The following is a 65,535-nucleotide window of genomic DNA, read 5'->3' on the forward strand; positions in this document are numbered from 1 at the left end:
TTCCTAGACCACCATTATTTTGAAAAAGGGAATGTCCATCATAGCCCAAGAGTCAACACTGTTTCAGATAAATAATATAAGATAATGAATTGGCCACTCCGTAGAGACCATTGTAATGTTGTCTATATAATCTCTGAGTTAACTGATCTCCCAGTGTAACTGCTGCTTGGCACTTCCTTTGTTTGTCTTAAAATTTGGTCTCTGTTTTGTGAAGGACTCAAAACCTTAATAAGAAGAGCCCAATTGTGTCTGATTAATTTGTAGTCTGTAGGATAGAAAATAGTCATTAGAAATTGCTAAGTGTTTTCCCCTCTTTCTTTCTAGGGTGTCATGGTGGGTATGGGTCAAAAAGACTCCTACGTAGGGGATGAAGCCCAGAGCAAAAGAGGTATCCTGACCCTGAAGTACCCCATTGAACATGGCATCATCACCAACTGGGATGACATGGAGAAGATCTGGCATCATACCTTCTACAATGAGCTCCGTGTTGCCCCTGAGGAGCACCCCACCCTGCTCACTGAAGCCCCTCTTAACCCTAAGGCCAATCGTGAAAAGATGACCCAGATCATGTTTGAGACCTTCAACGTCCCTGCCATGTACGTGGCCATCCAGGCTGTGCTGTCCCTCTATGCCTCTGGCCGTACTACTGGTGAGTGCTGGTTTCTAGAAATAGAGAAGCAGAAGTCTGCGTTCCAAGGGAACCCCACCAACTTCTTTTTTTCTAAGAATAAGCTAGTCATAATCCAACTAGTCTAGGAGATATTCAGTCACTGACATGGATTTAGGAACATAGACAAACTGAACTGTCTTATATTGTCCATCTAGTTAAGTAATGTTTCTCAGCCTCATTTACTCCTGATACTTTGGATTATACAGTATTGTCTGACTAGACATATGGAGACTGGATTCCAGTCGTTCTGAAAAGATCCTGGTTGGGAAAGGCTAATTTACATTTACTAGCAATGGCGTTCCAGTTTTCAGATAGAGGTTTTCTGATCTTCTTTACTTCTTTATAGAATGGATTATTTAACTCTTGCACAGTATGTTCCCTTCATGCCTTCACTGGCTGTCTACATTCCTGGTCCATTCTAGGCAGTAACACTTTGTCAGTCTGGTAAAAGAATGACATTTCCAACTATGGACCTAACTAAAATCCAGCAAAATGTACATGTCTAGCCTACTTTAGAATGCTCCTTAATTAAAGGGAATTGTAAACTGGCTAACGTTGGCTGTGAGAGTATTGGAAATCCCTCACAACTCATGTAGTTGTGTTGTCCCTTCTTTCCTCCCTGTTGCTACCCGTATGTGTCCTATATCAACATAGATCTGCAAGTTGGTGAAACGAGTAGCCTCCAGTGTTAAAAATTGTATCTCTTCCTTTTCTCTGCAGGTATTGTGCTGGACTCTGGCGATGGTGTCACCCACAATGTGCCCATCTATGAGGGTTATGCCCTGCCCCACGCCATCATGCGTTTGGACTTGGCTGGTCGGGATCTCACTGACTATCTGATGAAGATCCTGACTGAGAGAGGCTACTCTTTTGTCACCACTGGTAATGATGGAACTTCCCAATCCTCTGCTGTTGCTCTAGTTCTTGGCTAATCCTAAATAGCTTGACCATATTTAGAATTGGAAAGACCACACCAGCAGCTCTGCCCACTAATTGCCCCTTAGTTCTTTGGGACACAACCTTGGAGAAGTTTTGTTTTTTTTGTCAGAACAAAGGAAAATACCATCCAGGTTTCTAGACCACCCCTAACAATGGAAGCTCTCTGGATAACTTTGGACCAGTTAGTTTCTTCTTTCCATCCATGGGGGTATCACAAGATAGTTGTTATTGGGGGGGGAATGGAGGAAGGCCTACAAGGTATGACACCCCAAGCTTCAGGTTACAAATAAATTTTAAAAAATGTGATATTGATAAGGTGGATGTCACTTAAGCTTGTCTCACTCATGGGAATGAGATTAAGGTAATATCATCAAGACAGGGGGGAAAATGATCAGTGCACATTTCTGGCTTAGTTATGTGGAGATGGGGAAAGGTTTTATGGGCATAGGGTGGCACTCACTAAAACACAGAGTGAGTATGACATGGACAGAAATGCAGAAGAAAATAGCTGATGCTTCCAAGCTTTTCTGCACTGCACAGTTGATCAGACCCAGAAGGTTGTGAGTTTCGTATTTTTCCATCACAACCATTAAACGGTGTGAGTGTTGGTTTCTTGCTACTGCCAGATGTGTATGTGCTTTTTAGAATTGAGTTTCAGAGTTATGCACCAGCTGCCTGCATTCTTCCTTCTTTATTATGCTCATCTGTTTCTCTCCCCTCCCTCCACCACTTTCTGCCATTTTGGGAGGACTTTTTGTTTGGCTAACTGCTAAATTCTTCTCCTCCCCCCACAGCTGAACGTGAGATTGTCCGTGACATCAAGGAAAAGTTGTGCTATGTGGCTCTGGACTTCGAGAACGAGATGGCAACTGCTGCCTCTTCTTCCTCTCTGGAGAAGAGCTATGAATTGCCTGATGGGCAGGTCATCACCATTGGCAATGAACGTTTCCGTTGCCCAGAGACCCTTTTCCAGCCTTCCTTCATTGGTATGTTTCCTACTTAGCATTTCCCATCATGTGATCTTTTACCTATGGAGAATTCACGTGCTTGGAATTGCTATATTCCTCTTCCCATTCCTTTATTTTGTCAATGCCACCAGGTATGGAATCTGCTGGTATTCATGAGACAACCTACAACAGCATCATGAAGTGTGATATTGACATCAGGAAGGACCTGTATGCCAACAATGTCATGTCTGGTGGCACCACCATGTACCCCGGTATTGCTGACCGCATGCAGAAGGAAATCACTGCTCTGGCTCCCAGCACAATGAAGATCAAGGTGGGTTTTAATTACGCACATCACAACTATGTAATGGAATACGGCAGAGGATAATAGCACCACGAATTAGTCGTTTTTATTCCCCCGATTGCAGTGAGTCCACTCTGAAACATGAGATAAATTTGGAATCAGCCCAAAGTTTACAAATGGGCGTAATCATGCAGAATTATTACCAATGATTTTGGATCTGAATTAGCTTAAGATATATTCCACATCACTGTTTTCAGTGGAATTTCATTTGAATGAGCATTTCTGGACTGTATCCTTACATTTCCCTTCTGACACTTTCTGAAATCTTCTAGGATTCAGAAAGAATAGGTAACTGACTCTTGTAATTGATGAAGTCACTTACAAGTTCTGCTGAATGCCTTACCTCGCTTTTCACCTATTTCTCCGTTTGAAAAGAAATTAATGCAAATTACTGTGATTGGCAGAAATTCATGATACTGGCTACAGAAGGACAATAACTGATAGGAATTCATGATACGAGATTCAGAAAGCGGGGGGGGGGGCGGCGGTGTTTGCAAAGGATTGCATTAATAGTTTTAAATCCAAGCTTAGATTTGTTTACACTTACGTCATGCCCCAGTGATGGGATATAATTTTCTATTTGGAATCCTTCTTGTGGGGGTTCTGCTCTTGTGAATTAAGCATCTCTTGCTTTGTTGTCGGTTTTCCCGTGTTGGCTAAATCATTCCATTTGCCTCTTTCAGATCATTGCCCCCCCAGAGCGTAAGTACTCTGTCTGGATCGGAGGGTCCATCTTGGCTTCCCTGTCCACCTTCCAGCAGATGTGGATCACAAAACAGGAATACGATGAAGCCGGCCCATCCATTGTCCACCGTAAATGCTTCTAAACATGTTTACACAAAAAGATCACTATTATTATTACTTGGTAACTACTCTCAGGATGACGACATTGTGAAGTGCAGGCTGTTGAACACCTGCCCAAGCCACATTAAGGTTCAATTTTATACCACTGCCTATGTGACGGTTGCTGCAGACGCCATGTGACACTGAGTGTTTGTAAAGTGTACATAAAATTAACTTATTTTACCTCATTTTGTTATTTCTCAAACTGCCCTGCGGAAGGAAACCAAAAAAAAAACTTTCAAGAAGCATTAAATCATCAGTCATTCTGTCATGCCCCAACAAAGCTGGCTTTGGTGTGATTTATTACTCTGGAATGTTTTTGGTTGTAATATTCCCCGCTCAAGTTATTAGATCATGACACATGAAAGGATTAGGAAATAAAAGGGGTGGCGGTGCATGGCAATGGTGCACCATCTATAGGCCTTGATGGCAATCCTTAGTACATACACATTTCCATAAATGCAGTGGGTGTAACATACATTTATCATTCCTATGACAGATGGGAAAGATGGTGAAGTTATTTGTCCCCCGGTCACCAAGTGAGTTCATAACTAAGCAGGGATTTCAGTTAAGAAAATCCTCAGGAGTGTGAGATCTGAAGACAAATGTCAAGAAGATTTGTATGGCTACAATCATTATTTTATAAAATCCCTGCACTTATCATCACCAAACATGCATAATACATAGATATTCTCAAGTGACCCAAAATTTTCCTTACCAGTGAAATTTCCTTGATAATGCTGTTCTCAGGAGGATTTGGATTCAGTTCAATGTCCCCTTATCCTGACTCTGCCAATTGTCCAGAGTTGTGCCGGGGTTGAGCCCAAGGTCTCTCCAAACACTGCTATGTAAGAGCCTTTAGCTAGTGCTTAACCAGCATTATTACAGATCAAAAACAGGTGCTCTGCCACTCAGCTCCAGCCTCTTCTTCAATTACTGACTGTCAACCTTAGCTGTGCCAAGGATCTAAAATACCACAGAGGTCAACTGAGATTAGCGCCAGTCTTGTGCTGCAAAGAGACTCTCGGCTATCAGCTGTTGCCGTCTTTCACTTTTCTTTTTAGCTTTTCCCCCACAGAAGGAATTGCATCAGCTTCTTCAAATTACTATAGTCCATCCAGCGGGTAACAACTGAAGGTCATATGCCAAGGACTCACTGATCTGCTTTAGACCCTCTCGCCCCAAAGTATTACTGTACTGACCCTGCAGGAAAGAGAAATTTGCTTTTTGACCTTCTTACAACCTAGCCCTCCAAGGCTTCATCTCCAATATGCTTTTTTTTTTTTGTAATGGACACTAACCCCTTGGTCACCCTTTTCCTGTGTCCCCTCTCCCTCAATCATTTCTATCCTCAGAACACATTCCCTCATTTCTCTACTTTGAAAGCTGGGTCTGATTGAGTCTGCACATTTGTTTTCCTTCCAGGACAAACAGACTATTCCTTGCATAGCTATGGTGTGTCAACATCAGACAACAGGTGCAAACAGCCTGTGCCACCACATTCAATCAAACAAGCCCAGGTCATGATGCATAATAATGAATCAAACCCACTCTCTGGAATGCCATCTTGCAAATGCTGCACACAACAGATGTCCAGTGGGAAATGTGATACTTTGGAAACACTTCGTGTCTGTGATCTGCTTTTCAGCACTAGAGGAGCAGTTAAAACTGCTATATTAGCTATAAGTTAATTCAGCTGAGGCTCCTCCAGAGTAAACTCCACCGACAGCAATGGCATGGAAATAAGTTGCATTTACTGACACTTGTGCAGGAAATACTCAGAGACAACACAAAGGGATTTATGCAGGAGATACTTCCCACAAGTGGTAGCTTTTGTTCATTCTCAGGAAGCAACATACAGCAAAACGACAGTTTTAATTTTAATCAGCAACATATAATGGTCTTAATTAATTAAGGAACATAAATATTAACCAAGGAACAGAACGGTTTTCTGGGATACTTACTGTTGCTTCAGGTGGTTGTTTTTCCTATTACAATGTTTTTGTACACTGTATGGCAGACATGTCAAACTTGCAACATCACGTGACGTCGCGCAACGTATCGGAGCTTTTTTGCCATTGCCGGCAATGGGGTGGACGCGGCTCCGGTATGATGAAACCGGCCCGCGGACTGGCAGTTTGACACCCCTGCTGTATGGTTTCGAGCAAAGAAAGCTTGAGAATGATTTCTGCATGAATAAAGACTAATGTGTCACAAGCTTTCAGAATCCATCTACCCACCTATCTGCCTAACCGGGAAAAGAAAACGTGAGCTACATTTCTGATTTTTTTTTCTCAGAACTGACAGGGCAAGCTACTGTACACAAACAGAGAGCAAACTCCAGTCCCTTCTAGCAGTAAAGAACTTACCTAGTCAGGTAATGAAATATCTGCAAGCAAACAACCAAGCTCAGAGAGCAACAAGACAGTTCACCCCTGGGCTACAACTCTTACTATTGGTATTGTGGTTTTGTTCTGATGTTTGGTTTTTTTAGTTGTTAGTTGTTAGCCACTCAAAGACATGATGCTTAGATGGGCGGCAATGCAACTGTCCTTCTGTACCTTGACTTAATATCTTGGTATCTGGATTGCCACAGTAGCAACACCTTTATTTTAATTGCTAGATCTGTTTATTCAATGATTTTGTCTAAAAATGTGACGACAACCATAGTGGTAGAACAGTTGAATATTCCCTGGCGTCTTTCCTTGTGAGTCACATTTCATGATCTCCAAGCCTAGCTTCTCTATTTTTAAAACCCTGCTGCTGTCCAGCTGCATCTGGTTCGCTCCATAACCATTCCATAGGTTGGAAGCAAAAAGCATTATTTAAGAAGGTGTTTTATATATATACTAGCTGTACCCGGCCACGCGTTGCTGTGGCTCAGTCTGGTTAAATGGAAAAGAAGGGTGTTGCTTTTACGTCCAACAGATGGTGCTGTTTTTCAAAAAAGCATGTTTTACCTGTCACAGGTGTGACATCTATATAATAGTAGGTATATGTATATAAAAACATGCGCGTATTCGAATGCAATATTGTGTCAAAATTTCAAAGCAATCGGTGAAGAACTTTCAGAGATTTAAGATTTTGAACAAACGAACATTTACATGTTTATTTATATAGATATAGATAGTCCTCGAAATGGGACCACAATGGGGACCAGAATTTCTGTTGCCAAGCAAGGTGGTTGTTAAATCATGCCTGATATTACAATCTTTCTTGCCACAGTTGTCAAGCCAATCCCTGCAATTGTTAAGTGAAGCACATGGTCATTAAGCAAATCTGACTTCCCCCTTCAGAGCGTGCACAGTCTTATTGCACTGAGATAACCCAGGAGTAAACACAGTAAACAGTGGTTTGTATTAAATGGTTTATCTTACACTATCTACAATATCATACACCAGGAACAATATACATACACGTGCTAATACAGCATGATCCAACAAACCACAATTACAGCAGGAACAGAAGAGAGAGAACACATCAGCAGAGCCTTCCCTTTATACAAATGCTCTTAAAGAGACACAGACCCTGCTGAGTCATTCCCACCATTACATTACATCTTACATTGCATAAGCTGGTTAGCTATTAAATCAATACCTTGACAATTTTGCTTGTTGAACTCAACTGGGAAGGTTGCAACGGCCATCACATGACTTCAGGATGTTGCAACCACTGCACATACTTAATGGTTGTCCCTTACAAGCATTACAACATTCCCATGGTTATGTGATTAAAATCCAGATGCATATTTATGATGGTTGCAGTGTCCCACGTGATCACCTTTTGTGACCTTCTGACAAGCAAAGTCAATGGGGAAGCCAGATTCACAACAATTGTGTTACTAATTTAACAAGTGCAGTGATTCACTTAGCAACTGTGGCAAGAGAGGTCATAAAATGGGGTAAAAATTCACTTGACAAATGTCTCAGCAACAGAAATTGTGGCCGTAAGTCGAGGACCGCCTGTAATTATTGACTGAAGGAAGATGCTCTGAATTCTGTTGCCATCCCACATTGATAAGAAGCTCACAATCAATGCAGCAGAGCACATACAGTGTCATCAGAAAGTCCTGAGTTCCATCCAAGCAGGCTTAGTTAATTAACAAGAACTTGCTGTCTGTAATATCTGAGATGGGAGACTCCAGTTAGTTAACGCATGAATGCATTTGAAACCAAATCAGCACCCACTCTCAGCCTACTGATTAGAGAAATATTCCCATGGAAACACAAGAGTCTTAACTTAAAACTAAAGGATGTGCCGAAATATGAGCATGGATAAAGGGGATTTACTGGATACCGAGGCTCAAAGCTTTTGAACTTGGTGCTGGATTCCTTGTAATGGGAGGTCTAAAATTTATATGACATTATATATTGCAAAACATTCTCCCCAGGGATACTGCCGAACAATAACTGTGATCCAGACCATCTGGTATTTATCAGGCTTCTGAATACACAAAAACACAGACATGGACATATGAGGATCATTAGATGTTCTCTGTTATATGTCTTTCTCAAGCACTATGGCAGATTATGCTGGATTACCACAAGGTTACATTTTTTTATATACAGTTCTATTTCAAATCAACATGATTATCAAATCCATTTCATTTCAAAGTAGTTCCAGTATGATAGCCATCAGCCTTCAGAAGAAGCCATGATGGTATCATAACATACCTAATATTACTCATTCTCTTCTCCCCTTCTCCATGGATGCCCATTGTGACAGTAGACAACTCTACTTTTTAGTACTGATACATTAATATAAATAGAGAACTGTCACATCTCAATTTGTAAGCCATTAGTCATTGCACCACTTTTTTAAATTATAGCCCTCTAATGTTATGTTGTACAAATGGCTTATGTATAACTATCTCTCCAATGTTCCTAGGCAACCCCCAGGGACCTGTTTTACTATACATCTTGCTCAGGAGGCAAAATTATTGCCTTATACTGTACTTCATGCCAAGGTAGTGATATCTCTACATTTTTTCTTAAAGAGACAGCATCATCAGACATAGGCAGACCTGAGATATATGTATTTTGTAACTCATATGGGCAGATATCTGCTAAGAATAAAAAAAAACCATGAAGCTGTACATGTTTAGCTCCTAAATGTATGGGCAGCACTAGTTCAAAGTTTTTAAGTCCTTTCACACAAAAATCCAATCCTAGTTTTTCTTCTGTGTGATCTTTTGCAACAACAAAATTGAGAACTAAAAAAGATATTCTTGCTGAAGTAGACAATTAGGAATAAAAATATCATAGATAATTTATAACAAATCAGTCATCCTTTATCAGTGAATTCCTCTTTATTTCTGCTGCTCCTTGGAGCAGATGTTCAATTTCCTGGTAAAGATCAATTCTCTGTTGGAAAAAGATAGTATCCTAAAACTGCATTTGTGAAATCCAAAACCAGTCTTCCTAAGTAAATAATACAAGTCTAGACTGAACAGTGATGAGAGATTATCTCCTTTTAATTTACACACACATTAAAAAAAAAACCCTGATCCATAGAATGGCCGAGGGTCGGACCTGACTGAATGGCTGCCGACAATGTTTTGTCTAATCCCATCACCTTAGAATCTCCATCTCAAATTTCCTTGCCACATATAGAAAGACAATCTCACATACACTCTAAATAAAGGGTAGTAGTTGCTTTGTCCAAAGGAGAAGAAAAATCCTTGTGCAACGACTGTATTGTTATGACTTAGAAATAATGAAAATTTAGTCATACAAAATGGGGGCAGGGGACACTTGCATTTGCATTCTCTTCTTCTCTCTTTGGACCTAGGAATGCATCTTCTTCATTAATCTGAATGTTATCACATAATGCAAATGAAATGTGCACCTTGGATATTTTCATAGTATCTATCAAGGCAGATGTCCACCAAAGGCCGAGAAAAAAATCTCATCAGAAACGCAGAGTCCTATTGCTATATACAGGTATTCCATGCATTTTTTCAGGGAGCCAACATAAACAAGTGAAAGGGGGATTTGTTTCTTGGATGTACATGTTCAGATATTTGCTGCTGTACTTAGAAACTCTTCATTTTGTTATTTTTCATGTGTTACGTTACGTTACGTTATGCTATGTTATGTTACATGTTTGCTCATATTGTATTTAGTAAATGAAAGAGCAGCAAGGATTATGCTCTGTGGTGATTATGACATCATTTGGCATATGGAATGGAACAATTCCAAAATAGTGACAATTCATCCTAGGAACATCACCAAGAAAGCCAAAATATTATTCCTAAGAAAAAGTTGGGAACTACTGAACAAGAGCTGTAGAAATTAGGGCAACAAACAGGCAGACTCCAATTCTGGCTAGAAATTGCAGTTACATAACCTGTATTAATCACAAACCAAGAATGAACACAGGAGAGATGGGTTCCTCATAGCTTCTACAAGGCAGAGGAGGGAGGAGACAAAAAGGATATACTTTGCTTCAGGTTCTGTATGCTGCCTTGGAGAAAAGGCACAGTATAAATCTGACCAATGTATTAGATAAATACAGGGCTTTTTTTTGTCATAGAACGCCCAGAACAGAGTTCCGGCACCTTTTTTGGATGGAACCCTTAGGGTAGGCAAGGCAGGTTGTATGATGTGAGTTCTGGCACCTTTTTTTTTTTTTTTTACAAAAAAAGCATTGGATAAATATATCCTTGGGGGATGCTGAAGAAGAGGTTCTGACTCAGAAAGGATCACAGATAAAACCCACAGGTAGCTACTGTGACAATTTGGCTAAGTACCTGGAAAAGAAAGTAACTTTTATCCATTTGGTTTTGGGATTGTGACATTTAATAAACGAAAACAGTGGATGATTTCTTATATGAAGTTCAACCAGGCATAGCTAAAGTAACATTTATTTTATGTTTCAAAATAAACAATATTTTTAACCTCTGTGTGTACATGTATCGCCTCTCCTGTGGGAGCTGTATTGGCTGCTGATTTGCTTCTGGGTGCAATTCAAGGTGCTGGTTGTCGCCTTTAAAGCCCTTCATGGCTTGGGACCAGTTTATCTGAGAGACTGTCTCTTGCCAGTCACATCTACCCAACCCACTAGAACAGGGAGGCAAGGAACGTTGCAGATCTCGTCCCCTAAGAAGATACATCTGGCTGGACCCAGAAGAAAGGCCTTCTCCATGGTGGCTCCTTCTCTCTGGAACATCATCCCTCTGGAAATTAGACTGGCCCCCACTCTGACACTCTTTTGGAAGGCCCTGAAGATGTGGTTCTGCCAGCAGGCCTGAGGAACCCAGAGCGGAATGGAGCCCATTAAATGGCTGGTATGAGTGCATGTTGTTGCTGGGGTGGGGAGGGTGAGGGGGGTTATTATTTTATTTTCATCTTTTATTATTTTTATTTCTTTTTATATTGTGTTTTCATATCCTGTAAGCCGCCTTGAGGCACCATGTGCAAGTAGGCAATATAAAATTTCTAAATAAATAAATATAAGGTCTACAAATTAAATCCTATAAAAATAACACCCAGTTAAAACAAGACAGGAAAAGAATTGTAGGGGAGAATCAGACTCCAGGGAGAGAGATACCCCATTTTGTACCCCCAATTCTCTTCTGCAGATGTCATTTCCAAGTTGTGTTCTTGCCTCCAGTTCTGAGGCAAAACAAATGAGAAATTGCTCAGGTGCAAAATACATTTGTGAGAGGATAACTGTAAGGTTGGTTAACCAACTGCAAACTTTCTCTTTTAGTGATCTCCTAGGGCCTAGGCCCTCCCTTTAGATTAGTAGAAATTACCGTCTTTCCTTTGTATGACTAATGCAAGGTTTCATCTGGACAATCATAATTTCAAGGAATTTGACTATTTCAACTGCTAGCCTGATAGGGTAGCAACCTGGGGTTATTAAAGAAACACACACACACACACACACACACACACACACATTGTAAGCAAAACAGGAGAAAAGGACACGTGCAATGTTGCATGTGCTAATTTCTATATATAGACATATATTTTTAAGTATTATTATTTAATGCCTCTCTCCATGATATAGAAGAGACTATGAACAGAGCACCTGATGCTGTTTTGGACACACACCAAAACCAATAGTATTTAGGAATAACTTTGAAACTGGTAAAACCAAACGGTCTCTGAAATATTTTCTGATTTCCTATAGTTATCTAGAGTGTCTTACCTTGCTTTCATTTTTTATAATCTAGGAACTGTTTTATTTTTCCTTCTCTTCTATCAGCAGTTATTACGGACAACACATTGAAGATAAAGTGTAAAACATTATCATCCAGTTTGTTCACATATAGAAGATTAGAGAGAAGCTCAAGAGTTTGAACATATTTCTGCAGCCCAGTATCTCATGGCCTTCAACAGAGCCAAAGAGAAAGTAGGGGTGTGTAGCTGTTCTTAGAATTCACTAGGCTTAGTTTAGCCAATGGCACATTTCTGCCTGCCAACAGTGAGCCAAACAATATTCTCAGTTACATCAAAAGAATCTGAAGCATAGACTCAGTTTTACACCTGGGTGACAGATTGTGGGTTGTATTACATGTGCAGATAGCTAGTGGACACTGCAATGTTTTTTATGTGCTGAAGAATATAGGTAGCATTCTTTCATTTGCCAAACATAACATTTGAAAACTACTGGAGGATGATTCATTAAAGGAACCATTTGTTCAGTACATGAGACAGCTAGATTGAAATTTTCTCCCCCCCCCTCCCGCCCCCACCCACTCCGGAATGATTAGCTCAGATCTGCCAGAGCTTCTTTAGGGATGGCTCTGAATTAAAGTGATGATTCACAGAATAACAGAGTTGAAAGGGATCTTGGAGGTCTTCTAGTCCAATCCCCTGCACAAGCAGGAGACCTATACTACTCCAGACAAGTGGCTGTCCAGTCTCTTCTTAAAAGCCTCCAGTATTGGAGCACCACAACTTCTAAAAATAAGCCGTTCGACTGGTTAATCTCACTGTTAGGACATTTCTCCTTAGTTCCAGATTGTTTCCTAGAAAATTCCTTGTGCACTTCCCCCACCTCCTAATCTTCTTTTCATTGGCAGGAACTATTTTAGAATGATCTCTCCAGCCTTTCAGTAAAAACTCAGCATTTGGGAATGAAAGTAGGACTGCCAGATCTTTCTTGCCTCATTCCTAGATCTTTATATAAGAGGTTAGTTCCCATCAGCACATCGCCATCTTAGGAAACATTTTACCTACTTATTTGCTGCAAATCACGCTGCCAAAGCAGGAGAAAGGTGGCAAGCTGGAATTAAAATGGATTGCTGGCACTCCACTCAAGGGAAAGAGCAGATGCTTCTCCAGTGACAGAATTAGAAACAGTGTTGGTTGATCTAAATTGCACTCCGTGAAGACTGAGACAAACACTTTTTAAGAGTTGAATATGATGGAATCATTGCTGCTGTTTTGTACACATGCTCTTCTCACACTTGTCTCTACACAGCTATGTCAAGAGATATAATGCGGAGTGCTACAAGAATCTGCAGCTTTGATTGTGAAGGCACAAAAACCTATGTCTGGGAATTCATGGCCGCATCCTCAACCTACGACCACAATGGAGCCCAAAATTTATGTTGCTAAGTGAGAAACTTGTTAAATGAGTTTTGCCCCAATGTATGACTTTTCTTGCCACATTTATTAAGTGAATCACTGCAGGTGTTAAATTAGTAACACGGCTGTTACATGAATCTGGCTTCCCCCTTTGACTTTGCTGGTCAGAAGGTTAATAATAATAATAATAACAACAACAACAACAACAACAATAACAATAATAATAAAGTTGGAAGGGACCTTGGAGGTCATCATGTCCAACCCCCTGTTCAGGCAGGTAACCCTATACCATTTCGGACAAATGGCTGTCCAGTTTCTTCTTAAAAACTTCCAGTGTTGGAGCCTTCATCGCTTCTGGAGGCAGGTTGTTCCACTGGTTAATTGTTCTAACTGCAAAAGGGGATCACATGACCCGGGGACGCTGCAACCGTCATAAATGTGAGTCAGGTGTCAAGCATCCAAATTAAAATAATGTGACCATGGGAATGCTGCAATGGTCATAAGTGTGAAAAATGGTCATAATTCACTTTTTTCAGTGGCGTTGTAACTTTGAATAATCACTAAGCAAACTGTTGTAAGTTGAGGACCACCTGTACTACTTCTAATTGTCTCAGGGAAAAATTTGGTATTATAAAAGAGGAGGTTCTTTGACTAGTGCTGTTCCTTCTTTCGGGAGCAGTGCATCAGAATTTCATTTTAATGTGTGGCATTGTGTATATGGAAAAAATGACAATAAAAGTTATCTTAATCTTAAGTATGTAGCTTTTTCTGAAGCGATAGTAAATACTGGGAGCATCTTCAATTGTAATCATGAAACTAAAGTAGAAAAGGTTTTACTGGTCTCTTTGTATTATTTTCTCAATGAAAATCAGAACTCCTTATCACCACCACGCTCCCACTTTACAGAAACTTTACACGTACTCTTAGGAGACATCTAACTTTTCTTCACTGGGAAAATGCATTCATTTGCATGTGGTTGGAAGCAAACTGGGTGCAGATATAGAACTCTAGAAGACTATCTACTGATTTACATACAGTAGGTTTTATTTCAAAATATGACCTAATCTGATCAAATACACTATTTGTACATATTGAGACTAGAAATCCATGATGAGAAACTAGGGATCCTAGACCTGCTCTTTATTATGCTTCCCACTTCAAATATTCATAGGAGATCTTTATTATGACTTTCACATCAGTTCTAAAAAAAACAACTCCTGTCTGCATCTAACCAATGGCTCACAAGTCTTCATGATGTTTTATCTACTTTTTCTAATACCATATTGGATATAGTCTGGAGTGTAATGAAGACTCACAAATCACCCTGAACTTAGTGGAACCTGAGCACTTTCATATCTCATTTGAACTTACTTCAAGATAGCTATTAGCAGCCCCTCTCCCCTATTTTAGGCCATGCACAAATTCCTTTCCGATGTTGACATAGAGGTAACCTATAGCTTGCGAAACCGCATGGACACAGAATTCTGTACTCCCCCTCCCTCACTAGTGTACACAGTGTCCAGCTGTTGTCATCTCTTTATCACACTGCATTGCAACTGGATCACAACAGTAAATTATCATGGGCACAAATATAATCTTTCCATGGTGACAGTAAGCCTTCCTAGAAATTTACGACTTGGACAGAAATGATCTCCGTGCTTTTCTCTTACCATGTGATTTTGTTTTAAGAGGTGTTAAGTTTGGCTTTCATACTGTCTCACTGGCTATCATAATAAGGAGTGGAAAGAAACTTTTCTTTCTTGGTGCTCTTATGATTCCCTTACTTTCCCCTTTTTGTACTTGGTTTACAACACTAGTTTGCACTGTAATTTTCCAGGCATTTATTTAGCATAGGTTGTCCAAACGTGATGCCTTCTGAAACTATCAACTAAAATCTCCCGCTAGCAGGACCAAAGTTAGCATGCGGCTGTGGTTACACATGACCAGGAAATGTGTGATTCCAAGGAAAATCTATCAACTATTTGTCTTATTAATTTGTGAAATTAATGAAACTATTGCAGATAATTGTCCAATGTTATGCATATCTTTTCAGAAGAATTTTAATTGGATGTACATAAAATAAGCATAAATGAAGTAGCAATCTAAAATAAAATTCTATATAGATTTTATCTGTCTGACTGTCTGTCTATCTGTTTTACTGAGTTTAAAAAGACATATCTTGATATATAGGATCAAATAGTTAAACATCTGCCAAATTTATTAAGCTATTTGGGTTTTGTAGAATGTATGTTGTGTTAAACATACTTAAATCGTCCTTATAATTATCAAGTACAAATTTTCTTTTTTCATAAAAATCTTTTTAATCCTTTTGACAGCTTAGAGGTAACTGAAGTTGCAGTATTTCCATAGGTATTAATATGATACAAGCGAAGACAAGAAAGATATTGTGGCACTCAAAACACTAAATATGACTATTAATCTAACAAATAAATAAGTTGATATTGGTGCCATAAGATCTTTCTGAGCACTCAAGCATTATCAGATAACAATTGGGTGACTACAAAATATTCAGAATTTATCTCTTTTCCACCATCTATTGGTCACCTGGCTCTCTGCAGCCCTTATCTAGTAATCTTGATCATTACTGAGGCAGAGAGAGACGATCTGCCCATCTTCAACCAGAAAACTTTCTGAGGGCCGAGTTCTACATGAATATAAAAATTCACATAAAGCAATTTGACTATCTTAAAAGTAATGATAACAGAAATAAACACTAGTGCTGTCATTTACCAGGCCGAAGCTGGTAAATTGCCTTAAAGCTTTATAATAAGTAAACAAAGAACAGTTGATTCAGGCTAAGTGCGCCATTTTATAAACCAGTAGAAGAAAAAATAGATATATGTCACTGCAGGTTCTGCATATGCTGTTGACTGCTGTTGATGAAACATTACTCAGTCTTTAAGGCAAAAATCCTTTGGGGAAGAAAATTAAATCTGAAGTCTCAAGAGGACCTCCAGTGGGCAAATTTAGGAATGATCTTGGCATGTAGACAATCTTGACCATATGATTCAATCTAGGAGATTTCAAAAGCTTATGGATCAGTCTGGAATTGCACAATTGTGCTGCTTCATCCAGAGACTTTTACAAAGAATCTAAATCTAAATAAAATTACACTTGAAGCCTAGATCCTTTTTCTTACTACAGAAAATTCATTAAATACCAGTTAGATGAATCTTTGGATATTGTTGTCTACTTGAAAAAAAACTTAGGTGAGATGAAAATATGTTGTTTTTGAATAAGTCCCGGGATCTATTTACCTATAAAAAGTAACAAATTATAACTGTATTGAAGAAAATTGTCATAATCTCCTACAGGTGAACACTTGACGGAAAAAGTTAACCCCATAACAAATGAAATGTCAGTATAAATTGTAATTTGTTTATTGTGTATGCATTAATAATTTTATGCTATAACAAAAATCTGTCAGGGTTTGCTTACTGAATTTGTTAATTCCACAGACTAAAATAAAAAGAATACAACTTATCTTAAACTAAAATGGGCTATATCCAATATTGTGTGGCCTGAATTTCCCCTCCCTCTTCCATAGTTTTCAAATTATTTCCATAAAGTTAAGGATCCTTTAGGGCAGTGTCTCTCAACCTCAGCAATTTGAAGATGGATGGAGTAACTCCTTGAATTCTCCAGCTAGCAAGCCATACATTTTAAGTCCATACATCTTAAAGTAGGGGTGTCAAACTGCCGGCCCACGGGCTGGATGCGTCATGGCGAAACCGTGCCCACCCCATTGCCGGCAATGGGGAAAAAGTCGCAATATGTGGCGACACGTCATGTGACGTTGCGAGTTTGACACCTTTGTCTTAAAGTTACTGATATTGAGAAACACTGCCGAAGGGGAAACTTTGGGCACATTATTTAGATACAACCCAGCAAGTTAAATTTGTGTTATTTTGTGATGACTGAACATGTTTAATTGCATTTCATTTGATACAGGGCTTGCAAAAATTAGAGGAAGGTGTGGTGGCTCAGTGGTTAAGATGTTGGGCATATCGGCTGGAAAGCCGGCAGCCCAGGTTCAAAATCTGAGCACATGACAGGGTGAGCTCCAATCCTTCTCCCAGCTCCTGCCAAACCAGCAGTTTGAAAGCATACAAATGCAAGTAGATAAATAGGTACCACTTCAGTGAGAAGGTATCAGTACTCCATGACGTCATGCTGGCCACATGACCGTGGAAATGTCTTCAGACAGCACTGGCTCAGTGGCCTTGAAACAGAGATGAGAACCACCCCCTATAGTCGGCAACGACTAGCATAGTAAAAATCTTCAGGGACTCCTTTACCTTTTTTTTTGCAAAAATTAATAGTATAATTAAAATGTGATATTCTTTTTCTTATGTTTAACTGTGTCTCATTCTTGGAGACTTCCTGGATAAGACCCTCAAGTTTTTTTGGCAAGGTTTTTCCAAAAGTGGTTTGCCATTGCCTCCTTCCTAAGGCTGAAAGAAAGAGTGACTTACCTGAGGTCACACAGCTGTGTTTGTGTCCATGGAAGGACTAAAGCTCATAGTCTGCAGGGTTGTAGCCTGATGCCTTAACCACCACATCAAAGCAACTCTATAAATTCAATATTCATTGGTCTGAGTATCCAATCATGCTCATCAAAGACAACATAATAATGCTAAAGATACCTGGCAGTTTTGCATTATACTTTTGTGCTGAACTCAGTTGGAATGTCTATCCAGCATTCTCAGAAAAGGAAGATCCATAGGAAATAAGATGACAAAGAAAACATAACAGGACATAGCATTGCATGAATAAGTTAAGATATCCTAAATGGATGGAGGTATGTATGGAGGTATCTCAAATGTAAGGTCACTAAAGCAGAGATATTTTTTTTACGCTTCTGCTGCAAAGCAAAAGTTGCCAGCTAAAAAAAAACAAGGGATGCTCTCAGTAGGATGCCTGGTGATGGCAGTTTTGCAATTTCCTCAGAAGCATTATGGAAATGATTTGTTGTTCCTCACCTCCAGGACATTTTCTGACTTCCCAGTTTAGCCTAGTCTAGTGCAAAGTAGCAAACAGGGCTCGTATTGCTTAATTTTCTCAAGATTAGCCAAGGTTGGATAATTGCTATTTTATGAAGAATATCTTTCCAGCAAAGTTCTTTGAGTTAAAACCTCCTTTCTCAGGAAGGACTGATGAAGGATTTTCATTCAGGATTAAAGGATTTCACTTCTCCCAATTCCTGGTGTCCACTTCCTTCTATTAGAAATGGGAAATCCCCCCAGAAGCTTTTGTATTTCCAAATCTCTAAAAATGCTTTGCCAGTATCAAAAGCCTTTCTTAATGTGATTTAGTTATCTTTCCAGCTGGTTGTTCATTTTCTGGGCCAACTTAAAATCTCATGATATCCCCCAGTTCTGTAAAATAACAATAATAATGAGGAAGAGGCATTTAAATTGTTGGAAGATTTACCCTGACAAAACTCCCATATTCTCATTCCCATTAGAAAAACATGCAGACACACTTTTTTTTTCTCTGGAAAAACCTTTTTTTCTGAAATCCTGGGCATACCACCAAGAACAATGGGAAAACTCAGATAGCAAAGCCATCAAGAATTGCCTGCCCTGCCCCAATGGGATTAACTCCCAAAATAGAATCAGGACAAAGGGAACATCCCTGAGGAGAACTACCTGCCCTGCCCCTGACAGGATTAAGCCCCCCAAAATAGAAACCGGACAAAGGAGATACCACTTAGGACAGGGGTAGGCAACCTTGGCTCTTTTATGACTCGTGGACTTCAACTCCCAGAATTCCTGAGCCAGCGTTGCTGGCTCAGGAATTCTGGGAGTTGAAGTCCACGAGTCATAAAAGAGCCAAGGTTGCCTACCTTTGACTTAGGACAAAGAAAAGAACATCAAGCAACCATTAAAACACAAAAGAAAGAGCCAGCCCAGCCACAGCCACAGGGTAAAAAAAGCATATAAAAAGTCACACATGGGACCAGGGGTTCACCTTGAAAGGCAGGAACGCTGAAGTCACTTCTCTGTCACTTTATTGCCTTCCTGTAAAAAAGACCTGCTTTGCGGTAGCTGCTGTTGTCCTCAAATTTCTTCATCCTCGGCTTTCCCCAGCTGGAAACGAACTGGGAAATTCTTCTGACAAAAGAATGACGACTTTAGGGTCCATTATGAACAGAAAATGTATTTGCACAAACCAAACCTGGTATAAAGGTGAAATGGTGCCCAGGTAAACAGCAGCCCTACTATGGCTTGTTGTGACACCCTGATTTGTTACTGCTCAGCGGGTGCCTGTTTACAGTGGGGGAGGGAGGGAAATACTCTACTAGAGACAGATATATTAGCATCCCAGATTAAAAATTTCAGAATTAAGCACAAACCCGCTATAATGCTAGGATGCGATCAAAATACCTTAGACCAGTGGTTCTCAACCTGTGGGTCGGGACCCCATTTGGGGTCGATCGACCATTTCACGGGGTCGCCAAGCAAGGCTGTCCGCCATTTTTTTTGTCCGCCATTTTTCCCCCCTTTTCCGGCGGGTGCCTTACCTCCCTTGGGCTGGGTCAGCTGGTGGTCGGCCTGCTCTGTCTCTGCCGCTTTGCCAGCTACGCCTCGGCCGGCGCAGGGGGCGGAACCACGCATGCGCGGCGCTCCCGGGCAGGGACAGTCCTCGACTTACGACCGGTTGGGCAGTCCTCGACTTACGACCGGTTTAGTCCTCGACTTACGACCGGTTTAGTCCTCGACTTACGACCGGTTGGGGTCACGGCATTAAAAAGGTTGAGAACCACTGCCTTAGACAATCACATATAACAACAATATTTTTGGAGCTAACACTACGACGGTGACGCTTTAAGCCACTACTGTACGTAGTGTGAAAATGGCCCTAACAACTAAACTGCATTATAGCCTGGATCACGTGCGATAGATACCAGAAACACTTTTTTATAGTAGCAGCTGCGCTGGTAAGTGGTTCTGATCTGGGGATTACGAAGAGAGTTATGTTCTGTTTCCGGAACGAAGTCGAAGAGAACTGCTGTTGCTCCCTTCCTCTTTAATTAGGCCGTCTCTGCCCCCGCCCCCACCCCACTCCATCAGACTGCCAAGAAGCCGCATGTTACCCCCTTTGATGTTTTCGAAGAGCCCAAAAGCCTGATTGTGACGTGGCGGAGAACCTCCAACTCGTACGTCGATTGGCTGAAGGGAGCGGAGGCGGATACAGGACGTTGCTGTTTGTGTTTAAACGTTCCAGCGGGAGGGTGGGGTGAAGAACGTAAAATAAGAGTGTTTTTTTTCTCTCTCTCCCCCCCCCCGGCGGTGATCAATTCCCCGATTGGAGGGCGACCCCGCGGAGCAGCTTGGATTGATCGAAAGGCGATTCGCGATGGTGCCGTCGCGGTGCGTGAAAAGCGAGTACATGAAGTGCTTTAAAGAACCGAAATGGGAGGCGTGCGGCCCCTGCTACCAGGAGTTACTGCGCTACCGCCTGAGTCGACGCCTCTTAGAACAGGCGCATCGGCCTTGGTTTTGGGATGATTGGGAACAGGACGGCAGCCTGAACGGCAGCGGCAGTTCCCCATCGTCCCAGGGCACTTCCAGCCCTCCAGTTGTCCGCCAGCCAGAGGAGGAAGCGGCGCGTCCTGCAGGAGAAGCCGAAGTCCCCGGCGGAGATCTGGGTCTCGACAGGATCGGCGCGCCTGGAGAGGATGAGGCTTCCAGTCCGGCGCCGGCGGAGCCCCCCGGCGGACCCGGTATGTGCTCCGATGCCTGGGGAATGAAGAACGGGCCGAGATGGGGTGGTTGGTGGTAGAGTAACGGTCTCGTGGAGTGACTCAGTGGTGTTAATACGGTCGAGGCGGTGGGGCTGAGCCTTGGGCCCCGCAGCTCAGGGCTCTCTGCCAGGCCTTCGGTCATTAACGGAAGCAGAACAACAACAAAAAAAAACAAAGCCGTGATCCGCGGCAGAATCGATCGGTGTCCCTGGAGGAACTCGGGCACTTGCCTAGGGCAACCGACGCAGTGGATCCGAGCGCAGCGGCAGGTGGAAGCGAGCTGCAGACAGGCTGGGCGCGACCTGACATAGAAAACAAGTGCAATGCTCTAGTCTAGTGGCCCAGGGTAGGCAACCTTGGCTCTAGTCTATGTGATAGGCAAAGAGATACATTTCCGGACGCAATTTGTCCGGATATTTGACAGCTCTGATGCCACCTCCTGCGCCCCTGGAGAGTATCCGATTCGTCGCCGCTACCCCTCCTCCCTGAGAGCAGCTTGTGTGTGCATAGACCGGGCACCAGAGCAGCTCCGCTTCCTCAGATGTAACGGGGGGGGGGGGGCGAGAGAGCCTTCCTTAGGACTATGAAATGACCTTGAGCGGATCGCTAGGCCGTTTGCTTCGGGAAGACAGGCGGCGGCGGCGGCAATCGGTTTGGCTGTGAATGGGAAGGAGGGTAGGTGGGCTGGGAGCCAGACGGGCCGAGGACTCGCTTCTAGGGGTCTCCTTCGTGCAGCGGAGCTGGACGTCTTGTTTCTGAAGCGGGAGCTGAGTTTTTCAATCAACCGAATTGGCGAGGAGCGCGTAGGGTTGCCAGGTCTGCTTCCAAAAAATAGCGGACAAGCGGGGGTGGTGGTGGTGGTTAAGTAGTAAAAAAAAGTAGACTGTACAGCTTTAGATTACGTACCATTTCATCATCAAGCTTTTGAATAAAAAAAAATGTCCACTATTTTGTGAAAAAAAAAATAGTGAACATCATGCGAAAAAAGTGGACTGTCCACTCAAACCCTAAGAGCACGGAGGTTTGGCCTTGATTTACCCCTTTGACCCTATCAACGGCTGTTGATAGGAAACCGGTAGGCGTAGGGACCCAGCGGGCGCTCCTGCAGTCTTGACGTTGTCACTGAGCACGGATTATGGCCAAGTGTCCCCAATGAACCCATCTGTCAGGGAACAGGCGAAGGCGGATCTCCCTTTTCGCAGGGTTGCTTCAACATCCCACCTGCATGCAAAAAATCCGACTGGTGGGAGGAGCAGAAAGAGAAGGTTGAGCTTGCTTGCCTGCCAGTCAGGTTGTGTGGGAAAGCTTAATCCATATGGCTTGGGTGACCTTATTGCAAGGTGGCGGCCGGCTGGTTTAAAGATCTGATCACCCAAAGGATGAACTGCTAAACTTTATTTCCTTCCCCCTCCCTTTCATTTTTTTGAGCTTCAACTTTAATTAGGATCCATTTCTTTCTCTCTGGGTGGAAGGAGAATATGTGGGTATACAGTTCTGGCCTTGTATTTGTTGCTATGTATTTCAGCATCTCCCTGAACTTAAAGATCTTTCTTCAGCATAACTACTCTGTGCTTTGTAGATTAAACACTGTCAAATGGCCTTATATGAGTGGTAAAACAAGCTTCCTTTAAAGGACAATAAAAGGTAAGCCCCTTGCTTTCTCTAAGCCACAAAACTAACCATACTAACACAACAGATTGACTGCTCTGGATCCAAGCTGGGTGCAGATTAGGTTTTGAAAGCAATCGGTACTGGGATCAATAGGCTTACTTGTGCCTAACTCTTAGCTTGGTTCACTTCCAGTCTCCAGAATTTGACAATCTTAAAAGAAGATGGAACTGTCATTTATATGTTTTACAATGCCATTTCAGGACAAATCTTCTCAGGGCAGCTTACAACAAATGCAATTAATACACCCATAGTTGGAATTATACATCATAATGTGAAACTACATATTTCATAAATAATCACCTGCAATTAATTTGAAATATATTTTAACCTAAGATGCTTCATCAGAATATATAACAGCTATTTGAAACTGATACAGCATACTAATATCATGAAAATAATAGTAATAACTAGTAATAGTAATAAAATATCTTATTTTCAAACTTGGCCAAATGACTATCCAAGGATCTATTTCATATACAGAAACAGACAATTTCAAGGAAGTTAGCAGAAAAGCTGAGTATTCATTAATTTATGTACCTCATGCATCTGACAATGCCAGACTATGCCTTTGACTAGGGAATTAATTGCTTTTGAAACCATTTTCTTGGTTTGCAAAATTGGCAGCACAACTTCCTACTTTTAAGATGGGAAATATAGTGAACTGTAGCCCTTAAATTTGTTTAACATAATTTGGATACATAAACATTCCTCCACCAACCTCTCAAAACCGAGGGGAAAGAAACCCTAAGAAATCCCAATTTTGTGTCATGCATGCCTTGGCTCTTTTCCCTAAAATAATTCAGTGTGCCCTCCTGCTACTTTAATATTGTTCACCATGTTCTCAAACACATCTTTCATTGGTCTTATAAACAGAAATCCCACTCCATTGATTTGGTATATTTTTGGGGTCACTCAGACTTACAGTATATTAGCTATTGCAATAGGTCCACATAAAGTTTAGCTTCAGTCCACTTGGGAAATATATTGGAGAGACTAACACAAATTTTGCTGGCAGATAGAAATCAATTTTACAAATAGGCACTAAAATGCTAATGATCTGAAGTACAGTTCTCTTTTCATGAGATCTGCACGACATATAAGGTTATAAATGACAGTAGACAAAATAACTTAATCAGTGGGCAAATTTCAATATAGTTGTGCTAATTATTTAAGGACGATGTTATATGATACTAGCTTAGAATGTATCCTTCCTCATAGTCTTTCAGTAATAAGAATCACATTTATACAACATATACTCAACAAGTGCAGTGGGTTCTCAGATAAGATTGGTGATTTTCGAACTGAAAAACATCTTGCTGCTTATGTAAGTCATTGCCATGGTAGCATGCATTCTAAAAATTGCATAAGCTTTTAGATGCCAGCCAAAAATAAACAGGATTTTCAGACTTTTTTGTAGGAATTGTAACACAGCCCCAAGTGGCAGTAGTCAAGATGGAAGACACTTTTTTTTCTCACACAGGACAATCTGTGACCCCACCTGATCTTCTGCCTGCTTGGGGAAAGTACTGGAATATTGTATAGCCATTTCTGGATGTCCTTTCTTTGCTGCTACAGCCTTACTGTTTGATTTAGAATCAGATCTAGCTCTGGTTCACATCTCCATTCACCCATGAGGTTGGGGGCAGTAATATCTCTCAGACTAACCTATCTCACAGGGATGGTGGGAATTAAAGAAACTGGGAGGGATGACCAAGTTGTTGTCTCCTTGGGAAAGGGAAATTAAATGAATGGATAGGATACAAACAGCTAGTTCTCCCAAGGTGCAAATGTGGCAAAAGAGAGAGTTAAAATGGTCCACCTTGTATTCTAAGTCTGCAATGGTTATAAAGAGGGAGCCGTTTCCTTCGATTCCAAATCAATCAAAAGAGCTATGCTGCAAAAGTAGATGGGATTTCTTGAGTGCAGTTTGAACAGGCTAAAATTCACTTCTCATTTTTCCCCCCAGAGATTGATGGTCAAGGACAATCCAAAGGGAAGGCTGTTGTCAAGAAAGATGAAAGGAAAACTGCAGGAAAAGGAATCGGCAGTTCAACAAGTTGTCCGCAAAAGCAGCCTTTGAGTCAGAAGAGTGCCTCCGGCAGGCAAGGTGACCGAAGAGGAGCAAAAAGCCCACAAAGGACAGAAACAACATTGGGAATAAAACACCCATTTGCTTTATATGGCTGGGGTGAAAAGCAGACTGACACAGGCAGTCAGAAGACACACAACGTCCGGGCATCTGCTTCAGTAAATGAAGTAAGCGAAAGAAGTATGTCTTTTTAGGAAGTGTTTTGCCTAAATCTAAAACTTTAAGACACTGGCTGTGGGACTCTGGGAATTGAAGTCCACACATCTTAAAGGTGCCAAGTTTGAAAAACACTGGTCTAGGTATTTGGCCTTATGCTAGCCCTGTGTTAGGTAGAGTATTTGCGGTCCCAGATGAACTAGCATTTTGCTACTTCCCTGCCTTTGTGTTATGGGATGCTGAAGTCAGAAGTAAACTTGGCTTTTATTTTTTTTAATTTTTTTTGTTGTGTTACTTATTGGATAAGATATCTAGGATGCTGTGCTCTCAATTTTGGATTGTGCCCCTCATATTGAGGTCCCTGTGTCCGAAGCTACTTTCGTACACCTGCTTTATAAGAGCAGGGCCACCTTTGTCAAATATATTCATACTGGGATATGGAAAACACTTTGGGATGTGGTTTTTGCCTGCCCTTTTGACCTAGATGCAGCTGCTTGTTTGCTGCCTATGCACTTGTCTAGTGTAACAAGGCCTATGTTGCCTTTCTGCTTGTCCATTATTCCAGTGTGAAAATAATTTTATTTTAATAATCAATAATAATCCTAGGAGATTCTTTATTCCAAATTTATTTTTCACTGTCTCTGCTATCCCTTATTCATTGGCACAAATCTATGATCCACTGTAACTGAAACTATGGGAAATACATTGTATCAGTAGATTGCTAGATGGCAACTCTGTTAAGCTATCAACTGACGATAGCAAAACCAAATACCAAAATCAAATATGGTACCTAGACAAGAGTAATTAACCAAAGAACCTATCAGTCACACTTCCTCACACCCACAAACAGGCTATCCAGACACCGTCTACACAACACAAGGCAAGCCAACAGACACCAGGAAGGACAATTAAAATTGACCTTTTGACAGAGTCACACATTAGAACCAGCACATGTACACACCTCCCCCCCAAGGTCACACCAAGGACCAGTCCCCCTATAAAACAAACACTCTGTATCCTATTTTTTCTTGGCTTTTGGAATAAATGGATCACCACCTTTCCACCAGCAGCGTGCCTTGTGTCCTGTTTGCTTGCAATATCCAGGCTCAGAAAAGTGACCCGGAAATTCTTGTAACATCAGATTGCCTGGATTTTTGTTGTTGTTAAGACTGCTGCCATTTTTGAAGTGTCCACAACTTAAAATTAAGTCCTTCGCTTCCCTGGCCCATAGCAATGTATTGAATTGGGTATAGAGGATGGAGAAACTATTGCCTTGGTTATGGGGCAAGAATTTCCTGTGCCAAACTTGCTTTCCTTCAAAGGGGTAGGATAGATTTTTAAAGAGGATGATATGATGGCGATATACCTCCAACGTTTTTGGAGCTAAAAGGTTTTCTTCATCTAAATCTGTATTTATTTTTAGATGATGATGATGCCTTTTAAAAGACCTTCCCCAGGGTAGTTTGGAAATAACAGCCTTTCTGGGTCATGTCCAAGCCTATCTAATTTCACTCCCCCCCCCCCCCCCCCGTGGCAAGGCAATCCCCATGGGAAACCTACAAGCAGTATCTGGAAGAAGCCTGTTAATGTGCTTGATAAGGGAGGCATTATCTTGCCCCAAAAGGGTCACACTGTAGATGTGACTGTTTCCTTGGGCTGTTAACATTTCTGGCTTAATCATAACACTGTGGTTACAAAATAGGTCTAAATTCTTGTTTCTTGTTGATTCTGGTTTAATGCAAACTTGTTTGTTTTGTTTTTATTTTTTTGGCTGCAATTTCAGTTTCTGCTGTGGAAGGAACTCTCGATGCTAGAATTATGACTTAGCCCCTATCAAAATCAGCCTAAGATATATGTAAAACAGCAGTCAGGATGAGGATGAGACAGGATGAGCGCAAGTTTAGGAATGGCACAAAACATTGAAGTACTGATGACACCTCCATGATAGGAACTTGAGTACCATTGAGAAGCTGTAAGTTCTTGCAAAATAATGCTCATCTCTGTGAAATGTTAAGTTTGTTACTGTACTTCTGACAGCATTGTGGAGAAAAGGAAACAGAAAAAAAATACACCTAACAACTATATATCAATTAAACCTCTATGCTAGCTTAATCAACTAAAATTAATAACAGCATGTTAGGTAAAGATTAGGTATAACTTGAGCAAATTTCCCCAAATCCATGTGATGTAATGGCAATTTCTACTCAAGTAAAATTAGTGGTAAGGAATGATCAAAAGGTATCCATTTTTGCTCTGAAAATGTGAGAGACTGTGGAGTTTGACAGAGGAGTACTCTCATGTAGTATTTTTGAACAGATAAGGTATTTGTACAAGACAGTGGGAATTCAGCCAACCGTATTTCAACTTCATAGGTTCAATTATTAAATACTGTAGGTCAGGAGTCCTCAACCTTGGCAACTTGAAGACTTGTGGACTTCAACTCCCAGAATTCCTTAGCCAGCAAAGGTTTGCTGGCTAAGGAATTCTGGGAGTTGAAGTCCACAAGTTTGAAGTTGCCAAGGTTGAGGACCCCTGCTGTAGCTTATTGTTTCTGCTCTTTCCTATGAGTTAGCCTGCTGGCTAGGACATCTTCTAATAATGATATTTTTTTACGTTCATCCAAATTAGGAAACTTAATAGCTTGGAAAGAAAAGGGAATGTAAAATGAAATTGAAGTGAGTTGATTGTATTATCTTGTTCTTTAGCTATTAACCACAGCTTTCTGGTTTGGAAAATAATAGGCCAATAAGTGCTCTTAACAGAAGAGCTTCTTGGTTGTAGTTGGCTTAGACCAAGAAGCAGATACATGGATGAAGAAATTCATATTTTGACATTAAGCTGAAATATGATTATCCAAGCATGCACAATATTCCCTAAAATATCTTACTGACTGAATAAAAGCAGAGGTATCCATAACTAAGATCTTTTGCCCACCCTTAAAATATCAGTTGATCTTATTTAAGTAATGTCCATGCCATATGTTCATAACTATGTGAAAAGCTTAACAAACAAGCATTGTATGTGTTTTTGATCCAGGGACAATCTTAAATAAGAGTAAATACTATACAAGGGAAATAGTCTATCAAGGAAGTTGTAAGTTGAATACAAGGCAGGAAAGCCCCTTCCTCAATTCCTGATCTGTGAAAGCCAAGTACCCAGATAATAATATCTGAACTTCAGGGTGGATTCAGACAGCAAGCTGTTCTCCTGCAGAGTTCTGCAACTTTAAGGATTAAATGTATAGACAATTTGTGAACATGGATCCCAGTTGATCACTGCTCCTCCTATTTCTTTTTTACACCTAGATGACTTACATGCTTTCTGTTGTCATGAATGTTGCAACTCTTGGTTTAATTTATCAACAGGTGATTGAAATCCACACTGGTGAAAAGTCAGTTCATATTGATAAAAGGAATCCAGCAAATTTGTTACTAGTTTTAGATATATCGGGAATTTAGGAATCAGTTTTGGCCATATAAAAATATTGATCACTGTGAAAATTATATTCCTTGCTTTTATGTAGACCCAGAATTAGCCCTGGCATTCTAGTGAAGTACTTCAGCATCTTCCGTGTTAAGATACTAATTAGTATATGTTTATGGAGATTCTCAGTCATGCAGGTCATAGTTGTCCCAAAGGTGCTTTTTCAAAAGGCAACTGGACAGTCCAGTTGCCTTTTGAAAAAGCACCTTTGGGACTACAATGAGGGAAAAAAATTATTTGATCCCCTGCTGTTTTTGTACATTTGCCCACTGACAAAGAAATGATAAGTCTATAATTTTAATGGTAGGCTTATTTTAATAGTAAGAGACAGAATAACAAAGAAATCCAGAAAAACGCATTTCAAAATAGCTATAAATTGATTTGCATTTTAATGAAATAAGTATCTGACCCCTTCGCAAAACATGACTTAGTACTTGGTGGCAAAACCTTTGTTGTCAATCACAGAGGTCAGACGTTTCTTGTAGTTGGCCACCAGGTTTACACATATCTCAGGAGGGATTTTGTCCCATTCCTCTTTGCAGATCCTCTTCAAGTCATTAAGGTTTTGAAGCTGACATTTGGCAGCTCGAACCTTCAGCTTCTTCTACAGATTTTCTATGGGATTAAGGTCTGGAGATTGGCTAGGCCACTCCAGGACCTTAATGTGCGTTTTCTTGAGCCACTCCTTTGTTGCCTTGACCATGTGTTTTGGGTCATTGTCATGATGAAATATCTATCCATGACCCATTTTCAATGCCCTGGCTGAGGGAAGGAGGTTCTCATCCAAGATTTGACGGTGGCCAACTACAAGAAACGTCTGACCTCTGTGATTGCCAACAAGGGTTTTGCCACCAAGTACTAAGTCCATTGTCGCTTTGATGTGGTGAAGTTGTCCTGTCTCCTTAGCAGAAAAACACCCCCAAAGCATAATGTTTCCACCTCCATGTTTGACGGTGAGGATGGTGTTCTTGGGGTCATAGGCAACATTCCTCCTCCTCCAAACACAGTGAGTTGAGTTTATGACAAAGAGTTCGATTTTGGTCTTATCTGACCACAACACTTTCACCCAGTTCTCCTCTGAATCATTCAGCTGTTCATTGACAAACTTCAGATGGGGAGATTGACAGTTATTTTGTGTTTCTTCTATTTGCGAATAATCGCACCAACTGTTGTCACCTTCTCACCAAGCTGCTTGGCAATAGTCTTGTAACCCATTCCAGTCTTACATAGGTCTACAGTCTTGTCTCTGACATCCTTGGACAGCTCTTTGGTCTTGGCCATGGTGGACAGTTTGGGATCTGATTGATTGATAGCTTCTGTGGACAGGTGTCTTTTATACAGGTAACAAGCTGAGATTAGGAGCACTCCCTTTAATAGAATGCTCCTAATTACCTGTATAAAAGACACCTGGGAGCCAGAAATCTTGCTGATTGACAGGGGATCAAATACTTATTTCACTCATTAAAATGCAAATCAATTTATAAATTTTTTGAAATGTGGTTTTCTTGGATTTGTTTTTTATTGTTATTCTGTCTTTCTGTTAAAATAAACCTATCATTAAAATTATAGACTGATAATTTCTTTGTCAGTGGGAAAACGTACAAAATCAGCAGGGGATCAAATAATTTTCCCCCTCACTGTAACTAGTAAAATTTACTGTATAATACAAGTAGAATCTAGTGTATGAAAAGAGTAGTTGGAACATGCACAAAGTAATGAGATGAAGTTTTGAGTACAGCATTACTCAAGTAATACAGCATTACAGGAATACAGCATTATTTTCTGCAGAGTTTTTAAAAATAGAAATAGTTAATACTGGGTTTAGCAGCAAAGATATTGCACTATCTCCTCCTAGACTTTTTTTTTTTTAAAGTAAAGGAACATTGTTTTTCTTAAGGAAAAGGGCACTAAAACAAGTACCCTAGCCTACAGTATTTTTTAATGGAATAGTACTATTATTTCATAATATATGTATTTAATTTTATGTGCTTTTATCCAGATGTCTGTATGTCCAATGCTAATTTATAGGCACAGTTCACCTATTAATATCGTGGTTTTTAATTTTATCTTTATCTTAGGAACGTATCTATTCAGCATGTTTATTTCTGTGATTTCTGGACTTCTGGAATAAATAGTTTTTATTTTTCTCTTTAGGTCCTCTTTAGGTCCTCTCATAATGTAGCTAAAATTATTACTTATGATACGGTAGTCTTAATTATATTGCATATTATTTTGATTGGTTGAGTTGGTTGAAAGATAGATGGCTATATAAATGTTTAAAATGAATAAAAAATAAAGCAACCAGGCAGTACTAGTAAACATTAAAAGAAATCCTAGCACAGAATATCTATTGATTGGTAACTCCAGGGATAATCGTTCACAAAATCCAAAAGCAGAATACATTGTACTTTCCATATTTTGTGCAAATGATATGAGGTTGGACTAACAGTTGAATTTAATAAGCCACCTCTTATGACTGAAATGTTCATAAAAGGAATCTATATAATGCAGTATTTTTCAAACATGGCAACTTTAAGATGTGTGAAATTGCTGGCTTGGGAATTCTGGGAGCTGAACTCCACACATCTTAAAGTTGTCAAGTTTGAAAAACACAGATATATTGACATTCCAAATTAGTATATTTAGAAGGCTGTTTTAGGGTGACTTTCATCAAGTGATTTCAAAGCTGTATTTTCTACAACTCCCCCCCCCCAACTTTTAAATTGTCTCTGCAGATACACGAATCTGCATTAAGAGCAAAGAACAGAAGACAAGTGGAAAAAAGGAAACTACCACAAAGACGGATACACACAGCAGAAGTAGAAAGAACATGGAGAACCAAGCCCTCAGGTCCAGACAATCCATGGATGACAGAATACATGAGGTGTTACTCAGCACGAGCTCGGTGATGGGACTTCTACTTTTTTGTAAAAAAATTCAGAGTGCTTTGAAAATGACCAGGACACCAGTAGAAAACTCCAGACTATTATGCAAGGGTTTTCCATTTTTTACAAACGGGTTTTTTTTCCAGCAGTTTGTTACATTTATTTATATTTTGACTACTTAACCTTTGCAGCAGAAGGGGATCCATATTGACGAGAACTGTTTACCAATATAGGTCCCTTACTAGATTTATTTATTTATTTTTAAAGGAAAATGTCAAGAATTGACCTTCATCCCAAAAAAAACTAAAATCGAGTAATAATTTTTTTAAATAAAGCAACTCAATATTTTCTTGAAAATGGCTTTCTTCTCTATAGTTACTGAATATACCAATCCTGTGCCAATAGAAAAGTGGTTGCACTTGAGTTACATTGAAAGCATCCAACTGTCAGTGCGTTTTATTGTAAAAATAATCATGAAAACTTGACAGAAACTGATTTGTAAAGATTCTTTCTGAACAAATGAAGGTCTCATTAAACTATGATATGAGCTGATTGGCAATAATTTATAAAAGGACTGCACACTTTACAAACTAGCAAGCAGGTAAAGAATGTTTTGTGGAAGCTGACCATTGGATTCCTTAAACAACTCATTGGTTTCCTCCCTGGAGCTTCCAAAACGAGGTTGTCGTTTATCCAGCTTAATAAAATCACAAAGAGGACTAAAAGACATGAGTTTTTGCAGAGGTATCTGTGGAAAACCTATACCTGGAAATGTTAGAGGAGTGTTTTTAGAACACAGAAAAATGTCTCCTTTTCATAAATGTATAGTGACTTTTGAAGTTTGCATTCCTGCTGTAGATGTTGTGACAATACAAAACCGAACATTTTGGTGCAGTAGATTAGTAATCCTGTGACTGTCGTTTTGAACATTTGCTATCATGAACCCATTGTACCAAATGACAGATAAAGACAATCATTAATTGTGATGGGCTAATGAGTAGTTTGTAGAAAGTAAATGGTTTTAACCTTTTTTTTGTAGTAAAATATTTCATTTTGAGTGGACTTAAATACATTCAGTGAACAGTTTTGTTAGATAAGGCTTCTGCACAGTGACTTTTATAACATTAAAATTCTGGATTTGTTTCATTTGCCTGTTTAATCAAGCTGGGGTATATTCTGTGTCAAGGCTCAGGTGACATTGCACATTTTACTGTGCTCCAATGTATCACACATTTCTGGTTTTTTTAAAGTGATTTTTCTATACAGGAAGAAGCCATTGGCAATCATGAAAGTGCAACATACTTGAAAGATTGTACCACAGAATGAAACTACTTGTGATTTTTAAATTTGAAATAAAAGATTTTTCAGTCTCAGTAATTGTTTCTTCAGATCTTGAAAAAAAATTGGATTTAAAGATACATCAAGTACAGATCTTTGTAAAACCTGTCATTAATCACCAACAGTAAGACCGTAACTAACTCATTTTTCAACTCATTTTTGTGCAGAACAAACTTCATTCTGAAGAATAGGATATATTCATTACATTTAGATACTGTCTTTCCAGGAGCCAAGAAAAAAACCTGCATTCATTGCATTGGCTTTCCATTTTTCCTGCAAATTATCCTATGGATGAGGGGCTGAGACCCCCCCCCCCCCAACAGATCCAAAGTTATCTAGTGAGCTTCCAGTGTTGCGGAAAGTGAAACTGATTTCCACTCCAACAATTCAACTACTGTATTACAAGTGTTATTTTACCTCTTCTATAGTTGCATGTAGTGGCTTTATTTCCATCTATAGATATATGTAATTGAACTTTTTTTTTGAATGGTAGTTTGTTTCCTCAATCTTCAGTGTATCAAATTAATGAATTTGAACAATACGTGGCTTCAGCATAAAATGACTATCACTCGTATGCACCAGAGGGAAGCTAGAAAATGTCAAGAAAATCCTAGGGCTTGAAAAAGTACAAAACCCACACCCCAAAGGGCACCTTCAATACCAGCTTTTTGAGAATAGAATATGTACTGTAACTATACACTCCTGATTAGGGAGAAGTTGGAACAGAAGGGAAAAAAATATTTGGAGAAATAGAACAAGCGCCTGGCTGAACACGGTTTCAATCTGCTGATTAGATGGATTATTTTTGTTTAATAAGTTTCAGTATGAGAACACAGTCATAAAATGAAGTGTGTAAGTCTCTTTATCTAAATGCTGATTTATGCAATTGTGGTTCTTCCAAACAGTGGGTCTGTGCAGCTTTCAGTTGACAAATGCATGAACTTGCAAATGGCACTTTAGTGTATATATCAACTATTCCAACTGATGTGTACTTTAACATAATGTGCACTGTAGATATTTGCCTCTGTATGTACCTTTGTTCAAATATTTTCCCATATCTCAGTTGAACAATTATTCTTTTATTTAATGCATTTCTTACTCACTTTTGAAGAAAGAAGTCTTCCTAACTGGAACAAATGATCACTAATGAATGCTTCTTTTTCTTTCTCTCTCTTTACTATAGTAACAAGTGAATGTCTTTAATAAATTAAAGTTGCTTTTTCCCTCAAGCTTCTCATGTGAAATCTATATTTATCACTTATGCTCTGGTAAGCCATAATATATAAATATGAACATATAGACTAGAACACTAACATTAGTGTTGGTTAAAATACAGTATAAATTAAGTAGATTTTAGGTATCGAGAAGTTTCCTCTTGTGTCAACCTTAATACCAGCAGAAAAATAACGGGATGTATCACAATATCCCTGCTGCTTGAAATATAGCCATTTCCCTAAAAACTGCTACAAAATCCTTGCTAGGTGCATTCTCCCCACCCCTAGCAGTGGTGCCTGTTTCACATGGAAATCACTAATCTTAAACAGTAAATGCATTTAAAGTGAACTATAGACATCAACTGAAATCTTTATTCCAGAATGGCATTAAAGATGAGCTGTACATTTTTTTCTTAAGTGCACCTAGAGTAACCATGCCAGAGATAAAATGTTCTGTATTGGCTCGTGGAAGTAGAGCATACATTGTACTGGCATTACTTCTTTCCCATCAACTTTGGGAGGAATCTTATATGGGGCTTTATCAGTTTATGACTTGAGGGTTAACAGGGATAACAACATAGTTCTTCAAGAAGCATAGCTTAAAGTCAAACTACAGTTTGTAGCTGGGTGGAATTACTGAGCCCTAGGACCTGCTGATCAAAGGGAAGGCATTTTCATCGAAAGCCATAAATTTAATAGTCACTGTTCCTATATACAATCAATTTAAAAAGAATGGAGGGGTAAAAAGGTTAGAAATCAGAGGTACCATATATATTTTCTCAATTATTGGGAGCACTGAAATCACTTTAAAGCCTGAAAAAATTAAGCTTGGAGCAGTATGTGATTTAGAATGTTTCTAAATGGTATGTGTTTCTCATATTTTTGTGGTCTTTAAATGTAACTGTACTCACATGATTTTGAATATGGGAATAAAAATGATTTGAAAAATTCAGACAAATCACATGGCTGTATTTAAATTATATGTAAGAAGTCAACTATGTTTGAGAAAAAATGTGAAAGGTTTCAGAAATTTTAGAGATTAGACACCTCTCTTTTTTCACCCAGTTCTCCTTTTTTCACCCAGTTCTCCTTTAACTAGTAGGTTCATTTCACTTTAATGAGAAAAGTTATTCTACTATTAAGAGGTAAAATAGACCAGATAAACCTTCATCAAATGGTTCCATGTTTATTTCCAGACTAGGAACAATGATCCGCATCCAAATGACAATAGGCTGCATGCATGATTCAAGATGTTAGCAGATTCAAGATGTTAGCTTGTTCCAGAAAGTATATCAGTGCAGTATTTGTTATATTGCATCAACTGTCACAATGCAAATGACACCATTTGCATAACATGCAAATGATGAATATTGCATCATTTTCATGAAGACATTATACAAATTGCCAAGGAAATGAGGTCCATTGCATGCAAAGCCCATTAAATTGAGTTTTTGCCATATGCTGAATTTAATAGTTATCTAATATTCAGAAAGTTTATGCTTTATGTACGCAATTTATCAAAACTGCCAACAGAATTGCCAAGAGAAAATATTGGTTAGAATTCAGTATTTGTACCACATTCTTCTCATCTTATCTTTTTTGACTTCTAAAATAAACCAGGAATGTACTATTTTTATTTAGCATTGTTTTTCTTAAAATAACAGAAAAAAGTCCTTTAAAGCTCTATTTATTCATCAAGTCACCTGATTTTCGTGGTAGGGTTGACCATTCAGAAGTCATACAGTCATATGAAAGTTTTTAAACAAAACTGCCCTATTTAGTTTTCAGGAACATGCAGTGGTGCCAAAGACTTATTTTTTCTTGCATTGCCCAAGGGAAATGATGTGACTATACCAAGAAAAGAAAAACTCTTCAAGATTGGATTCTGAATTAACAAAAAAGCTGAAATTAGTATAGAAATTACATTAGTAAGGACAACCTTTGGTAAAACTGATCCATTCTGTGTACAGGTAGTCCTCAACTTAACAACCATGATTGGCACCATAATTTCTGTAGCTAAGCAAGGCACTTGTTCAGTGAGTTCTGCTCAATTTTACCACCTTTTTTGATATCGTTGTTAACTGAATCACTGTTGTTAAGTGAATAATGCGGTTGTTAAGCAAATCTGGCTTCTCCTATTAACTTTGCTTGCAGAAGCTGTCTGGGAAAATTATAAATGGTGATCACTCGATTCCTGGATGCTACAATCACTATAAATCTAGGTTGGTTGCCAATGCGTGAATTTTGATTACGTGACTATGGGATGCTGCAACAGTTGTAAACATGAGGACCAGTTGTTAAGTCACTTTTTCCAGTGCTGTTGTAACTTTAAATGGTCATTAAATAAATGCAAGTTTTAAGTCAAGGACTCTGCAATTATAGCAAATGACACACAGACATTATGTACGATATTGCACTTGTCTTCATAACTGTCAGGTTTGCCAAAGCTCTTGGACTTAAGTTGTGATTTGAAACCTGCATTTCCAGCATGGGGTTGTTCAATAAATATAATAAAGCCTTATGTATTATGTATTCCTCTTCACAGGAATTAAATGTAGAAAAATTGAATTGGGTGTACAATTATAGGAAGTGAATGCATATGTTGCACAAGGGAAATGTTACATTTCTGTAAAATTAAGCAGAACAATAAAATCTTCATAGTTTAGAAACCATGCATTTTTATGTATACTATAAAATGTGCTTTTATTTTTAGACACAAATGCCGATTACATTCTGCCTTGAGCATAAATGTAATAATGCTGAAACTCCTGGAGTTCTTACTTCCAGAACTAAGCTAACAGAGGTAGCAATTCAGCATCCTTGAATCACAATAAAAACTTGCAGTATTCCCGTTCCAGAAGCAGGTGCCATTTGGAAGAGGCCAAAATTCTGGGATCCAAAATGGCCCCGGCTTCCAGGATGGCACCTCATGGCCTCTACGTAGGAAGGCTGTGTGGTGACTTGGCAGTTCCCCTTCCTGAAGGCCATCTTCAGAAAAGATAAAGTGAAGAGTGATAGGGGGAAGGCCCAAGGGTGATTGGTGGTGTGGGGCTGCTGCAGCATCCCTGCGGTCAATCATAAGGGTGGGCAGATTGCTAAGCACCCACATTTTGTTCAGTGACTATAGAGGCGCTGCGCTGACTGCAATTTTAAGTACAGGACATAATTCCCTTTGTTTAGTGCTGTTGTAATTTTGAATGATCACTGCATAGACAGCCGTAAGTCAAGGACTACCTGTATGTGAAAGTTGGTGCTGAATTAAACTGCCTTTTTAAAACTTGAGTGGTGAATTTCATATTACAAGGAAAGCATAGGATTTTCAAATGCCTTGTATTATTGGCTGGCTCTCAGTTTCCTTCTGGGTTCAATTCAAAGTGCTGATTATTCCCTTTAAAGCCCTATACGGCAGGAAACCAGGGTTATTTCCAGGACCACCTCTTCCTGTCTTACTAGATCAGATAGGGTAGGCACGCTCCCGGTCCCTTCCTTTAAATATTGCCATAGGATCTAGAAAGTGCACCTTTTTCATGTCAGCTCTTGCTTAATGGAATACCCTTCCCCGTGAAGTCCAGCAGGCCACCACCCTTTTAACCTTCTGAAAAGCACTTAAGATGTGAGTTTTCCCTCAAGCACCAGGACAGGGTGAGATTGTTGGAATGAATTTGTTGTGGGCTGCATTACAAAGTTTAGCTGTTAACATTTTAATTTTATTGTAGATAGAGTTTTATTTTGGGGTTGGGAGTTGTTCAGTTTGGTTCAAGATAAGCAGCTATATAAACTTTGTAAAGGAAGAAAGAAAAGCATATGCAATGGAAAGCCCAGTGCCTGAGAGTTTTAATACTTATCCAGCTAGTATTTTTCTCTAAAAATTCTACCTATAAGAAAAAAAAAATGAGAAAGATTTAGGGAAAATTTGTGGATGTGAAAAAGAACGGATTGCATCTTATCTTGCCCTAGAGATTCCTTTCAATTCTACATTTAGATTAACACACAGTGCACAGCTGATTTTGATACAAGCAGGTCTGTAGCATATCAATACTAAAAAAAACCAGTGTTTTAAGAACTGCAGCTATAGTATCCAGTTAATGGTACAAAGCTAACTTTAGCTCCAAAGAAGCAGCTCTTATCTAAGCAAGCAAAAGTTAGAGTTTGTGAAATGCCATCATAAATTATGACTCCTTTTAGATTCACAAGTGGGTGAGGGGAGAAACAAAAGGAAAGAGGAATCCTCCCATAGCATACTTGCATGTAAGCACAAATTGTGATGCTGCAAGGTCTCCATGACAAACACTGTTAGCAATAGGAAAGACATTCATTTCTGCATAGGAATGATAGGAACCCTCAATGCTTTTTTTTTTTTGTCCTTTTTTCACTATCTTCCTCTACTCTTCATTTCCTAGGTTACCCAGTGTTAAGACCAAAGCAAAACATTTATTGTATTTATTCCACATGTTTTAAAGCAAATATGAAAGTACATGAAAGTTCAGAGGAAAAAACTATAATAGCAATGTGTAGGAAGACTACAAGAATGTCAATAACAGCTTCAGAATGACCAAGACCTGGTATTGCTCTTCCCTGAAATTTAAAACCCAAGGTTACTTTACAATAGTTCTAAAGGGGGGGGGGAGAGGAGAGAAAGGACTGCCAATGATACATAATAGATGGATCCAGGAGATCCACTTAGGTGGAAAGTATCTCCAAGCTTCTTTGGATTCTTTTTCATCTTAAGAAAGCATTAGCAAATCCACAATAAAAGAGGCAAAAGTGTTTCTTGAAAGCCTATCAAAACATCCATGCTGTTTATACTCATGCTATAAACTCAATACACATCAATATAGATACTCATGCTAGTAAAAAAATTTCCCCATTTCTTTCAATTGTTAAGTATCAGAAGTCAGGTTTTGTTCTAGAGCAACATACTCTTGCAATGTGATTTATTTGCCAACATCAGTACACTTTATTCTTGTTGACTTTGACTTTTTAAAAACAAATTGCTACAAGTGAAGATTCCCATTTATCTCAAATCATTTTATATTCTTAACATTAACTTGTATAACCCGTATAATCAATTCACCATGACCACAAAGAAAGACCAAAACCAATTTCACCCAGATGTCCATTAAAAAAAAACATGACCCATGTTTTATCACAAAGGGATTATAAATTTGGTGGACAGGTAGAACTTTCTTTACAGGTGGGTAATCTATGCATATGAATGATGGAACGCATCCCTAACAATGATCAATTTATGCTATCTTTTATTTTAGGTACCAGGCAAAATCTGACTACACATTCCTTCTTTTGGTACTCAGTTTAATTTTCTTGTAGTTTTGTAACAATAATAATGATTAGTAAACTATTTAATATGAACTTTAGTCTTAATGTCTGGCTACTAGACTTTGTTTGCAACTCTTGAAATATTTTGTATTGCATGGGCTGTTAGGACTTTCACTAAGGGTTTTTTCCTCCAAAGTTATTTTTTGTTACAAAAATGCCCTGGATGATATTAGGATGAGGCATGCCCATATTTCAATTAAACAAATTTAAAACAAAACAGTTGATAAAAGTGCTTAGGTCTTTCCTTGTTGGCTAACCAGTGACCACTGAAAATGACCCGCAGCTTTAATTACACTCATCACCTCATTGTGGCTGCACTTCAAATATACAAAGAATGTTCATGTCGATTCATCTATTTTGGCTCTAAGGCAGTAGGTTTAACTGATATTAATACTAATATTTATACTTCTTCAGGTATAAAGCAGCTGAAAAGCTGCTTTTTTAATGGATATGGAAACAATAGATTTCCCCCCCTTGCTTGTCCACATAAAAGCTTTCAATTATCCAGAATTCTCATATGCTGTCTCAGTTTCCAAAACAAAAAATGGTGCTCTTCAAATATATTAGGAATATTCAAAGAGGCCACTTTTATAGTCTCTTCAGCAAAGTCAAAAATTCATATTCCCAAGTGATGTCCATTAGTCTACTATGAAAGCAAAATGGTTTTCTTTCAGCGGCACAGAAAGGTTTTCATGAGAAGATGGAGCTTTGCGCAGGTTTACCATAGAAATATATAACTTTGTCTAGTCCAGTTGCATTTCTAGATTAAGCTTCCACAAACTTACAGTTTATAAGAGGGATAGGTATTAAAGCAATTCTCTTTCAGATGGAACTATCCTACTTTTCATTAACATTATTTTTAACTGAGTATAATCTGAACAAACTTATATGTAGAAATTATTTTAATTTTTTTTTTTTAAAAAAAATCAGATAATGGTGATTGACAACTTCAAACACTTCTCTGGAGGGAAAAAAGGACGGCATTATCTTTTTACCTGAAACTACAATTCTTAGTTGCAGTCTAAAATGTAAAAAAAATAAAATAAATCCCCGGTCAACTTCAGACAAGCAGCAAACTCTGAATTCACAACTGTATTTATAGCTTACATTTGACAAACTGGAATACATTTAAGCATTTCAAGAAACAAGAACAATCACGCTTCAGTAAAAAAAAAAAGTTCTTTTCAGTATGCAGATTAGTAAACATATGACCTAACAGTTTTCAAAAAATAGTTTATGTAAGCCCCTGTAGAAAGTGGCAAATAAAAAACTTGGCAGTCAATGCCAGTAGCTTTCGATGTCAACTCATAAATAAAAGCCTTTGTAAAAAAAACAAAAAACAAAAATAACCCTGAAACATGATAATGCCTACCAGAGTTGAAATTTTAGTTAATTAAAAAAAAACAGTGTTAGTGCAATATCATGTCAGTATATCATGCTTTGGAAATTTAATGACAATGTTGTATATACATGTGATACACCAGTGTTTTTAAGTAACAATAAGAAACACAAATATGTAACAGAAAGTATTTACGTACAAGTATTTTATATCTGAATATTGTCCACTGTATTACCAAATGTTCTTTTTTGTGGTGTTGCTCTGCCATTCCACTGTACTTTTTTTTTTTTTTTTAAAAAAATGCCATATGTTCCATTTTGTTGAATCAAAAAGGAGTTCTAAAAATGCAAATTCTTGCACCAACGGCAGTTTTTCCATGAATTATTTGAAAGGAGAGCTGAAAAATAAATAGCATTTCAATGTTAATAGATTTAAATTTAGATATAGTACTTAAAAAAAGAGGAAAGCTGGCAGGTGCAATCAAGGTTAAGAGATCTTAATGTATGCATTTGCCATCTAAAATTAAGTGGGCAAGCTGGAGCCTCATGTGATTCTCCAATCCATATTTTTGCAATGCCCAAAGATTCTATAAATTATACTACTAAAATTAAGCAGTAAATTGCATTTTTTGGGGGGTGGGGTGGGTCTTTTTCTTTTTCTATTTTTTTTCCCTTTAACTCTTGGTTACTACATGGACGAATCCGAGTACAGATAGTCCTCGGTTAACAATGAAATTGGGACCAGAATTTCCATTGCTAAGCAATGTTATTGTAAAGCTGAATGTCACATGACCACATTGCTTTATGATGTCAATCCTTATAGCCCCCTTTGCCATTATTAGAGGAAAGATTGCTGGCCAGGTTGCTACTTCCTGCCAGCTTCCAATAACCAGTCGGTGGGGAAGCTAACAGGAAGATGCAAGTCCCAGGCACCTTGCAAGCAGGCTGGCAGTCAGGTCGGTAGTTGCTGCTGGGTGGGGGAGGGTGTGTGAGTGGGCTGGCAAGGTACAGTGGGTCTGGGGGTGGCTGCTGCTAGGTGGGGAGGATTCAAAAAGGTGCAATTAGCCCGAGTTGCAGCCCTTCCCCTTTGCATGGCTGCAATGATGAACTCAACAGAGGGGAGGCCAGTGAAGATAATGGTCAGCTGGGGAAGGAGGCTAAAAGGAACGGAGGTCATAAAACCAAATATTTATACTTAAACCCTGAAAAATGTGAGCCTTGCCACTCCTTATCCCACACTTCCAGCAGCTGAAAATATATTAAGAAGTGTGACGCTCTCTTATTGCTGCAAAAAGGGAACATTTTAAAGATTTATCTTTAAAATTAGAAAAAAATGGAGGTGGTGCTATGTGCTTTGTTTTGACAATATGCCATTCTCCATGTGAGTCACTGTCAAATGTTTATATGTGTATGTATATATTATGTGTAGGCGTACCTAAAATCACTGTAGGTGATTATGTAAATATTCTGGGAAGAATAATTATTTCAAGAACAGCGCATTTTAAATCAAGGTAATAATCCTTTAGCATTACTGAAAATATGTTTGAATTATATAAGCCGTGTAGCTCATTAATCAATAAAGAAAAATTCAAAAGACAGTGAATGAATTTCACTGAATGATTTTGGTCATTATTTCTTCACTTAATACCCAACCCATCAAAATAGATTTTCAGGAAGAAATTATGATAAGGAAAAGGTGACACCAAAATCTAATAAATACTACAAGGGACAAAGCATGTACCCTTCCTTGTGTGAAACAATGTGTACTGTGGTCTTACTAAATCTTTTATGTTGATTAATCACTGTTTTTAAATTATAGTGTATTTTATGTAAATATTTGTTATATTGTTTCCAACCATTTGGATATATTCTTTGAAAAATGGTAATAAACATTTTACAAAGCTAAGCTGCTCAGTTAAGAAGCTTATAGTAATACTTCAATGCAGATCATAACTGCAATGCTGAAGTTATTTTTAACACAAAAACAAAGCTCTTTTACTACATTCTATTTTCATATTAAGACTATATTCAGAATGTTCAAAGAGAGTAGGCCAGCAGTCAGGTAAATTGAATAAAATTACAGGATTTTTAATTAATAGTATAACACAGATTTTGTAGTTGTTTGTATAAAGACACACTACATGTATACGTTCTCTCTCTCTCTCTCTCTCTCTCTCTCTGTATATATATATGTTTGTGTGTGTGTGTGTATATATATGTATGTATATATGTATCTGTGTGTATGGTTTTAATGGATTTATGATTATTTGCCACCCAAAGTCACTTAAGATAAGCTGTCATAGAAATTGAATAATACATATATGTATATACATACATATATGCATATACATATATACCTATGTGCATAAATACCCGTGTTTCCCTGAAAATAAGACCGGGTCTTTTTTCTCCCCCCCCCCCTCCAAAAGAGGCACCAGGTCTTATTTTTGGTAGTGGTGGTGTCTTATTCACCTCCGGCACCGACAGCCCAGCCCAGCAGATCCACTTCTTCTGGGGCTGAAGGCGCAGCTGCATGTCGGCCTGCATTTTGTAGTCAGACCTTTCCGGAAGGCCTATGCAGCCGAGAACTGAGCTATGGATTGAATCTAGCTTGGTTCTCGGCTGCAGATGTCTTACAGAACCAAGCTATGGATTGAATCTATATCGGTTCTTGGTTGCACAGGCCTTCAAGAAAAGCCTGTGACTGAGAAATGCAGGCCTGGCTGCAAAAGACGTCTCAGAAGAAGTGGGCCGGTGAGGAGAGGCCTGGCTGCGCGGTAAGTGGGTGTGGGGTGCATAGGGCAGATCTTTACCCTCACCCTAGCTTGATTTTTAGGTGTGTGCCTCGCCCCAAAACTAGGGCTTATTTTCAGGATAGGGCTTATATTAGGCCCACCCCCCAAAATCAAGCTAGGGCTTACTTTCAGGGAAGTAGTGTATGTGTACACACACACACACACACACAGAAAGTTTTTCAGACAGACTGGTCTGATTGATTGCACCTTGGCATTTTGACTGCTATACTGCAGTTCACTTTTTTATAATCTCTTTTGGCTTGCAGCCCCCCAACTAGGGGCGTTAAGCAGGCTCAAGTCGCAACTGCGATACATTACAAATTCAGATTTCTTTTTTGCTGACAAGAGTTAAAGATTTAAGTGGGAGACTAGTATAGCTATTTCGGACTCATTTGTCCTCATCAGCTAGCCACACCCTTTTAGGGGGTTTGAACCAGGGCAGTCTACATGCTAGGCAGTTGTATTAACCACCAGGCCACCGGCTCTCCTCCCCTCTGAATTTGTAATGTATCGCAGTTGCGACTTGAGCCTGCTTAATGCCCCTAGTTGGGGGGCTGCAAGGCAAAAGAGATTATAAAAAAGTGAACTGCAGTATAGCAGTCAAAATGCCAAGGTGCAATCAATCAGACCGGTCTGTCTAAAAAACTTTCTGTATATACTCCCTTGACTTGGCTGACAAAGAGGGGAGGAGAGCCAGTGGCCTGGTGGTTAATACAACTGCCTAGCATGTAGACTGCCCTGGTTTGAATCCCATAAAGGGTGTGGCTAGCTGATGAGGACAAATGAGTCTGAAATAGCTGACAAGAGTTAAATCTTTAACTCTTGTCAGCAAAAAAGTAATCTATCTATCTATCTATCTATCTATCTATCTATCTATCTATCTATCTATCTATCTATCTATCTATCTATCTATCTATCTATCTATCTATCTATCTATCTATCTATCTATCTATCTATCTATCTATCTATCTATCTATCTATCTATAGTTTTAATGGATTTATGATTATTTGCCACCCAAAGTCACTTGATTAAGATAAGCTGTCATAGAGATTGAATACATACATACAAACTAAATGGAAGATTGGAAAAGAGACTAAAAATGAACTTGAAATATCACCAACTTTATATCTCAATCAGATTAAAATGGTAAGCGCAAAGCTTTTATGAATTGACTATTCTCAACTTTGGAACCTACACTCATACTAAATAAAAGACTTGGAAACTTCAATCTCAACTCTTTTAAGCTAAGGATGATTTTTCTGTTTTTAGTTAATTATACAGAGAAATATGAAAGTGCCAATGAAGTATTAACTACAAAAGTGTCATTGAAATTAATTTCTGCATTGCAAGCAAATGTATGTGAATGCTTATAATTTATAATAAAAACGTTGGACAAGCTATTTTTATTGTACTAAACTGAAACAACGGTGATACTAACTTTGTAATACATACCTTTTGTTTCATAAAACAAGAAGCGTCTTTGTTGCTTGCATTTAACAGCCACATTCTTGAACACTCTGAGCCTGTGCTCTCCGTGGAGATCTTAGCTGTCTCAAAGCAGCATCTCCATATTGAATTCCTGAGCCCATCCTTTCAGGATCCAGTTCACCTGATAAAACAAAATACAATTTCTTTTTCTTATATGGTCATAAACTGCACACAAGATTAGAAAACATTTTGAATGTAATTTAAATTATATGACGACATCCATCATACTTGAGGATTGAGAATGTCCATAGCAATGACACACAAATCTTGTACTTTCAAAACAAAAACTAATACATTTTTCTCTATAATTATAGTTTATGTTAGTGAGATTGGGAATTTTTTTTTGGGGGGGGGGTTCACTACTGTTTAATAATATTCACTGGCCTGATCTGTCACACAAACTAAAAGCGATTTCCTTCCTCTTAGTTCAGAGATATCTCAAAAGAGATATCACATGATAATGAAAGCTGGAGATCACAATCTGAGATTGTTTGCCTTAGCGCAAGATCTTAATGTTTTCTACAACAGTTAGTTCAGAAATACTTGTTTTAAATGTTTTCAGATGTAACATAGAAAACGTGCCAGCAATATATAAAAAAATATAGATTTATCCTGACTAAAGGATTTTTCTTTCTTATGACAAATCCGTTTATACAAGATTACATAACGAATCTATATATAAGGAGAGCTAATTTGGTCTAGTGGTTAAGGCACGAAGCTAGAAAGCGAGAGACTGTGAGTTCAAATCCCGCCTTAACCATGATAGCCAGCTGAGTGACTTTGGGCTAGTCACACCCTCTCTTAGCCAAACCCATCTCACAGATTTGTTGTGGAGAAAATAGGAGAAGGGAGGTTTGCTGAATATGTTTGCTGTCTTGAATTATTTGTAAAAATAACAAAGCTAATAAATAAAAATGTACTGTACTTTTTGCACTAGAAAATAAATATAACATGGCTTGGTCAGAAAGCATTAAATTTGACCGTTTAGGTATTTGCTGGATAAACTTATCTTCTTTAACTTCTTTGATAAGACACAGAATTTTATGACAAAGAGAAAACACATTTAATCCAGGAGTACTTTATCATTTCAGAAATGTCATTTAATCCTAGGTAAAAATATTTTAATAACTGAAACTTGGATTACGATTACCTGACTCAATCTTATTAAGTATCTTTCTTGCACACTGTACAAAGGCTTCTTCAACATTCTCCCCTGTCAATGCACTTGTCTCCAAAAACATCAGCTCTGTAACAGTAAAAATGAAATAATCAGTGTTTGATCAGTGTTCAAAATGACCCAATAAAGGTATTTCAGCTTTAAATGCAACATATTTATATAAATGTCATCATATTCTTCCCATAGATGATTTACCAATTCCTCTTATTATACATTCCTAAGTCAATTCTGTCTATATCTACTTATCAGTAAACCCCATTGAGCATCCAATACTGCAGCTTATATGGGAGAAAACAATTAGGAGAAAATTCTAACCAGTAAAATATCTCCCATCTCTCAAATAAGAGGATCCTAGAACACAGCCTGGGAAAATCTAGTTGCTAGACCTTGAGCAAGAACCTCTCTCTAAAGCTCTCCTCCCATCCAAAATTGTCGCTTTATTGCTCCCAGCAAGATTCACATGTACTGGAAGTTCCAGTATTCTAAACTACATAATATACCTTCAAGTGAAACAATACTGTGTACCAAAATGAGGAAGACAGTATACAGCCATGAGGACAGACAACCATGTTTACACATACCCAGCATGGACTGCTTGCAAGCACAACATTTCCCCTAGAGAAAATATAACAACATTGCCAATAGCTGCATTTGTTTGCATTCTATCTGGAGAACATTCAAATGCAGCTCTGCTTTGCTATGTAAGATTACCCATCTTATGTGACATGACTTTGTGCTTCGTAACAAATTGACTGATAGACTGATAAACAGGGAGTCCTCACTTAATGACTGTGTAGGACCCCTCCCCAAAAGGAACTGAATGACCTGATTTTTAAAGTTCTGCTGGCTGTACCCACCCCTAGTCACATGATTACATGTTGGGTGCTTGGCAACCAGCTCATCTTTAGGGCTGACTGCAGTGTTCCATGGTCATATGACCCTGTGTTTTGAAGTTTTTTGGTGTTTTTTGCTGGTTTTGGCACTGCTTCCAGTTTCTGGCAAAAAAAAATGTTCATTGAATAATACAGATTTGCTTAATGACCGCTGTGCTTGCTTAATGACCACCACAAAAAAAGGTCAGAAGATCGGGTGCCATCCTGTGATGAGTAGCTTAATGACTGCAATGCTTTATAACTATAATTCCAGGCCCAATTATGATCGCAAGTTTTAGGATTAATTGTACTAAAATTAATATTGTTATGAAAATTCTAAGAATGTCAGATTATGCTGCGCTATGCTTCCTCCTTCCTCACTGAGAAGAAATTGCATAAAGCACCTACAGTCCTTTCAAGGGTGGCTTTGGCTTAATATGGCCCTTTTTAGTACCTGGGAAGGCATGACTAGTCAAAATAGAACTGAATTTGCTAAACATCAACTGGAGCACAGCAGGAACAACTCTGATTCCAAATTTCCAATGTGAAGAGTTGGGGAGCAACAGTACAATGAATACAAATGTTCTCAAGTCATGTGGTTCTCTCTGCAGAACCCTCCTGCTAACTAGATTTAATTTCTATTCTCAATCCTGAACTTTCAGCTATAGCTTTGAATCAAGAGTCCAATTATAGGGTAACTAGCATATAATATAATCAGGATATGACTAATCGGTTAGTATAGTATATGCAGACGAAATCCAGGGTTGTTTATTAAGATCTTTCTTTTACCCCCTCCTCCCTGACTTTGATCATTAAGGGAATCCAACAATAGGACAAAAATGACTATTCTTACAATGTCATAATGTAATCAAATCTAATTATTCCTATAAGAACATGTTCCTATATGATGATTCAGACTGGTTGTGTTGTTTTAAATACAAAAGACATTCAAGGAGACTGGAAAACAGTATTGAAAATAGGCGACGTGTGGAAGAAGTAAACAAGAAAAGCTTATACAATTTCTTTCCTAAAGCTTCCATTTCACGCTGCACATTTTTGTGGGATGAAATTTTCACTACAAGTTATCCGGAAAACATAAGATGTCATGAAAACTACTTACCATTTTCTTGAGCAAATCTGGATGCTTCTAGGAAAGTGACTTCCCTATCTCCATCAAGATCTTTCTTGTTCCCACATAATATTATTACAATATTCTGACTTGCTAACATCCTTGCATCTGTCAGCCAGTTGGTAAGCGCGTTGTAGGTTTCTCGACTAAATCAAACAATAAAGTACTTTGTATTAATATTTATAACCCACAACACCCTTACAGAAGTATTTTGCTGTACTTGATTAGAAGTCTGCAAAGAAGCTATTGCAAAATAACAATATATCTGAAAAGTATTTCCAGTTATGACTGAGGACAGACTGCAGCGTCGCAAAAATATTCATTCTTACACTGAGACCTGGTATAATGCACTATGGGAAGTGAAACTATGACAACAGCAAAATAGCCAGAAGAGCTAGATCAGAAAGCAAGTAACTGAATGTTGATCCAATACTTTCAGCTATGATTCCTGATTGTATATTTTCTATTCAGTTCCCAGGAGGAAGTCAACATCCTGAGATGCATCTGTAGTAAAACTAGGATCACACAGCTGAAGAAGTTTCTGATGAGAAGTCACATCAAATAAAAGTTCTCAGAAACAAATAAAACACAATCTATAGAAGTTTTATCTATTTCACTAAACTGTCCAAATCGATACATATATTGTATGCAGTTACATACATAGGAGATTTTAAACAGTCTTCCTTATTATAGACCAGGGCCTGTATCACTGATTGTTATAAGCATTGGAGCAGGGAGAAGATTTGAGTGAAGTTATGTTATGGAAATTTGTGAAAATAACTTAGAGAGAAGGTAGGGAGGCAGTGTCTGCTCCCTTGATAGTTCAGTTTATGTGCTGAATACATATTAGCTATAAGAAAATTCCATATCCCCTGAAGAATATGAAAGGATCACCCAGATTTTAGCTGTGACTAAGATTTTTCTGAAAACAGCCAATTTGGTGTAATGGTTAAGGCATCAGGCTAGAAACTGGGAAACTGTGAATTCTAGTCCCATCATGGGTATGAAGCCAACTGGGTGACCTTGGGATAGTCACTTTCAGCCTTAGGAAGGAGACAATGGCAATCCACTTCTGAAAAACCTTGTGACAAAAACCTGCAAGGACTTGTCCAGGCAGTCTCTGAGAATCAGACATGATTGTACAGAAGGAAAAAGATTTCTCTATTATTTTGCTTTTACCTGGTGATGTCATAAACAAGCAAGGCACCTGCAGCACCTCTGTAATAGCTTCGTGTTACTGATCTGTAAAGAAAAAAACCCCACAGTATTTAAAAGGAGAGAAATTTGTGTTCTATGCAATGCTAAATTTACAAGCACAAACTACAGTGCTTGTTTAGGTTTGCACTTGCAAGACAAAACTACAGTTCAACATTTATGGACTCCACCATTTAAATTTATGTATTTATTTAAAACACTTAGAGGGCCACCCATCTTATATCGAACTCTGGCTAATGAGAGCATTATTAACTTCCTGGATGTGTTTCCTTCTAGCTGGACTGGGTCAGAATTTCTCAGATAATAGCAACAAAATTACGAACCCCATTTGTAGTTATAGCATCTTGTAGTGTTATTCAGCCATGCTGAGGAGACATAAAGCTATTCCCATTACTGTTCTATCAATACAACTATGCTTAGTTGGCTATAAAAATATAATAAAGTTACAAGAAGAAAATGGCCTTCACTTTAATAGAAATACTGAAAACACCTATATCTTGGAATTGCTTTTCCTTATTTAACAGGAAATTATACCTGAACCGTTCTTGTCCAGCTGTATCCCATATCTGCAGTTTTACATATTTGCCTCCAACATTTATTATCTTTGAACCAAACTCCACTCCTATAGTGTGATTTGAGTCATCTTTGACTATAACAGAAAAAACATCTTAATTAGTATTCAACTCTGGTTAAAAGGCAAGAGTTATAACAAATTATGTCATTGTCAGTGTACAGATGCAAACATTATGGAACTTTTGAAGCCAGGAAAAAGAAATAAATGGAAAATTGAAAAAAAACTATACAAATGAAAATTGTGCTATTATCAGAATATAAAATACATAAAGGTTGGAATGCTAACAAAGTCACTATTATAAATTGTTGATTTATATAGTAATTAGATGCTTGGAAACTGAATTAAACTTAAACCAGAAGCCATTATTAATTTGTAAAAAAATAGAACATCTTTCTTTTGCCAGTATATTAAAAACTAAAAATCAGAAGAAAACATGAATAGTAAGACATTAAATTTGTAAGCATTCTATCAATAAATCTGAGTAATCAATCATAATAGAATAGTGTTTTTAATTTTGGGCTATTAAATGAAAAATGTTTTTATTACAAGAAACAAATACTGATGAGTTTTCTGAGCTATCACATTTGCTAACAATCATTTCTGCTATTTATTATCTTTTTTTAATCATGCTTATGAATTTTTAAAACTTACTTAGATTAACAAGTTTTGAAAACAGAAATAAGCTGATATGTTGTAGTATTAAGATGTGGTCCAACAGACCAAATTCAAGTTTGCCATTAGCCATGAAGGTCCATACTAGTAGTTGATCTCTCTCTCTCTGCCTGACCTACTTGCTTTCTTCAAGTCCAAGTCATGAGCATTACATACTGTTTTAGTTTCTATTATCATCACAAACTCCAGCAAAACACAACTATCTTCTTCAAATGTTTCTGCCACTTGCTTTTCCTTGCCTAAGACTTTCCTGTCTTAAGACGTTTTTAAAGTTTCTGAATTTAATCAACCTAAAAACCACCTCTATCATGCTTTCACTCAAGTCACAATGACATACAAATGAAATGTGTGCATTATCATACATTCCTCTGGATATACATCGATTGACTGTCTTGACTTGTAGGGTCATTCATCCTGCTCTCATAATGAAGACAGGAGAGTTCTGGATGACCTCACATAATCAAAAAGAAACTAACTGGAATAAATCATACCCTTCTACAACCATGCTCATAGATTTCTGGCATACTTTATTAATACTTTTAAGAAATATCATCATGTGATGATTAATAAAATACTATCGCCTACACATTCCTAAGTGGATAGGATTTGGCTGCAAAAATACAATTTTACTTACATTTCTTCTCAATAAACTGATGAAGCAAACAGGATTTGCCAGTTCCAGCATTTCCAATGACCAAAAACTTAAACAGGAAATCTGTAAACAAGAAGTATCCATATTAGTATCTTTAAATATAGAGACATACTATAACTGTTACTTTCTTTTGTCTTAAAAACATATCACAAGAATAGAAAAACTGCTGAGTATAAGACGTTGTAACAGAAATAATCAATATTTATATTCAACAGATATTACACCACTCAAGTACATATTTTAACACAAGGACAAACAGCAGCAAAATGGACTCAATTACAGAGGTGTTCAGTGGATTGTTGGAAGACCTAAGGACTAGGTTAGGAAAAGATCCTCATGAACAAAATCTACCTAGTCACTAAGAGTCGACAGTTGATGGCATATAATCAATCAAAAGCTTGGTATAAAATTATATTTGTATGGGTCTAAAAATTAATGGAGGTAGAGGGTTTTTTTTAAAAAAAAAAACATTCTCCCATCCTGATTATAAACTTACTTTGCTATTTCTCATTTTAAAGAGCTAATATATTAAGTTATTGTCAAAATTAGTTGTTGCCTTATTTAGATAACAATCTTGTCTACAGTGAACTTCCTCTATTAAAACCACTGAAATGTTGAAACATGTAATTGGGTCATATGAATTGGTATAAAGATGGAGAAAGTTGATTTTTATTTGTTGCATGTGTTTATTACATTTTTGGTTTATACAGAATGAGAGCTTTTTTAAAAAAATCAAGACTTGCCATAGTTATTCTGGTTTCAAGCAAATTCATTTTTGTGAATTAAGAAGGGGCTGGAAATTGTTAACTGCTCGCTATCTAATTTTTACAAAAATTATCAACTATTTCATACATCTCAAAGGAACAGTCTTAAAAATTTATTCAGTTTTGTTAGATATAGTTATAATTAATCCAACACTAGGAATGAAAGAAGTCTGAAAGCCTGAATGAAAGCAGGCAATTGAATGATGCTATTTCGCTTTGGAAATCTGGAGAATTCTTATGTGCATCAATGCAAGAACTTTAGATCAATTTAGATCTATTTTAGATCATTGGCGTTTAGCCCCTACAAGAATCTCACAAATATTACATAGTCTGCAAGGTACTGGAAGGTTGTCATCAAACTGGAATGTTCTTCCATTTTTAGCAGGTATGGGATAGTTTCAAAATTTCAGAGGGAGGTCTTTAACATGATAGTAATAACTAATCAATAACTAATAAAATTCACACCAAGTTTAGGTATACAATACACACATATATTTAACGGAAGGAATAAAGTTATGAAACACAAAACTATTGTTTCCTGCTTTTAATGAAATTAATGTTCACCAATGGAAATACTCGAATAATTTTTACTAGAAAACTTATTTAGTAAGATTTGATCACTAGACCTGCTTGAAAAATTCTCTGACAAAATTTGCTCAAAAAAAATAAAAATCAGAATTGGCAGCATAAAAAGAAACATCCTACAGAACGTATGAACATTTCAAATGAATTATTATTGGACTATTTAATGTGGAATGCATCTGTGCATTGTTTTTTAAAAGAATCCTTAATTTAGCTTTACTTATTAATGCAGAATCATCCTGAAAGACTGTATCACATTTTTTTTAAAGGCAAATTAATATAGGTAAAATAACAGCCCTAAATTTTGAAGTCTGTGCTTTATTTTATATTCTTTTTATGACTTTAGTCGGTTATCTTAAAAACATACAGAGAGTTAGTTACTTTGGCACCCTAATTTATGATCTTTCTTGGGTTCACTGTCATGAAATCACCAGAGATCAAGCAAAGGAATGTGTGCTTTCTTTCTGTCATGTTTGTTGCCACTCTTGCCAGAAGCCTTTCTTGCATGTCATTTGGCCTACATGACCAAATACTATTTTCCACAAATTACTGGATTCACTAATACCCTTTTCAAAATAGATAAGGTTTCTTGACAAAGAAAACAATTCACAGAACTTATTGCCTCAGTTGCTCAAAAGGTTCAACCAGATGGGGGAAAAAGCTCTAAAAGGCATTTTTCCCCCTCAATGACCAATGCGCTTTGAGTTTCAACACATTGTTAACTTGGGGAAAAATCCACAAGAACGATTTTGTGTGCTGAATGTATTTTCATTTCCCAAGAGCTCAAATGTTCATGATAAATATATTTTAGAAACACAGTCAGTAAAATATAGGCATCAAACTTTTACATAATATTTGGAATGATAACATTTGGAAGATTGAAAAATAAGCAATTTATTTTAACTGCCAAGAGGATTGAGCTATGGCAATATCTGGCACTTAGCAATGAAACTACAGTACTGCTTTGTTCAGGAAAGTGAATGAAGTAAACTTGAAACACGTGGCATTTATTTTATGCAGACAGTTGGGCTTTTGTATCCTGATAAAGTTGAACAATATTCAATTCCTATTCTTGTTTTCATATTCTCTTCATTATACATAGCATTCTTTCATTTTGAGCTTGTTATGCTGTGAGTACATCTCATACACTGCATTTTAAAAAAAACCTATTGTTATATTATTTAACTATTTTTCCATTTGTATGAGGTATAGAAATTACTCCTTTACAAATGTAACAATTTGGGCTTATACAATGGTCAGATCTGTATCTTATCACAACACAAAACAATTGTAAATCTTTGCTAAGAAAAGTTATGGGATGGGGTACTTTGGCTTCCTTGAATAGATAAACTGACACTGAGTAAAAGTTTACAATATTGTCAGTTCTTTGAGTCAACAAAAAATATGGCAGGGCTTCAAGGAATGTTCTTTATTGTAGCAAGACAGCATAACAATACCTTGAAAGCCTGCCCAATTTTGTTGTGCCCCATCTTATACTAAACTATTTTAAATTGCTTTTTCAGGCCTCCCTCGACCTCAGAACTGTTTGATTTCTTCTTCAAGCTTCATTAATGGCCAGCTTCTTCCTTTCCCCCTTAATAGCTTTCTCTTATCTTCCACAAGGTCAGCTCTAAATTCCTTTACAAATACAGAGCTTATTACATTGCTACAATTACTGTACACACAGGATTAAGCATTTTTAAGGAGCCACATGCAAAAGGAAGTCTAAGTTATATTAGCTGGAAACTTCTACTTCATCCAGAAATACAAAATATATTTCACAACCTTATTTTTTGCAAAGCCCAAACCACCACAATACTGTGGCAATTTTCATTTAAAGTAGTAGTGATAGCATCAACTACTGGGTGAGATATACTATTGGCTCACAGTCTTCCTCTAACCCAAGATAGATTGCAAGCAAAACACCACCACAACGGGTAAACTTCATTTCGAAAGGCATGCTTGGTTGAAACTGGATCATGGGTTATTAGAAAAGGTGGAAAGCAACTAACCTACTATGGGGATAGAATAAATCCGACAGGTCAAAATGTAAGGAAGCACACCGGTAGCTCTCAACTTACAGCAATTCATTTAGTGACAGTTCAAAGTTACAACGGCACTGAAAAGTGACTTATGACCATTTTCACACTTACAACCTTTGTAGCATCCTCATGATCATGTGATCAAAATTCAGATGCTAATGGTCACTTAAAGTTTCGAATTTAGCAGAAATGGCCAAGATTTCCGCTTATGTGAAGGATCATTTCCAAGAAAAATATATTTTGGTTTAGAGAAGATGGATAGATTATATTGAGTGTAAATATGGGACTAAAAAATATCATTTGGGTTTTGAGTGAATTTTAGAGTATTATTGTTGTACAAAGGCTAGAATATTTTATTTAGTATTATTTTTAATTATTAAAGTGTTGTTATTATTATTGTTTTTAATAATTGTATATCTGTTTAAAAGAGTTAAAGGAAGTTATAGATATGTTATTTTAATAGTTGATTAATGTTAATTAGAGTATGATTATGTTATTGTTANGAGTATAAGACGTTGTAACAGAAATAATCAATATTTATATTCAACAGATATTACACCACTCAAGTACATATTTTAACACAAGGACAAACAGCAGCAAAATGGACTCAATTACAGAGGTGTTCAGTGGATTGTTGGAAGACCTAAGGACTAGGTTAGGAAAAGATCCTCATGAACAAAATCTACCTAGTCACTAAGAGTCAACAGTTGATGGAATATAATCAATCAAAAGCTTGGTATAAAATTATATTTGTATGGGTCTAAAAATTAATGGAGGTAGAGGGTTTTTTTTTAAAAAAAAAATACATTCTCCCATCTTGATTATAAACTTACTTTGCTATTTCTCATTTTAAAGAGCTAATATATTAAGTTATTGTAAAAATTAGTTGTTGCCTTATTTAGATAACAATCTTGTATACAGTGAACTTCCTCTATTAAAACCACTGAAATGTTGAAACATGTAATTGGGTCATATGAATTGGTATGAAGATGGAGAAAGTTGATTTTCATTTGTTGCATGTGTTTATTACATTTTTGGTTTATACAGAATGAGAGCTTTTTTTAAAAAAATCAAGACTTGCCATAGTTATTCTGGTTTCAAGCAAATTCATTTTTGTGAATTAAGAAGGGGCTGGAAATTGTTAACTGCTCGCTATCTAATTTTTACAAAAATTATCAACTATTTCATGCATCTCAAAGGAACAGTCTTAAAAATTTATTCAGTTTTGTTAGATATAGTTATAATTAATCCAACACTAGGAATGAAAGAAGTCTGAAAGCCTGAATGAAAGCAGGCAATTGAATGATGCTATTTCACTTTGGAAATCTGGAGAATACTTATGCGCATCAATGCAAGAACTTTAGATCAATTTAGATCTATTTTAGATCATTGGCATTTAGCCCCTACAAGAATCTCACAAATATTACATAGTCTGCAAGGTACTGGAAGGTTGTCATCAAACTGGAATCTTCTTCCATTTTTAGCAGGTATGGGATAGTTTCAAAATTTCAGAGGGAGGTCTTTAACATGCTAGTAATAACTAATCAATAACTAATCAAATTCACACCAAGTTTAGGTATACAATACACATGTATATTTAACGGAAGGAATAAAGTTATGAAACACAAAACTATTGTTTCCTGCTTTTAATGAAATTAATGTTCACCAATGGAAATACTCAGATAATTTTTACTAGAAAACTTATTTAGTAAGATTTGATTACTAGACCTGCTTGAAAAATTCTCTGACAAAATTTGCTCAAAAAATAAAAATAAAAATCAGAATTGGCAGCATTAAAAGAAACATCCTACAGAACCTATGAACATTTCAAATGAATTATTATTGGACTATTTAATGTGGAATGCATCTGTGCATTGTTTTTTAAAAGAATCCTTAATTTAGCTTTACTTATTAATGCAGAATCATCCTGAAAGACTGTATCACATTTTTTTTAAAGGCAAATTAATATAGGTAAAATAACAGCCCTAAATTTTGAAGTCTGTGCTTTATTTTATATTCTTTTTATGACTTTAGTCGGTTATCTTAAAAACATACAGAGTTAGTTACTTTGGCACCCTAATTTATGATCTTTCTTGGGTTCACTGTCATGAAATCACCAGAGATCAAGCAAAGGAATGTGTGCTTTCTTTCTGTCATGTTTGTTGCCACTCTTGCCAGAAGCCTTTCTTGCATGTCATTTGGCCTACATGACCAAATACTATTTTCCACAAATTACTGGATTCACTAATACCCTTTCAAAATAGATAAGGTTTCTTGACAAAGAAAACAATTCACAGAACTTATTGCCTCAGTTGCTTAAATGGTTCAAAAGCTCTAAAAGGCATTTTTCCCCCTCAATGACCAATGCGCTTTGAGTTTCAAGACATTGTAACTTGGGGAAAAATCCACAAGAATGATTTGGTGTGCTGAATGTATTTTCATTTCCCAAGAGCTCAAATGTTCATGATAAATATATTTTAGAAACACAAGTCAGTAAAATATAGCCATCAAACTTTTACATAATATTTGGAATGATAACATTTGGAAGATTGAAAAATAAGCAATTTATTTTAACTGCCAAGAGGATTGAGCTATGGCAATATCTGGCACTTAGCAATGAAACTACAGTACTGCTTTGTTCAGGAAAGTGAATGAAGTAAACTTGAAACACGTGGCATTTATTTTATGCAGACAGTTGGGCTTTTGTATCCTGATAAAGTTGAACAATATTCAATCCCTATTCTTGTTTTCATATTCTCTTCATTATACATAGCATTCTTTCATTTTGAGCTTGTTATGCTGTGAGTACATCTCATACACTGCATTTAAAAAAACCTATTGTTATATTATTTAACTATTTTTCCATTTGTATGAGGTATAGAAATTACTCCTTTACAAATGTAACAATTTGGGCTTATACAATGGTCAGATCTGTATCTTATCACAACACAAAACAATTGTAAATCTTTGCTAAGAAAAGTTATGGGATGGGGTACTTTGGCTTCCTTGAATAGATAAACTGACATTGAGTAAAAGTTTACAATATTGTCAGTTCTTTGAGACAGTTCTTTGAGTCAACAAAAATATGGCAGGGCATCAAGGAATGTTCTTTATTGTAGCAAGACAGCATAACAATACCTTGAAAGCCTGCCCAATTTTGTTGTGCCCAATCTTATACTAAACTATTTTAAATTGCTTTTTCAGGCCTCCCTCGACCTCAGAACTGTTTGATTTCTTCTTCAAGCTTCATTAATGGCCAGCTTCTTCCTTTCCCCCTTAATAGCTTTCTCTTATCTTCCACAAGGTCAGTTCTAAATTCCTTTACAAATACAGAGCTTATTACATTGCTACAATTACTGTACACACAGGATTAAGCATTTTTAAGGAGCCACATGCAAAAGGAAGTCTAAGTTATATTAGCTGGAAACTTCTACTTCATCCAGAAATACAAAATATATTTCACAACCTTATTTTTTGCAAAGCCCAAACCACCACCATACTGTGGCAATTTTCATTTAAAGTAGTAGTGATAGCATCAACTACTGGGTGAGATATACTATTGGCTCACAGTCTTTCTCTAACCCAAGATAGATTGCAAGCAAAACACCACCACAACGGGTAAACTTCATTTCGAAAGGCATGCTTGGTTGAAACTGGATCATGGGTTGTTAGAAAAGGTGGAAAGCAACTAACCTACTATGGGGATAGAATAAATCCGACAGGTCAAAATGTAAGGAAGCACACAGGTAGTTCTCAACTTACAGCAATTCATTTAGTGACCGTTCAAAGTTACGACGGCACTGAAAAAAGTGACTTATGACCATTTTTCACACTTACAACCTTTGTAGCATCCTCATGATCATGTGATCAAAATTCAGATGCTTGGCAACTGGTTGATACTTATGACCATTGCTGTGTCTGGGGGTGTGTGTCCTGTGATCACCTTTTGACAAAGCAAAATCAATGGGGAGGCTGGATTCACTTAACAACCGTGTTATTCACTTATCACCTGCAGTGACTCACTTAACCACTGTGGCATGAAAGGTCGTAAAACGGGGCAAATTTACTTAACAAACGTCTCACTTCCCAACAGAAATGTTGGGCTCAACTGCGATCGTTTAAGTCAAGGACTACCTGGTATTTGTAAAACCCAGCTTCAAGTAAGCGGTCAAGGTCTCCACCAGCAAAAAACCCCCACCCCACCTTGCTTGCTGACCAGCGAAGAGCTGACACCCTTCCCCATCCTGCTCCAAAGGGGAGAAACCCGGGAAGAGATGCGCGAGGCTTTCATGTCTGCAGGCGCGATCCTATCACGGGGAGGAAGCGCTCCTTACGCTCGTTAGAAAACAGAAGGGCGGCTTTATTACGCAAAGCGCATCCCCGGCAAAGCCAATGGAAAGCTTCTTCCGCTGGACGTAGTGCTTGGAGCCCCGTTTTTCCCAGGCTGCTTTCTTGCCGCAGCTCTCTGGGTAGCAAAGAAGGCAAGACCCTCCGCAAGGTCCTCTCCTTCCTTCCCTCCAAGCTCAACCCCAGGCCACCGCTCCCTACCGTAGGTCTCCGACATGGCCGTCTGCGACATTTCGGGAGCGCCGCCGCCGTCGCCGCCCAGGAAACAGAGGCCGCCCGCGTCTCAGTCAGGTCCCACCCCGAGGCTCCACCCCTCTGGCCCTTCCCTCCCCTCTAACTACCTAGGCGCCCAGGAGAGAGGACGGGGGGGGGGCAAGGACCTCCCAACTCCCGCACGGAAATGTGCTCTCTACGCCTGCGCACGTAGCTCCTCCTCTTTTCGCTCCACTCATCGGGGGGGGAGGGGGTGCGGCCTGCCCGTATGCGCAGTCGCGCCGCCTCGCGAACGGCTCTTTTTTTTTTTTTTTGGTCTCTGTCTATATCGGTCTCTTGCGGTCATCAAAACAAAGCGCACGTGCGCGGAGACGTTGAAAGCGGGAGAGCGCCGCCGGTGGAAAGGAGGAGCAGTTCGACCCGGGAGGATTGGCGCGCGCATCTTTTCTGGGACTGCGACCGGCGGAGGTCGATCTGCTGCTTTGGCGGCGGGAATGGAGTTAGACTCAGTGTTTCTCAACCTTGACAATTTTAAGGCATGTGGACTTCAACTCCCAGAATTCCACAGCCAGCATTGCTGGCTGTGGAATTCTGGGAGTTGAAGTCCACATGCCTTAAAATTGTCAAGGTTGAGAAACACTGAATTGGATGGAACGGCTGAAGCTCAGTTTGTCTTTGGAAAAGCAGAAGCACGCTTTGATAAGTTAGAAGGGCGGTTTTCAACCTTGGCCCTTTTAAGAGGTGTGGATTTTCAGCTCCCTCAATTTATTTTATTTATTTATTTATTTATTTGATTTGTATCCCGCCCTTCTCCTCACCGGACTCAGGGCGGCTGACAGCCTTATAAAACAACATTACAACAAATATCAATATTAAAACCAGATTAAAAGAAAATATTTGTAAAGGCCTAGTCGTTAAAATTACCCTTAAAAACCCCACTAAAATTCCCTAGGCCAATCCCGCTTGTTGGAAAAGCCATGTCTTTAGGGCGCGGCGGAATTCTCCCAGCATTGCCAAGGTTGGACAACACACTGCTTAAATAAGATCACTGGGGTGTTTGACTTGTGGACTTTTTCCCCGTCCATGTAATCTGACAGGCAAATTTCTTGTAGGAACAAATGTACTGTATGGGACAAGGATGGAGAGTAGGCAAGATAAGATAATCTTTATTGTCATTTTTAACTGGGGGCACGCTGGCACACATTAAAAATGAAATTCTGTTGCTTGTTCTCAAAAGTGTACACATACACAGGGCTTTTTTTCTCATAGACACCTTTCTCTGGCACCTTGTTTGGATGGAACCTTGTAGGGTAGGCAAGGCGGGTTGTATGATGTGTGTGAGTTCCGGCACCTTTTTTTTTTTTGGAAAAAAAGCACTGCACATACATAACACACATATAAACATGCTATATATAATATATGTATATACCTACACTAGATACTAAGTGTAGTTTAGTGACGTTCAAAGTTACAATGGCATTGAAAAAAATGACTTATGACTTTTCAGATTTACGACTGTTGCAACATTCCCATGGTCACATGATCAGAGTTTGGACTCCTGGCAACTAGAATGTATTTATGACAGTTGCAAGGTCCTGGGGTCATATGATCACCTTTTGCGACCTTTCGACAAAGCCAGTGGGGAAGCCCAATTCACTTAATAACTGTGTTACTAACTTAACAACTGCAGTGTTTCACTTAACAACTGTGGCAAGAAAGGTTGTAAATTGGGGCAAAACTTAACAACTGTCTTGCTTAGCAGTGGAAATTCTGCGCTCAGTTGTGGTTGTGAGTGAAGGATTATCTGTATACTGCATCTGATTGCAAAAGCTGTAGCATATATCAGTTTATTGGTTTGAGTTATCAGGGTAGTAGAAATTATTGTGATGGCTCTATTGGCATCTTTTAGCATTCTATTGTTTTTTTTCTATTGAGCCTGAAGTTTAAGTGATTTTGTAAGTGATAATGCTTACTATGTAAGTGATAATGCTTACTATGGATGACTGCAGCCATTCTGTAAGCAGGCAGGTCTCATTTAGTAATGCTGTGAGTCTGCTTATTACATGATTTCAAAATTTCAAATATGTCCCTGCCCCAAAAAGATAGGCCTAAAGTCTATTTTTTCCTAAGTTAAAAAAATTGTCCAATATTGCATTGTTTGGTTGCACTTTTATCATAATCTGAAAACAATTGTAATTTTAAGTTATGGGGCCTTTATATACATATAAAGTTTATTTCAAATTATTTCAGTGAGTATGAAAGAAATATATTACCCATATAGTGAGAACTCATTTAATAATTTTGCTGCTAGCGAATGGCCAAACAGGATTGTATATTATTTTAGAAGGAAAAATACAGTTTCAAAGAACTCCAACACTTAATCCTCCTCAAAAATTGCAACACACAGTATCTCTAGACTGAGTTATAATGGTGTATATTACATTGTGTAATTACATTTGATTCCATATTTCTAACATGTTTTATACATTTTCTCAGTAGGAGAATATTTCTCAAGAAAAATCATATACTGTACTTTATAGCAGGGGTCCCCAACCCCTGGTCCGTGGACTGGTACCGGGCCACAACATGCCAGCAACCGGTTCACACAAACAAGCAAAGCCCCATCCGTGGGATGCAGGCAGCACATAAAACCATGCACTCTCCAGTCCATGGAAAAACCTTTCTCTACGTCCCTGGTGTCCAAAAGGTTGGGGACCTCTGCTTTACAGAACCCTATTTTGAACTAGTACAAAGTTGGCTTGAAACTCAACATTAAGAAAACCAAAATCATGGCATCCGGCCCTCTCAATTCCTGGCAAATAGATGGGGAAGAAATGGAGGTAGTGACAGATTTTATTTTCCTGGGCTCCAAGATCACTGCAGATGGGGACTGCAGCCAAGAAATTAAAAGACTCTTGCTCCTGGAAAGGAAAGCTATGGCAAATCTAGAACAGCATACTAAAAAGCAGAAACATCACCCTGCCAACAAAAGTGCGTATAGTCAAGGCCATGGTTTTTCCAGTTGCAATGTATGGATGTGAAAGTTGGACCATAAGAAAAGCTGAGCGACAAAGAATTGAGGCCTTTGAACTATGGTGCTGGAGAAGACTCCTGCGAGTCCTTTGGACTGCAAGGCATTCAAACCGGTCAGTCCTAGAAGAGATCAACCCCGACTGCTCTTTAGAAGGCCAGATCCTGAAGTTGAAACTCAAATACTTTGGCCACCTAATGAGAAGGAAGGACTCACCGGAGAAGAGCCTAATGCTGGGAAAGACTGAGGGCAATAGAAGAAGGGGACGACAGAGAATGAGGTGGCTGGATGGAGTCACTGAAGCAGTAGGTATGAATTTAAATGGACTCCAGAAGATGGTAGAGGACAGGAAAACCTGGAGGAAAGTTGTCCATGGGGTCGCGATGGGTCGGACACGACTTCGCAACTAACAACAAAATTTTGAACTATCCTGCAGGTGGCGCCACAGGGCTTCTGCTGAAAGTTGCTCAAATGAAATTTGTATAAGGTATCAGGGGAAACTAGAAGTCACAAAAGTAAATGAAGATTGTGAATACTATTTTTTAATTTATCTTTAAACTGAGGCATTATTTGCAAGGGAAAAGGTCTGTTAAATAGGAGCTGTTTTCTGCATTTGCTGAGAAGAATCCTTGAAGTCAAAAGAAACAATCCCATCTTCATTTTTCACTGATTTTTCCTTTAGCCACGCTTTATTGTCAGGATAGTTTATTCGCTGACTTGTTAAACTTGTTATCTTATTACTTGTTATTGTTCATGAAGTGTTCTCTAAGTACACAGAATAATGGTATAGATTTAAATTAAGTGCATGACCTGGAAAATCCCTGTTTCAAATCTGAGCCTTTGACTATCCTCTGCTACCGTTTGATCATAATTCCTCTTCTTAAAATTTACAATGATCTGTTTTGCATAGTGTAGTATTTTGGTGATGATTATAAATGCTCTAAAATTATTCTATACATGTAATGTGTTATTGATGTCAAAAATGAATTTTCTCCTCTCATTGCATATGGCTGCCAATGATGCAGAGATTGCTTTTAAGATTATGATTATTTTTAGCTGCATTTATGCTACCAATTGCATCTTTATTGATAATTGTTTATTTGGTAGCCAGATGTTATTCTTTGAGGTTGAAAACTTCAAAGAGAAGTACAATTTCTGAGCACTAGAAGCTGGATAGCTCCTGTAGCTAATGTACTGTATATATATTTACCTAAAAAGTGAGATTCCATGAATTCAATTCCCACTAGAGAATTTGAACTCCAAAGAATAACATCTGGCTGACAATTGCCAGTAAAGATGAAACTGGTAATGTGTTACCTCCTGGTGGTTACTGTAACTGAAAAGAGATAGGAAATAAATTTCACATTGTGTGAAAATAAAGGGTGGAAGTCATATAAAACCCCATACATGTGGCCATGACATAATATATAACATATGTGTCTCTCTGTTCTGAGATGGATTGTATATGCCATTCGGCTAGCGCTTCTTGAATGAAAGAGATGCTAAATTTCTTGAAGGGAAAGGGGAAAGAGGAGATTGACTACAGATGCTTATAGGGCTCAAAGGGACCCCCACCCTCTCTGTGGCAGGTGCTGGAAGTCAGCTATTATGTTCCCCCCAATTCTTCTGTTTGTTAGGCTAGACATCCCTAGTCCCCTTAACCATTCTTCTTATGATTTATCTTGCAGACTCTTTATCATCTTTGTTGCTCTTCTCTGCACTCTTTCTAGGGTTTCAACATCTTACTTGTATCATGGTGATCAGAACTGGATGCAGTATTCCAAGTGTGGCCTTGCTAGTGCAGTATAAAGCAGTACTAGCACTTCTCATGATTTTGATGCTATCTCTCTGGTTGATGCAGCCCAGGACTGCATTGGCTTTTTTGGCAGCTGCAGCATACTGCTGGCTCATGCTTAAGTGGTGGTCCACTAGGACACCTACTGTAGATCCCTCTCATATTTGCTACTGTTGAGCCAGGTATCACCTATTCTATACCTGTGCTTCTTCACCTTAATCTGAGATAGAGGGTGAGAAGAAGAACTGGTGAAAAATCCCTACTGTAATACAAAGACTACTTCCAAATAAATTTCAAAGAAAACTCTAGCTTCTCATCATTTGGAAAATATGAGGAGAGAAAGGTACACAGGAAATCTGTTATAGTATGGAAATTATCGATAGGTAAGTTGTTCTGCTTGTAGACCTAAAAGATACCTGATATGACACTTTGACAGAATGTGGCTGTTTTCCATACAGTTTGCCTCAGCCTATGTTTCCCCTATTCATAAAGTAATGGTTTGTGCAACTAGAACTACATAGCTCTAGTGTGCATAGCAGGGATTGGAGTGACCACTTTTATATGACCCAAAAAGAATAAATGAATTGCTGAGGAGAAAAAAAAAGACTAAATGGAAACAGATTTGTATGAAATTTCCATAGGAATGAGGTTATAAATAATAATACTGTAATATCTTAGTAGAAAGAAACTATATTTTTCTGTAACTAGCAGATTGTGATCAGGTAATGGATGTGCCTACTCATCAGTCTGTTGCCATACACTAACTAACTTTAATGAATGAATGAATAAATAAATAAATAAATATGTTTTTCAAATTGTAATTACTGAGGAGCATGTTTAAAATGTCCCTCTCCCTATGAATGATTCTTTATCTAAACTAAATATGGACTGGACAATCCTTCAGAGACAATCCAGATTCTTGTAAAGAGAACCCATCACAGATATAGTTTTTATTAAGTAATATCTGCATTGTTGGATGATGTGCTTTTAGAAGAATCTGCAGAGGCATTGGATATTATAAGGGAATAATAAAAGGAAAAATGCCCTGGTTGGAAGGTAGGTGGGGAAAGGGAAATAGTAAAAGAGTAAGCAAGATGAAAATGAAATGTAAAAGGTATGGTCATTTTTTCCCCTGACCTTTATTTTTACTGTTCTCCCTTTTCCTTCCTTTCTTAGCAATCATGGTTGTATATAGTAACATGCCTGTTTCAGGATAACACTCCATGCATCAAATGAAGTGGACTGTAGCCCATCCAAACTTCTGCTGTAATAAATGTGTTAGTCTTTAAGGTGTCCCAAGACTCTTTTGTAGATTTAGATAAAACATTCTACTGACCTTTACACTGACATCAACTTGTTTATCCAGGCTAGGGAAACAGAGTGCAAGTTGTTGGCTAAATTTCAACCTTGACAGACTTCAGGCTATTATCAGTTTTGTAAACATCAAACACTGCTTTGTTTTATGGGAAGGAAGGAGAAGGTCTCGGCTTTGGGGATGCTCTGGTGGATGATCTATTTTCTTTTCCTCATACATATTGTATGTATATATCTTCCTCAGTTCGAGCCAAATTCTATCTTAATGGTTTATTTACATTAAGG

General features: G+C 38.2%; 3 protein-coding genes across 3 annotated transcripts in view; 2 read left to right on the forward strand and 1 right to left on the reverse strand.

Moving 5' to 3' along the window:
- ACTA1 (actin alpha 1, skeletal muscle) overlaps positions 1–4,046 on the forward strand; it is a 6,418-nt gene extending 2,372 nt beyond the window's left edge. Inside the window, exons 3-7 of the mRNA XM_015824402.1 lie at positions 325–649; positions 1,391–1,552; positions 2,404–2,595; positions 2,709–2,890; positions 3,604–4,046. Coding sequence (XP_015679888.1) covers positions 325–649; positions 1,391–1,552; positions 2,404–2,595; positions 2,709–2,890; positions 3,604–3,747 — 1,005 coding nt within the window. The 3' untranslated portion in view covers positions 3,748–4,046. The remainder of the gene's footprint in view (positions 1–324; positions 650–1,390; positions 1,553–2,403; positions 2,596–2,708; positions 2,891–3,603) is intronic.
- A 16,642-nt stretch (positions 4,047–20,688) lies between these two features.
- Positions 20,689–31,392, forward strand: CCSAP (centriole, cilia and spindle associated protein). Its single transcript, XM_015824397.1, has 3 exons — positions 20,689–21,055; positions 24,714–25,003; positions 31,211–31,392. The coding sequence occupies exons 1-3, from the start codon at positions 20,689–20,691 to the stop codon at positions 31,382–31,384; spliced, it is 831 nt and encodes a 276-aa protein (XP_015679883.1). The 3' UTR covers positions 31,385–31,392.
- A 7,457-nt stretch (positions 31,393–38,849) lies between these two features.
- Positions 38,850–59,183, reverse strand: RAB4A (RAB4A, member RAS oncogene family). Its single transcript, XM_015824404.1, has 8 exons — positions 59,099–59,183; positions 51,145–51,225; positions 49,799–49,913; positions 49,229–49,291; positions 48,041–48,195; positions 46,022–46,117; positions 44,836–44,992; positions 38,850–40,985 (listed from the first exon to the last, which is right to left on the reverse strand). The coding sequence occupies exons 1-7, from the start codon at positions 59,127–59,129 to the stop codon at positions 44,877–44,879; spliced, it is 657 nt and encodes a 218-aa protein (XP_015679890.1). The 5' UTR covers positions 59,130–59,183; the 3' UTR covers positions 38,850–40,985; positions 44,836–44,876.
- Positions 59,184–65,535: the final 6,352 nt, after the last annotated feature.

This window comes from Protobothrops mucrosquamatus, unplaced genomic scaffold, assembly GCF_001527695.2.
Source record: "Protobothrops mucrosquamatus isolate PMUCROS unplaced genomic scaffold, P.Mucros_1.0 scaffold2221, whole genome shotgun sequence".
NCBI classification, from domain to species: Eukaryota; Metazoa; Chordata; class Lepidosauria; order Squamata; family Viperidae; genus Protobothrops; species Protobothrops mucrosquamatus.

Excerpts from the sequence above, each read along its gene's own strand:
- CCSAP (XM_015824397.1), top strand. The coding sequence starts at position 20,689 with ATGGTGCCGTCGCGGTGCGTGAAAAGCGAGTACATGAAGTGCTTTAAA. Across the intron at positions 21,056-24,713 it reads GGAGCCCCCCGGCGGACCCG|AGATTGATGGTCAAGGACAA; the intron begins GTATGTGCTCCG and ends TTTTCCCCCCAG. Across the intron at positions 25,004-31,210 it reads CATCTGCTTCAGTAAATGAA|ATACACGAATCTGCATTAAG; the intron begins GTAAGCGAAAGA and ends TTGTCTCTGCAG.
- RAB4A (XM_015824404.1), bottom strand. The coding sequence starts at position 59,129 with ATGTCGCAGACGGCCATGTCGGAGACCTACG. Across the intron at positions 49,914-51,144 it reads TCAGTTTATTGAGAAGAAAT|TCAAAGATGACTCAAATCAC; the intron begins GTAAGTAAAATT and ends TTTCTGTTATAG. Across the intron at positions 48,196-49,228 it reads CTTGTTTATGACATCACCAG|TCGAGAAACCTACAACGCGC; the intron begins GTAAAAGCAAAA and ends TGTTTGATTTAG.